The sequence below is a fragment of the Petromyzon marinus genome, chromosome 75, assembly GCF_048934315.1.
Source record: "Petromyzon marinus isolate PM22_M1 ecotype Great Lakes invasive population chromosome 75, UKy_Petmar_22M1.pri1.0, whole genome shotgun sequence".
NCBI lineage: Eukaryota > Metazoa > Chordata > Hyperoartia > Petromyzontiformes > Petromyzontidae > Petromyzon > Petromyzon marinus.
This window is the reverse complement of record NC_133741.1, coordinates 14,690-86,778: the sequence shown is the minus strand read 5'-3', so window position 1 is coordinate 86,778 and position 72,089 is coordinate 14,690. Positions and strand designations below refer to the sequence as shown.

Here is a 72,089-nt window from a genome sequence, read left to right as displayed (position 1 = left end):
GCTCCCCCCTCTCTCCAGTTATAGCTAACATTTTCATGGAGAAATTTGAGACTGACGCCATCCAGACTGCCACTCTGCGCCCAACCTTATGGAAGAGGTACGTGGATGACACTTTTGTCATCTGGCCACATGGCCGCCCTGCTCTAGACCAATTCTTCGACCACATCAATTCCATACACCCAGCCATCAGATTTACCATGGAAGTCGAAATAGATGGCAAGATACCTTTTTGGATGTCCTAATTAAAAAGAGACCTGATGGTTCAATGAGCCACTCTGTCTACAGGAAAGCTACCCATACGGATGCTTATCTGAAACCGGATTCCCACCACCATCCATCACAGAAGAATTCTCTCATCAAGACTCTGTATCATAGAGCCCAATGCATATCCGACCAGGAACACATAAGCAGTGAACTCAAGCACGTACACCAAGCTCTTAGGGCTAATGGTTACTCCGACTATACAATCCGCAAAGCTATCACTCAAACCATGAAGAAGGACCCTCTTGAGGAGCCTTTCAAAACCATCACTTTACCCTACATTGCTGGGATCACAAAAAAGATCTCCAAAATCTTGAATAAACACAAGATCCATGTCCGTTTCAACACATTACATAAAATCCGTGATCTGGTTCCGTCTGTAAAAGATGTGATTCCGGACATACAATACCCTGGTATCTACAAACTAAGTTGCCTCTGTGGCAGTAGTTACATTGGAGAAACCAAACGCCATGTCTCGGACCGCATTCGTGAACACAAAGCAGACCTTAAACACGGTAGGACCAACACCTCGGCCGTGGCAGATCATTGTTATAATTCAGTAGGCTCACATGACATTGACTTTTCCAAGACAGAGGTTCTTTGTAAGCCATCTGGCTACCATGAGAAATTCGTTCATGAGGCTATCCACATATACAAGCACAGAGACAATTTCAACCGAGAAGATGGATTCTGGCTTGGCAATCATTGGAAAGATTTGATAAACCATTTCAGGTCTTCATTGATTGTTCACGCTTACAGTGGCTTTCAGACGGCATACAATAATTTTTTCGTCTCCCCCCTCCTCTTTTCAGAACATAGATGGACTCGTCCTTCTAAATAAACTGCTAAATCGCTGCGCGTGGTGCTAACGTTTTTTATAAATAAATACACCGTTTAAAAATAAATAAATTTATGCAAACAGACACACCTGATGACGACCGTTTGTGTTATGGTCGAAACGTCGTGAGAATTTTATTGTTTTATATATATTTTATTATTTTATTGTTTCCCTTCAACGTGACTTTACCGAAAGAACTAAGAATATGAATTACTGCAGTCACGAAAGCTTTAAATCACAAACCCACATCATTAACACGGACCCACATCATTAATAAGAAACTCACATCAACGCGAGGTTACATCTTTACCACTCACCCACAACACTGGACATCTGTGAGAAAGAGCTGTATAGCTCATCTGACTCCAGTATAAATATTCTGATTCTGACATGAACTCACATCGTCACGACTCACTCACAACACACCACCACCACTATCAGTAACACCACTAACGCCACCACTCCTCCTGCCAGTACACTACACAGACACACACACGTCCTCACCACTCACATCACCACTCACCTACAGTTCCTCACTTCCTCCAGAGAGTCGCTGCTTCTGTCGTCTCGGTGCTTCTCTACCGCCAAATGTGAGAAAGAAGATCGGCAGAAGCAAGTGAGGGCGGGGCTCGGTGATCACGCCCTCAGTGACGCAATATCCTGTGAGCCCCTCCCCCCCCGCACCTTCCCCCCCCCCCTATGCCCCCTCCCCCACTAACACTACCAAAGACAAAGCTCCCGCGTATTTAGCCTTAACAGAGCACTACTAACAACAACCCCACCACTAACAACGCCACCACCAATAACAACCCCACCACCAATAACAACCCCACCACTAACAACCCCACCACCACGAACACCACCACCACTACCACACCACCACTAATACACAGTTCTGATCCACTCCTCAGCTGCTCCCCACACGCGATGCTTCTGCTGCTCTCTCTACTTCCGCTTCCGCCGGTGAACGTGGCGCCAACTTCTGAAGCGGTTCGCTGCCTGGGCCTCCTCTGGGTCGACTCAGCCTGCAGGTGAGAACCTCGCATGGTGTGGACACCTCAGCAGTGGTGGAGGAGAGACAAAGGCGGCCCACAGCCGTAGGCTTCTAAACAGCTGCTGGCCTCACGGCATCGGTTCAAGCAGAGCCCGGCTCTGCTGCTGAGGCACTGAAGGTGGAAAGCGCCCCAGAGTGGCGCTCGAGTTGAGCCATTGCTGCTGATGAGAGGCTGATGGGATCAGTCAAATATACTTTTTCATCTTTGCAAGGAAGGGTTTATTGTGAAGGAGGCGAATCGCGTGCTGGCGGAGGAGGCCTCCACTAGACGCCGCTAATTAGGGTATCTGGTCTACTCTTCCACGCTGATCTCCACGTTTTGGAGCAAGGTGGGCGTACCCCCACTTTACCCCACCACATGCGGGTCGTTAGCTCACTGGACTTGCACTGCAGAGGTGCAGGTTCGATTCCATCGCCCACACACCCACCCACTCACTTGCCCACTCACCAACTCACCCACTAACCCATCTATCCACCCACCCACAGGGACATGTGGAGACACACGGAGACACATGGACACACGGATACATAGAGCCTTGATAAAGTGGTTGTGTAGGTGGTGTTAGAGTATCAGCATCAATGTGGTTGTTGTGGTTATGTTGCTTGTTATGGTTGTGGTGGTTGAGGTGATGTTGGTTGTGGTGGTTTTGGATGTGGTGGCTGCAGTTATAGTTGTGCTTGTATCGCTGGTTGTAGTGGTGGTTCAGGTTTTAGTTGTGGTGTAGGTGGTTATGTTAGTTGTTATGGTCCTTTTGGTTTTCGTAATAATTGCGGTTGTGGGGGTATATTTTTTGTGGCTATAGTTGTGTACGTGGAGGTTGGGGTTTTCATGGTTATAGTTACAGTTGTGGTTATGTTATTGTTGTTGTTATACTTGGGGTTGTGGTTATAATTGTGATTGTGGTCAAAGTTGTGATGGTTATGTTATGTTTTTGTGGTTTTCGTTGTGGTGAAGGTGGTTATGTTGGCTTTCATGGTTGTTGTATGTGTAGGGAGCGGTAGAGTAGCAGTTGAACGCCACGCCACGGACCCGAGGAAGTTCGATTCCCGCTCACGGCCAACACCAGTGACGATCATCTGAACCAGTCCAGGGCTTCCCCTACGTCGACTCTGCCTGAAATGAGTACCTGTTGTGGTGTGTAATAAACATCGCCACTCGGGAGACAAAGACGGTCGGGTGTAGTGCTGGCCACCCACCTGCTTGTGTTCCACACTGCGGGCCTCCATAGGTGCTCGCTAACAGAACTTGCCCCAACAGTCTGTTATAGGCTATAGAATATTTTTTTGTCTTTTGTTGTTGTATGTGTGTTGAACTTCTTTCGAACCATATGTTGCCACCTGTGATAACCGGAGATGCGGTTATAGTTGTAGTGGTTATATTATGGTTGTGGTTATAGTTGTCTGGTTTTAGTGCTTAGAGTTGTGGTTATAGATATGGTTATAATTGTGGTTATAGTTGTGGGTGTGGTTATAATTGTAGTTGGTTTTGGTTATAGTTGTGGTTATAGTGGTTATGGTTGTTGGTTATGGTTGTGGCTGTGGTTACATTTGTGGTTACATTTGTGGTTGAATTTGTAGTTCTAGTTGTGGTTGTTGGTTTGTGGTGGTGAGGCTGGTGCAGGTGGTGGGTTGGAGGCCACGTTCCCTGCCCATGCGGTTCCAACAGCGATGGCTCCCTGTGCTATGTGGGTCACGTGAACTTGTCTCCCAGCATGCCTTGAAGTCATCATTATAGGAGCCCTCGCCTCCTCTACGCACTCTCCTCCTATCTCTCCCCTCTCACCTCCACGCACTCTCCTCCTACCTCTCACCTCCTCCCCGTGTCTCCCCCTTTCTCTTTTTCCCAGGGTCTCCCTCCTCTCTCTCCCCGTGTCTCCTTCCTCTATGTCGCCGTGTCTCTCTCCTCTCCCTCCACGCGTTTCCCTCCTATCTTTCCCCGTGTCTCTTCTCTCTCCCCGCTTTTCCCTCTCCAACCTCCCCCTGTCTCCCTCCTCTCTCTCCCCGTGTCTCCTTTCTCTCCACGTGTCTCACTCTTCTATCTCCCCCTGTCTCCCTCTTGCTTCCCGTGTCTCACTCACTCAGCCACCCACTCAGCCACTCACTCAACCACTCAGTCACTCAGCCGCTCAATCACCCAGCCACTGACTCACTTAGCCACTCACTCAACCTCTCACTCAACCTCTCACTAACTCAACCACTCACTCAACCACTCACTCACGCAGCCACTCACTCACGCAGCCACTCACTCACCCAGCCACTCATTCACTCAGCCACTCACTCAACCACTCACTCACTCATTCAACCTGTCAATCACTCAACCACTCAGACACCAACTCAGCCACTCACTCAACCACTCACTCACTCAGCCACTCAAACACTAACTTACTCAGCCACTCACTCAGCCACCCACTCAGCCACTCACTCAACCACTCAGTCACTCAGCCACTCACTCACTCTGCCACTCACTCACTCAGCCTCTCACCAGCCACTCACTCAGCCACTCACTCAACCACTCACGTACTCAAGCTCTCAATCAACCACTCACTCACCCAGCCACTCACTCAGCTGCTTAGTCACTCTGCTACCCACTCACTCAACCACTCACTCATTCAGCCTCTCACTCAGCCACTCACTAACTCAGCCACTCACTCCCTCAACCACTCAATCACTCAGCCACTCTCTCATTCAATCACTCACCTAGCCACCTGCTTATTTGTTTATTTTACCAGGTAAGGCCCATAAGATATATATCTCTTTTTCAGACGTAACCTGGCCACATATGATTGCCCAATTAAGTGGCATTATACGTGTCAATTTATATCAGCAACTATAAATGTGGAGTGACAAACAGGATCTGGACAAAAATTCACACAACGAAGGGGAGAGTGAGAGAAACATGCGAACTCCAAATATACAACAGGCATCAGGGTCAGGATTGTTGTATATATTGTCTTGAAAAAAAATAAAAATGAAATGAAAAATGCAAAAGGTGTAATTTTACAAAATTAGGTAATTATGTCAATTTATGCAATTACGCTAATTAGGCTCGGCTTTGTTGTCTAGGGGTATTACCAATTGTGATAATTGTCAGTGATGTGTGGGTTCTGGGTCCATATTTGTCGTGTCACTGGGGTTTATAATAGGCTGGTAGGGTGGGTTTATAATGGCCATGTAGGGTGGGGGTATAATGGCTAGGGAGGGTCAGTTCATAATGGCCAGGTAGGGTGGGGTTGTAATGGCCAGTGAGAGTGGGGTTATAATGGCCAGGTAGGGTGGGGTAAAATGGCCTTGTCAGGGGTCCACCTCCTCCACCACCAGTTCCACCTCAACCTCCTGCACCTCCCACCTCCTCGCAGGAACCCAGACCCAACAGGTGCCATGAGTTGCCACGCTACGTGCAGGAGGAGCAGTGAGCTCACCACTTGAATGTGACGAACAGTGAGCTTATCACTTGAATGTGAGATGCAGTGCGCTCATCACTTGAGTGTGACATGCAGTGAGCTCATCACTTGAATGTGACATGCAGGGAGCTCATCACATGAATGAATGGGACATGCAGTGAGCTCATCACTTGAATGTGACACGCAGTGAGCTCAACACTTGAATGCAACATGTAGTGCACTGACCACTTGAATGTGACATGCAGTGCGCTCATCATTTGAATGTGACATGCAGTGAGTTCGCCACTTGAATGTGACATGCAGTGAGCTCACCACTTGAATGTGACATGCAGTGAGCTCAACACTTGAATGTGACATGTAGTGCACTGACCACTTGAACGTCATGCAGTGCGCTCATCACTTGAATGTGACATGCAGTGAGCTCAACACTTGAATGTGACATGCAGTGAGCTCATCACTTGAAAGTGACATGCAATGAGCTCACCACTTGAAAGTGACATGCAGTGCGCTCATCACTTGAATGTGACATGCAGTGAGCTCGCCACTTAAATGTGACATGCAGTGAGCTCGCCACTTTAATGACATGCAGTGTGCTCATCACTTAAATGTGATATGCAGTGCGCTCATCACTTGAATGGGACATGCAGTGTGCTCATCACTTGAATGTGACATGCAGTGAACTCACCACTTCAACGTGACATGCAGTGCGCTCGTTACGTGAATAAGACATGCAGTGAGCTCGCCACTTGAATGTGACATGCAGTGAGCTCATCACTTGGACGTGACATGCAGTGTACTCATCACTTGAAAGTGACATGAATTGAGCTCATCACTTGAACATTACATGACATTTTCTACATCACACGACTATACTGACTATATATGATGGGGTATAGTCGTGTGATGTAGAAAAAAGTTTAGTTGGAGGCATATATTTTTTGTGACGTAAAATTGTAATGTATAATGACTTTTTGTTAGTAGTAGGGTAGTTGCAGTTGCTTAGCGTCAATATACTAAATTCCTCTGCTGATATGTAACCTCAGCTTATTGGAGAGTATATTGAGTATATTGATTATATTGATGTAGTTTATATTTTAGTTTTTTTTATCAGTTTACTACATGGTAGTCATTATATAGTGTAGTGTATACCCAGTTACTTAATGTTAACAGCTCAGATTATTGGAGAGTATATTTGTACATTGATTATATTGATGTAGTTTATATTTATTTTTTCACATCGGTTTATTGCATGGTAGTAGGGTATGTGTAGTTCTTTAGAAACTCCCTTTTTTATTTTCCACATAATGCACTAGATTGATACGCGGTGGTTTGGGCTGTTGCAGTTCTTTATTATTAAAATTTTATCTCCCTTTATTATTGCCAATCCTACATGATACACTAACATAATATGACTTTGAGACCCCCCACCTGCCTACACATTTCACAAGGAGTGACTAATCCCATATCTGCATTTGTCATAAACATGCTAAATTCCTCTGTTATGTAAACTTCTTTATCAAGACGCTCTCCTCCTCCCGCCCAATTTAAAATACGCTGCCAAGCTTAGCAGTGTTCGTTAGGACGCTGTCTTTCCGACAGCACTGTTTCTTCACCTGAGGACGGCTGCTTGCGTTGTGGCCTAAATGTGAGAATTTTATTATATTATGTTTGATTTGTATTATTTTATTTTTTCCCTTCTACGTGACTTTACTGAAAGAACCAATAATATGGTGCATACCTACTTTTGGTGGGACCTGCTTTCCCTAGAGCAGTGCATACTGACTGTGGTAATACCTGCTATCACTACAGCATTGCATGCTGACTGGTGGTATCCTGCTATGACTACAGCATTGCATACTAACTGTGGTGGTATCCTGCTATGACTAGAGCATTGCATGCTGACTGTGGTGGTATCCTGCTATGACTACAGCATTGCATGCTGACTGTGGTGGTATCCTGCTATGACTACAGCATTGCATGCTGACTGTGGTGGTATCCTGCTATGACTACAGCATTGCATACTGACTGCAGTGGTATGCTGCTATGACTACAGCATTGCATGATGACTGTGGTTGTATCCTGCTATGACTACAGCATTGCATGCTGACTGTGGTTGGATCCTGCTATGACTATAGCAGTGCATGCTCACTGTGGTGGTATCCTGCTATGACTACAGCATTGCATGCTGACTGTGGTGGTATCCTGCTATGACTACAGCATTGCATACTGACTGTGGTGGTATCCTGCTATGACTACAGCATTGCATACTGACTCCAGTGGTATCCTGCTATAACTTCAGCATTGCATACTGACTGCGGTGATATCCTGCTATGACTACAGCATTGCATGCTGACTGTGGTTGTATCCTGCTATGACTACAGCATTGCATGCTGACTGTTTTGGTATCCTGCTATGACTATAGCAGTGCATGCTGACTATGGTGGTATCCTGCTATGACTACAGCATTGCATACTGACTGTGGTGGTATCCGGCTATGACTACAGCATTGCATGCTGACTGGCGGTATCCTGCTATGACTACAGCATTGTGATGCTGACTGTGGTGGTATCCTGCTATGACTACAGCATTGCATGCTGACTGTGGTGGTATCCTGTTATGACTGCAGCATTGCTTGCTGACTGTGGTGGTATCCTGCTATGACTACAGCATTGCATGCTGACTGTGATCGTTTCCTGCTATGACTCAAGCATTGCATGCTGACTGTGGTGGTATCCTGCTATGACTACAGCATCGTATGCTGACTGTGGTGGTATCCTGCTATGACTACAGCATTGCATGCTGACTGTGGTGGTATTCTGCTATGACTACAGCATTGCATACTGACGGTGGTGGTATCCTGCTATGACTACAGCATTGCATGCTGACTGTGGTGGTATCCTGCTATGACTTCAGCATTGCATACTGACTGCAGTGGTATCCTGCTATGACTACAGCATTGCATGCTGACTGCCGTTGTATCCTGCTATGACTTCAGCATTGCATGCTGAATGGTGGTTTCCTGCTATGACTACAGTATTGCATGCTGACGGTGGTGGTATCCTGCTATGATTACAGCAGTGCATACTTACTGTGGTACCTGCTATGATTACAGCAGTGCATACTGACTGGTGGTACCTGCTATGATTACAGCAGTGGAAACTGCTGTTGTGGTACCTGCTATGATTACAGCAGTGCATATTGTCGTGGTACCTGCTATGATTACAGCAGTGCATACTGGCTGTGGTGGGACCTGCTATGATGACAGCATTGCATACTGACTGTGGTGGTATCCTGCTATGACTACAGCATTGCATGCTGACTGTGGTGGTATCCTGCTATGACTACAGCATTGCATGCTGACTGTGGTGGTATCCTGCTATGACTACAGCATTGCATGCTGACTGTGGTGGTATCCTGCTATGACTACAGCATTGCATACTGACTGCGGTGGTATCCTGCTATGACTACAGCATTGCATGATGACTGTGGTTGTATCCTGCTATGACTACAGCATTGCATGCTGACTGTCGTTGTATCCTGCTATGACTATAGCAGTGCATGCTCACTGTGGTGGTATCCTGCTATGACTACAGCATTGCATGCTGACTGTGGTGGTATCCTGCTATGACTACAGCATTGCATGCTGACTGGTGGTATCCTGCTATGACTACAGCATTGCATACTGACTGCAGTGGTATCCTGCTATAACTTCAGCATTGCATACTGACTGCGGTGGTATCCTGCTATGACTACAGCATTGCATGCTGACTGTGGTTGTATCCTGCTATGACTACAGCATTGCATGCTGACTGTGGTGGTATCCTGCTATGACTATAGCAGTGCATGCTGACTATGGTGGTATCCTGCTATGACTACAGCATTGTATACTGACTGTGGTGGTATTCTGCTATGACTACAGCATTGCATACTGACTGTGGTGGTATCTGGCTATGACTACAGCATTGCATGCTGACTGGCGGTATCCTGCTATGATTACGGCATTGTGATGCTGACTGTGGTGGTATCCTGCTATGACTACAGCATTGCATGCTGACTGTGGTGGTATCCTGCTATGACTACAGCATTGCATGCTGACTGTGGTGGTATCCTGCTATGACTACAGCATTGCTTGCTGACTGTGGTGGTATCCTGCTATGACTACAGCATTGCATGCTGACTGTGGTCGTTTCCTGCTATGACTCAAGCATTGCATGCTGACTTTGGTGGTATCCTGCTATGACTACAGCATTGTATGCTGACTGTGGTGGTATCCTGCTATTACTACAGCATTACATGCTGACTGTGGTGGTATCCTGCTATGACTACAGCATTGCATGCTGACTGTGGTGGTATCCTGCTATGACTACAGCATTGCATACTGACGGTGGTGGTATCCTGCTATGACTACAGCATTGCATGCTGACTGTGGTGGTATCCTGCTATGACTTCAGCATTGCATACTGACTGCGGTGGTATCCTGCTATGACTACAGCATTGCATGCTGACTGCCGTTGTATCCTGCTATGACTTCAGCATTGCATGCTGACTGTGGTTGTATCCTGCTATGACTATAGCAGTGCATGCTGACTATGGTGATATCCTGATATGACTACAGCATTGCATCCTGACTGGTGGTATCCTGCTATGACTACAGCATTGCATGCTGACTGGTGGTGTCCTGCTATGACTACAGCATTGCATACTGACGGTAGTGGTATCCTGCTATGACTACAGCATTGCATACTGACAGTGGTGGTATCCTGCTATGACTACAGCATTGCATACTGACTGCGGTGGTCTCCTGCTATGACTACAGCATTGGATGCTGACTCGTGGTTTCCTGCTATGACTACAGTATTGCATGCTGACGGTGGTGGTATCCTGCTATGATTACAGCAGTGCATACTGACTGGTGGTACCTGCTATGATTACAGCAGTGGAAACTGCTGTTGTGGTACCTGCTATGATTACAGCAGTGCGTATTGTCGTGGTACCTGCTATGATTACACCAGTGCATACTGACTGTGGTGGGACCTGCTATGATGACAGCATTGCATACTGACTGTGGTGGTATCCTGCTATGACTACAGCATTGCATGCTGACTGTGGTTGTATCCTGCTATGACTACAGCATTGTATACTGACTGTGGTGGTATTCTGCTATGACTACAGCATTGCATACTGACTGTGGTGGTATCCGGCTATGACTACAGCATTGCATGCTGACTGGCGGTATCCTGCTATGACTACGGCATTGTGATGCTGACTGTGGTGGTATCCTGCTATGACTACAGCATTGCATGCTGACTGTGGTGGTATCCTGCTATGACTACAGCATTGCTTCCTGACTGTGGTGGTATCCTGCTATGACTACAGCATTGCATGCTGACTGTGGTCGTTTCCTGCTATGACTCAAGCATTGCATGCTGACTTTGGTGGTATCCTGCTATGACTACAGCATTGTATGCTGACTGTGGTGGTATCCTGCTATTACTACAGCATTACATGCTGACTGTGGTGGTATCCTGCTATGACTACAGCATTGCATGCTGACTGTGGTGGTATCCTGCTATGACTACAGCATTGCATACTGACGGTGGTGGTATCCTGCTATGACTACAGCATTGCATGCTGACTGTGGTGGTATCCTGCTATGACTTCAGCATTGCATACTGACTGCGGTGGTATCCTGCTATGACTACAGCATTGCATGCTGACTGCCGTTGTATCCTGCTATGACTTCAGCATTGCATGCTGACTGTGGTTGTATCCTGCTATGACTATAGCAGTGCATGCTGACTATGGTGATATCCTGATATGACTACAGCATTGCATCCTGACTGGTGGTATCCTGCTATGACTACAGCATTGCATGCTGACTGGTGGTGTCCTGCTATGACTACAGCATTGCATACTGACGGTAGTGGTATCCTGCTATGACTACAGCATTGCATACTGACAGTGGTGGTATCCTGCTATGACTACAGCATTGCATACTGACTGCGGTGGTCTCCTGCTATGACTACAGCATTGGATGCTGACTCGTGGTTTCCTGCTATGACTACAGTATTGCATGCTGACGGTGGTGGTATCCTGCTATGATTACAGCAGTGCATACTGACTGGTGGTACCTGCTATGATTACAGCAGTGGAAACTGCTGTTGTGGTACCTGCTATGATTACAGCAGTGCGTATTGTCGTGGTACCTGCTATGATTACACCAGTGCATACTGACTGTGGTGGGACCTGCTATGATGACAGCATTGCATACTGACTGTGGTGGTATCCTGCTATGACTACAGCATTGCATGCTGACTGTGGTTGTATCCTGCTATGACTACAGCATTGCATGCTGACTGTGGTGGTATCCTGCTATGACTATAGCAGTGCATGCTGACTATGGTGGTATCCTGCTATGACTACAGCATTGCATACTGACTGTGGTGGTATTCTGCTATGACTACAGCATTGCATACTGACTGTGGTCGTTTCCTGCTATGACTCAAGCATTGCATGCTGACTTTGGTGGTATCCTGCTATGACTACAGCATTGTATGCTGACTGTGGTGGTATCCTGCTATTACTACAGCATTACATGCTGACTGTGGTGGTATCCTGCTATGACTACAGCATTGCATGCTGACTGTGGTGGTATCCTGCTATGACTACAGCATTGCATACTGACGGTGGTGGTATCCTGCTATGACTACAGCATTGCATGCTGACTGTGGTGGTATCCTGCTATGACTTCAGCATTGCATACTGACTGCGGTGGTATCCTGCTATGACTACAGCATTGCATGCTGACTGCCGTTGTATCCTGCTATGACTTCAGCATTGCATGCTGACTGTGGTTGTATCCTGCTATGACTATAGCAGTGCATGCTGACTATGGTGATATCCTGATATGACTACAGCATTGCATCCTGACTGGTGGTATCCTGCTATGACTACAGCATTGCATGCTGACTGGTGGTGTCCTGCTATGACTACAGCATTGCATACTGACGGTAGTGGTATCCTGCTATGACTCCAGCATTGCATACTGACAGTGGTGGTATCCTGCTATGACTACAGCATTGCATACTGACTGCGGTGGTCTCCTGCTATGACTACAGCATTGGATGCTGACTCGTGGTTTCCTGCTATGACTACAGTATTGCATGCTGACGGTGGTGGTATTCTGCTATGACTACAGCATTGCATACTGACTGTGGTGGTATCCGGCTATGACTACAGCATTGCATGCTGACTGGCGGTATCCTGCTATGACTACGGCATTGTGATGCTGACTGTGGTGGTATCCTGCTATGACTACAGCATTGCATGCTGACTGTGGTGGTATCCTGCTATGACTACAGCATTGCATGCTGACTGTGGTCGTTTCCTGCTATGACTCAAGCATTGCATGCTGACTTTGGTGGTATCCTGCTATGACTACAGCATTGTATGCTGACTGTGGTGGTATCCTGCTATTACTACAGCATTGCATGCTGACTGTGGTGGTATCCTGCTATGACTACAGCATTGCATACTGACGGTGGTGGTATCCTGCTATGACTACAGCATTGCATGCTGACTGTGGTGGTATCCTGCTATGACTTCAGCATTGCATACTGACTGCGGTGGTATCCTGCTATGACTACAGCATTGCATGCTGACTGCCGTTGTATCCTGCTATGACTTCAGCATTGCATGCTGACTGTGGTTGTATCCTGCTATGACTATAGCAGTGCATGCTGACTATGGTGATATCCTGATATGACTACAGCATTGCATCCTGACTGGTGGTATCCTGCTATGACTACAGCATTGCATGCTGACTGGTGGTGTCCTGCTATGACTACAGCATTGCATACTGACTGTAGTGGTATCCTGCTATGACTACAGCATTGCATACTGACAGTGGTGGTATCCTGCTATGACTACAGCATTGCATACTGACTGCGGTGGTCTCCTGCTATGACTACAGCATTGGATGCTGACTCGTGGTTTCCTGCTATGACTACAGTATTGCATGCTGACGGTGGTGGTATCCTGCTATGATTACAGCAGTGCATACTGACTGGTGGTACCTGCTATGATTACAGCAGTGGAAACTGCTGTTGTGGTACCTGCTATGATTGCAGCAGTGCGTATTGTCGTGGTACCTGCTATGATTACACCAGTGCATACTGACTGTGGTGGGACCTGCTATGATGACAGCATTGCATACTGACTGTGGTGGTATCCTGCTATGACTACAGCATTGCATGCTGACTGTGGTGGTATCCTGCTATGACTACAGCATTGCTTGCTGACTGTGGTGGTATCCTGCTATGACTACAACATTGCATGCTGACTGTGGTGGTATCCTGCTATGACTACAGCATTGCATGCTGACTGTGGTTGTATCCTGCTATGACTATAGCAGTGCATGCTGACTATGGTGGTATCCTGCTATCACTACAGCATTGCATACTGACTGTGGTGGTATTCTGCTATGACTACAGCATTGCATACTGACTGTGGTGGTATCCGGCTATGACTACAGCATTGCATGCTGACTGGTGGTATCCTGCTATGACTACAGCATTGCATACTGACTGCGGTGGTCTCCTGCTATGACTACAGCATTGGATGCTGACTCGTGGTTTCCTGCTATGACTACAGTATTGCATGCTGACGGTGGTGGTATCCTGCTATGATTACAGCAGTGCATACTGACTGGTGGTACCTGCTATGATTACAGCAGTGGAAACTGCTGTTGTGGTACCTGCTATGATTACAGCAGTGCGTATTGTCGTGGTACCTGCTATGATTACACCAGTGCATACTGACTGTGGTGGGACCTGCTATGATGACAGCATTGCATACTGACTGTGGTGGTATCCTGCTATGACTACAACATTGCATGCTGACTGTGGTGGTATCCTGCTATGACTACAGCATTGCATGCTGACTGTGGTTGTATCCTGCTATGACTATAGCAGTGCATGCTGACTATGGTGGTATCCTGCTATGACTACAGCATTGCATACTGACTGTGGTGGTATTCTGCTATGACTACAGCATTGCATACTGACTGTGGTGGTATCCGGCTATGACTACAGCATTGCATGCTGACTGGTGGTATCCTGCTATGACTACAGCATTGTGATGCTGACTGTGGTTGTATCCTGCTATGACTACAGCATTGCATGCTGACTGTGGTGGTATCGTGCTATGACTACAGCATTGTTTGCTGACTGGTGGTATCCTGCTATGACTACAGCATTGCATGCTGACTGTGGTGGTATGCTGCTATGACTACAGCATTGCATACTGACTGTGGTGGTATCCTGCTATGACTACACCATTGCATGCTCACTGTGGTTGTATCCTGCTATGACTACAGCATTGCATGCTGACTGTGGTTGTATCCTGCTATGACTATAGCAGTGCATGCTGACTATGGTGGTATCCTGCTATGACTACAGCATTGCATACTGACTGTGGTGGTATTCTGCTATGACTACAGCATTGCATACTGACTGGTGGTATCCTGCTATGACTACAGCATTGTATGCTGACTGTGGTGGTATCCTGCTATTACTACAGCATTACATGCTGACTGTGGTGGTATCCTGCTATGACTACAGCATTGCATGCTGACTGTGGTGGTATCCTGCTATGACTACAGCATTGCATACTGACGGTGGTGGTATCCTGCTATGACTACAGCATTGCATGCTGACTGTGGTGGTATCCTGCTATGACTTCAGCATTGCATACTGACTGCGGTGGTATCCTGCTATGACTACAGCATTGCATGCTGACTGCCGTTGTATCCTGCTATGACTTCAGCATTGCATGCTGACTGTGGTTGTATCCTGCTATGACTATAGCAGTGCATGCTGACTATGGTGATATCCTGATATAACTACAGCATTGCATCCTGACTGGTGGTATCCTGCTATGACTACAGCATTGCATGCTGACTGGTGGTGTCCTGCTATGACTACAGCATTGCATACTGACTGTGGTGGTATCCTGCTATGACTACAGCATTGCATACTGACAGTGGTGGTATCCTGCTATGACTACAGCATTGCATACTGACTGCGGTGGTCTCCTGCTATGACTACAGCATTGGATGCTGACTCGTGGTTTCCTGCTATGACTACAGTATTGCATGCTGACGGTGGTGGTATCCTGCTATGATTACAGCAGTGCATACTGACTGGTGGTACCTGCTATGATTACAGCAGTGGAAACTGCTGTTGTGGTACCTGCTATGATTACAGCAGTGCGTATTGTCGTGGTACCTGCTATGATTACACCAGTGCATACTGACTGTGGTGGGACCTGCTATGATGACAGCATTGCATACTGACTGTGGTGGTATCCTGCTATGACTACAGCATTGCATGCTGACTGTGGTGGTATGCTGCTATGACTACAGCATTGCATACTGACTGCGGTGGTATCCTGCTATGACTACACCATTGCATGCTCACTGTGGTTGTATCCTGCTATGACTACAGCATTGCATGCTGACTGTGGTTGTATCCTGCTATGACTATAGCAGTGCATGCTGACTATGGTGGTATCCTGCTATGACTACAGCATTGCATACTGACTGTGGTGGTATTCTGCTATGACTACAGCATTGCATACTGACTGTGGTGGTATCCGGTTATGACTACAGCATTGCATGCTGACTGGTGGTATCCTGCTATGACTACAGCATTGTGATGCTGACTGTGGTTGTATCCTGCTATGACTACAGCATTGCATGCTGACTGTGGTGGTATCGTGCTATGACTACAGCATTGCTTGCTGACTGGTGGTATCCTGCTATGACTACAGCATTGCATGCTGACTGTGGTGGTATCCTGCTATGACTACACCATTGCATGCTGACTGTGGTGGTTTCCTGCTATGACTACAGCATTGCATACTGACTGTAGTGGTATCCTGCTATGACTACAGCATTGCATGCTGACTGTGGTGGTATCCTGCTATGACTACAGCATTGCATACTGACTGCAGTGGTATCCTGCTATGACTTCAGCATTGCATACTGACTGCGGTGGTATCCTGCTATGACTACACCATTGCATGCTGACTGTGGTTGTATCCTGCTATGACTACAGCATTGCATGCTGACTGTGGTTGTATCCTGTTATGACTATAGCAGTGCATGCTGACTATGGTGGTATCCTGCTATGACTACAGCATTGCATACTGACTGTGGTGGTATTCTGCTATGACTACAGCATTGCATACTGACTGTGGTGGTATCCGGCTATGACTACAGCATTGCATGCTGACTGGCGGTATCCTGCTATGACTACAGCATTGTGATGCTGACTGTGGTGGTAGGGGTATAGTGCTGCCTGCTGGCGGAAAACGGTAACTGCGGTGCACGGCAGTACTCGCGTCAGCAGGCCACAGTATATATGAGAGGAGAACATATAGGGGGAAAGGTCATAGAGTGGGCCTATCGTGAAGTCCTGGGAACCCACTAGTAGGTTCCAGAAGTGGGGCTTGGTCGGGCGGAGTGGAGCATAAGAGGGGGCCCTGAGCGGGAGCTCGGGGCTGTTGCTGGAAGTGGAATCCCCGTCATGGTTGTTCAAGACCATTGTCATCGCCATCTCGTCGTCATCACCATGTCCTCGTTGTCGTCTCCGTCTTCACCATCCCGGGGTGCAGACATTATTTCCCCCTCTATCAGCCCATGGGGGGCTTCCATTTTATGGGAGTCTGCGATTTTGCATTGATTTCCGCAAGCAGAACACATTTTCTGTGGCGGACGCGTATCCACTCCCTTGGATGGATGACTCCTTGGATGTTTTGTTGTGTACACGGTTCTTTTTAACCCTCGATTTGTTGTCCGGATTTTGGCACTTGCCTTTGGATGAAGAATCCAGGCCTAAAACCATGTTCCAAACACCCCAAGGATTGTTCCAAGTTAATCGCCTCCCTATGGGGCTGCATTCGGCTTCTGCCACATTCCAGCAGCTTATGGAAATGGTCTTGGCAGGTCTTCAATGGGACTTGTGCCTCATTTACCTGAACGATGGCATTGCATTCGGGGGCACATTTCAGGAGCATATTCTTGGTTCTTTTGGTAAAATCACGTAGATAGAAAAATATAAATAAGAAAATTTTAATAATTTTTTTAAAAAAATAATAAAAATAATGATGAATTAAATATTATGAAAGCAAAAAAAACACAATAAAAATTAAAAATAAAAATAGTAAAATAAAATTATAAATAAATTAAAAATTATAAATACAAAAAACCTAAGACGTTTCGATCGCAATACAAGTGGTCTTCATCAGGCGGAGAGAAAAGAGGCGGCAAGCCTCCAAATGTATAAGGGTTCCAAAGTGAGTGGGCGGGGGACGAGACACGCGCAAGCAAAACGGGCTGCGCAAGCAACACGCTAATGCAGGAGCTTGTGCAGCACAAACAGCATGGGCGGGGCAGCCAGTCAGCCAGCGGTAATGTAGGAGCAGACAATGGGGGGTGGAAGGGGGCAGAGATAGGGGGGAGAGGAGGGTGGAGGGGGGGGGTCAGAAATAGGGGGGGAGAGGGGTGTAGAGATGGGGGGGGGCATTTCAACTCGCTCCTCACATCCACACTACTGACGGTAAAGGTTGACAAGAAAACACAAGTCATGACCCAAAGTGGTTGATGACATCTTTCCAATGATTGCTGGGTTTAAAACCGTCGTCTCGGTTGAAATTGTGACTGTCTGTATATATGGATGGCTTCGTGAACGAATCTTTGTTGATAGTCAGTCGGCTTGGAAAGTACCATTGTCTTAGAGAAATCAATTTCATGTGAGCCAGCTGCATTAAAGTAATGATCAGCCACGACAGAAGTATTGGTCCTGTCGTGTTTGAGATCTGCCTTATGTTCAAGAACACGGTCAGAGACATGTTGCTTAGTTTCCCCAATGTAAGTGCTGCCACAAATACAGCTTAGTTTGTAGACGCCGGGATATTGCATGTCAGGAATTTTGTCCTTCACAGATGGGATCAGGTCACAAATTTTATGCACTGTGTTAAATCGAACCTGGATCTTGTGTTTGTTCATTATTTTGGAAATATTTTTGGTTACCCCTGCTATGTATGGCAAGGTGATGGTTTTGATTTGATCCTCAGATGGCTCCTTCACGGTTGGGGTGATGGCTTTGTGGATAGTGTAGTCAGAATATCCATTCGCCTTGAGAGCTTGGTGTACGTGCTTGAGTTCACTGGTCAGGTGTTCATGGTCGGAGATACATTGAGCTCTATGGTGTAGCGTTTTGATGAGGGCATTTTTCTGGGATGGATGGTGGTGGGAATCAGGTTTACTTTCGTGTAGACAGAGTGGCTCATTGAGCCATCTGGTCTCATGCCATCCTTTTCTATCTCCATAGTGAATTTGTTTGCTGGGTGTATGGAATTGATGTGGTTGAGGAATTATTTCAGAGCTGGTCGGCCATGTGGCCAGATGACAAACGTGTCATCCACGTACGTCTTCCACAAAGACGGGTGTAGAGTGGATGCCTGGATGGCGTCCGTCTAAAATTGTTCCATTAAAATGTTGGCCACAACCGGAGATGAGGGAGAACCCATTGGGGTGCCTTCAGTTTGTTTGTAGAATGGTCCATTCCAAGTGAAGACTGTATTGGTGAGGCAGTGTCTCACCAGGGCTGTTACATCAGCATTCAGTCCTTGTTGGACCAAATCTTCAATTATTGCAATGGTATCGGGCACAGGAACTTTGGTGAACAAAAAAACTACATTGAAACTAACGAGCAAATCCCCTGGGGACAGTGAAACCAGGTGAGCTGAGTTAAGAATAGAAGAGGTGGTCTTGCCAGTGAATGGCTGCAAGGTCTCCGACAGATATCGGGCCAGTTTGTAGGTGCGTGAGTCAATGGTGGAGACGATGAGACGAAGGGGTATACCTTCTTCATGGATTTTTAGTAAGCCATATTTTAATTTGTAATTAACATTTTATTTTACAATTTTAACTTTTTATTTTTATTGTTTTTTTTGCTTTTATTATTAAAAAAATGTTCATTTGATTTATTTTTGTTTCTATATACGTGATTTTACCGAAAGAACCAAGAATATGAATTCCTGCAGTCACGAACGTTTTAAGTCAAAGTTTCAGGAGCATTTATAAGCATCTGCGGTTCGTGTTTGTCTCAGAGTCCGTAAAACTTTGCTAATGCTGAAGCGTGACTTCTTATTGGCCCAGTATGATGGATCATGTATACTACATGGTCAAATGTTGTACTGACTGCACACGCCACAAGCCAATATTACAACTATCACGGTGTCTCAAATTAACGAGCTAGTCAAATTAGATATTCTCGGGCCATTCCCACTACTCAGAGGGGAAAACATTTCTCCTGGTCGGGGTGGAATATCTTTCCCGGTGGCCGATGGCATGGCGTCTGCCAGACCAGTCGGCCACATCCATTGCGGACAAATTTCTGCACGTCTACGTAATGGATAAGGGAGCTCCTGAACAACTTATTAAATATCAGGGGTGGAATTTTTCTTCTTAATCGTTATGGGAGGTGTGTGACTCGCTGGGTACAAGAAAAATTAGAACTTCGCTCTACCATCCTCAGACGGATGGGATGGTGGAACGCTTGCACAGGACTCTTATGTCCATGTTGTGCCAAAGAGTTAATGAGGTGCAGTTGGACTGGAATTTGCACATCCCCGGTGTCCTGGCTGCATATAGATTGGCCCCTCATGCTTTAACAGGATTCTCCCCGTTTAATATCATGTACAGGAGGGAGAGTGATCCCCCCATGGAAGCACAGTTGGGCATGGACTTGGGTAAAAAGAGGGCCGTCATGCCCATGCCCATGCAGGTCATGCTTATGCAGGTCATGCTTAGGCGTTTGAAGGAGGCGCAGGAGGTGTCTCAGGAAAATTCGGCCAAACGGCAGCATGCAAATGAGAAGCTCGTGGGGCAACGGGAGTCCGGGGCCCCATGACCAACTTGGGACAAGGCGTCGTTGCATTGTCCCCAGGTGTCCCTGGGTATGTCCCCTAAATTATACTGGCCGTTGCAGGGCCCTGTTGAGGTGATCAAGGTCAAGAGGCCGCAGTTTGTGTATATACAGGTCGGTCGCCGTCGCTATTTTGTGCACCCGTCACGGTTAAAACCCTATGTTCCACCTTATTAGATAGTTCATCTCCATCTCCAGAGCGGCGGGCATCTGATGTGTCCGACGAGTCGGGGCGACTGAGCCCAGAAGCTGAAGTCCAGGGATCCCCTGGCAGCGCTTCCATGTGAAGGACCGTGCATGGAAGCCCAGTTGCCATCTTCTTCTCCCAGGGAGGAGCCGCACCCTTTAGGCCATTTGTGATGTTCCGGTGGTTCCCAGCGCGCAAGTTCCTGCTGGTGGTGGGGGACTGTCGTCGAGGACTCGCTCCAAGAGTGCTTCGTTTGCACTGAACAGCTCCCTTCCCATCATGACAATTGTGTTCCGACGTCGTCCGGCTGGTGGCCACCACCGCAAGCCAGACTGCAGCTTCCGCTTGATCTGGGATCCACCCCAATGCTCGTGACTGCGGCGTGCCTGCGGACGTCATGGATTGTTGCACTTCCCTCACGGTTCTGGTTAAATAATTACGGGGTCTTGTTGCTGATGTCCGCTAACCCCTGTTAAAGTAATTGTGTTAGCCGAGACAGCTGTTTTTTTTTCATGGGGGAGGGGTGATGTAGGGGTATAGCTCTGGCTGCTGGTGGCCACCCGCGTGCGCGGGCGAAACAACCACTGGTTCCTGCGTGGGTGCGGCGGTGGAAGGCGACCCATCCGCCTGCAGCCCCTGCTCTGCAGATCCTCCGGCTGGTGCAGCCAGCCCAATTTGGATGACCAGCTGTGCAGCAGAGGAGAACAGTTGTCAGAGGCACCCGGTGAGTTCGCGTGATCCCTCGTCGGCCGCTGCTTCAGGACACATGGCCGGGTTCCTGGATTCCGGGGCTGTTAAGGGGATAACGTTTCTGTTATCATCGTCCTCTGAGGACACTACAGGTGGGTTCTTCCACGTCGCTGCTTTCAATATCAATACTTTTTTCTTTCCGTTTCTGGCACCAAATGTAGTGACTCAACTCGGAGACAGTAAGAATTGGAGGCACTTATTTTATTTCAAAAGGACCTTCAGGATAACACACACCTGACGTGGGTGAACACTATTATTATTAAGTCTGTCTATTGTCAGCAACCACTACTCAGTTAGAACTGTTGGTAGGCTGTCTGACTAGCAGCGCCCCATGATGGTGAAGATGGAGACGACGACGAGGAGATGGTGATGACGACGAGATGGTGACGACGATGTACTTGAGAAGCACGATAGGGATCCCACTTCCAGCAACAGCCCCGAGGTCCACCACAGGGGCCCCTCTTATACTCTCAGCGTGGTCTTGCTCCGACCCGAGTATGCCCCCTATCTGGAACCAACTAGCGAGTTCCCGGGGCTTCCCGATGGGCCCATTCTGTGACCTTTCCCCGAGATGTCTCCCTCTCGTGTATATCATGGCTTGCTGACTTGAGTACTGCCATACACCGCAGTTACCCTTTTTTGCCAGCATCCAGCGCTATGCCACTACACTTGTATAGCCTCTCTTCCCTCCCATTCCTATTGCATGCATGTGTGTTGAACTTCTTTCGCACCCTACATAGCCAACCTTGTTAATCGGAGGTGCGGGGAAAGGACAACAACACAAGCAGTCGTCCTAAGGCAGAAAAAATATAATCCAGCAGTGAAACTGCTGAACCAGCGAGAGAGCAGTTACAACAAGGTTATATATGTGGCGATGGGCAAGCAGACACCCGCTTGCTTGCCCATCGCCACATATATAACCTTGTTGTAACTGCTCTCTCGCTGGTTCAGCAGTTCCACTGCTGGATTATATTTTTTCCTCCTGAGGACGACTGCTTGTGTTGCGATCGAAAGGTCGTGATTTATTTAATTTTATACCTAAGTGACTTTACCAAAAGAACCAAAGCGTATGGATTCCTGCAGTCATGAAAACTTCAAATCAAGATTTAAGGACGACAAATTAAACACGAAAAACTCTTCGAAATAAATGAGTTGTAAATAAAGCTGATGTAAAAGTGCAAAGCTCCAGTGGTTTCCTCATATCGGAAGGAAGAGCATTCCAGACGGCCGCAGAAGCGCATTTGAAAGCGCATGATGCGGTGACAGTTTTTGTTCGATGGCTAGCCAAAAGCCGCTGGGAAGATGACCGGAGTTCGTATAATGGTTTATGGTCATATTTTTTGGGTCCTTCGGTAAAGTCACATAGTAGTTTTTTTACAAAAAACTACGACGTTTCGATTGCAACACAAGCAATTGTCATTAGGAGGAAAAATGGAGGGGGAAAGCTGCTGAGGCTGGCTGTTTTAAAGGTTTGAAATGGGTGTAGCCCAAGGGTCATAAACGAAGTGGGCGGGGCTAGTGATGTTAATGTGAGAAATTTGCATGTTAATGTAAGATCGAAGGAGGACTTGTACGACGAGGGCGTGGAGGTGGCTATTGTAATGTGAGAGATTAGCATGTTAATGTAGGCGTGATCAGGATGAAATAAGAGGAGGGAAGGCTGCTGAGGCAGACTGTTTTAAAGGGTTGAAATGGATGTAGCCCAAGGGTCATAAAGAAGTGGGCGGGGCTAGTGATGTTAAAGTGAGAAATTTGCATGTTATTGTAAGATCGGAGGAGGACTTGTACGACGAGGGCGTGGAGGTGGCTATTGTAATGTGAGAGATTAGCATGTTAATGTAGGCGTGATCAGGATGAAATAAGAGGAGGGAAGGCTGCTGAGGCAGACTGTTTTAAAGGGTTGAAATGGATGTAGCCCAAGGGTCATAAAGAAGTGGGCGGGGCTAGTGATGTTAAAGTGAGAAATTTGCATGTTATTGTAAGATCGGAGGGCGACTTCCACGCCAAGGGTGCAGAGGTGGCTATTGTAATGTGAGAGATTAGCATGTCAATGTAAGATCGCAGAGCCGCTGCCACGACGAGGACGCGAGTGACTAGTCCTGGGCAAACTGCCAAATCGCTGCGCGTGACGCCAACGTTTTTTTATAAATAAATAAATGTGCCGTTTAAAAATACATTTATGCAAACCAACACAACTGATGATGACCGTTTGAGTTATGGTCGAAACGTCGTGAGAATTTTTTATTGTTTTATATATATTTTGTTATTTTGTTGTTTCTCTTCAACGTGACTTTACCGAAAAAACTAAGAATATGAATTACTGCAGTCACGAAAGCTTTAAATCAAAATGTAATCGCCTCTACGGGGAGGGTTTTCACATAACTTTAAGACCCTTCAACAAACTCCGGGATAAGAAAGCTCAGCTGATCGAGTCTCTCACCTTCCTGAAGAGATGCCGCGACTCTGGGGTAATACCAATCGCATTTACACTGACCTCTGCTGCTGTAACTTCTTCTAATGCGAAACGAATTCTTTTCTAAACTAGCTTAGCTCTTATCTCAGAAAAAATCATACTTATACGCACAGAACTAGATCAGTTAGACAAGACACTCTACAAATCACACTTATCATTGACGGCAATAATGTCCACATCGGATTGGGAACATGTAGACAATATGACCGCCTCTTCAGCTGCTACTATGTCGACCAAATGTAAGGAAAACCTGATTTCCAAATTTAACCTCCTCTTCAACAAAAGACCGGACCCACACACCAAAAGTTAGACGTTAATAAAGTCGTAATTAATCGCAGTAACAGTTCTATTTCCGATGGTCTGAAATCCGTTTTAGCTAAAGGTCTAAACTTTGCAGTCACACCTAAACACATACCAGTTAATGATATAATTGCCCAAGTAGACGTTGCTCTCAGGGGCCTGGGTCACATCGCTGCAGACGTAGCAAGATCTGAAATCGCTGCAACCCTCAAAAACGCTAAGATGCCAGCTAGCAACCTCGGCAAAGATGAGCGTTTTGAATTATATAAATTAAAAAAGAGGAATGATATTGTAGTCCTCTCAGCTGACAAAGGCAATGCTACTGTCATCATGGATAAAATAGAATACAACAACAAAATTAAAGAATTACTCGACGATGGTAGTTATACAAAAATAAAAAGAGATCCCACCAACAGCCTCGTCACACAAACCAACAAAATAATTTCTGATTCAACCGCATTAATTGATCAATCTAAACAGTTTTCGTTGAAACCTTCTGCTGCCAGGCCACCAAGATTATATGGCTTACCAAAAATACATAAAGTTGATACACCTCTTCGTCCCATAGTCTCTACTATCAGCTCCCCCACCTACAAACTAGCTCGTTTTTTGTCTGAATTCCTGCGTCCTTTCACTGGAAAGACCACCTCTGCGGTACAAAATTCTACTCACCTGGTATCGACAATCAAGGGTATTTCCCTGTCCCCAGACGACCTGCTTGTCAGTTTTGATGTAGTTTCCTTATTCACCAAGGTTCCTGTACCTGACACCATTGCAATCATTGAAGACTTGGTTCATCAAGGACTAAACACTGAGGTACTCCCCCTGGTGAGACACTGTTTAACCAATACATACTTCACTTGGAATGGAACTTTCTACAAACAAACTGAGGGCACCCCAATGGGCTCCCCCCTCTCTCCAGTTATAGCTAACATTTTCATGGAGAAATTTGAGACTGACGCCATCCAGACTGCCACTCTGCGCCCAACCTTATGGAAGAGGTACGTGGATGACACTTTTGTCATCTGGCCACATGGCCGCCCTGCTCTAGACCAATTCTTCGACCACATCAATTCCATACACCCAGCCATCAGATTTACCATGGAAGTCGAAATAGATGGCAAGATACCTTTTTTGGATGTCCTAATTAAAAAGAGACCTGATGGTTCAATGAGCCACTCTGTCTACAGGAAAGCTACCCATACGGATGCTTATCTGAAACCGGATTCCCACCACCATCCATCACAGAAGAATTCTCTCATCAAGACTCTGTATCATAGAGCCCAATGCATATCCGACCAGGAACACATAAGCAGTGAACTCAAGCACGTACACCAAGCTCTTAGGGCTAATGGTTACTCCGACTATACAATCCGCAAAGCTATCACTCAAACCATGAAGAAGAACCCTCTTGAGGAGCCTTTCAAAACCATCACTTTACCATACATTGCTGGGATCACAAAAAAGATCTCCAAAATCTTGAATAAACACAAGATCCAGGTCCGTTTCAACACATTACATAAAATCCGTGATCTGGTTCCGTCTGTAAAAGATGTGATTCCGGACATACAATACCCTGGTGTCTACAAACTAAGTTGCCTCTGTGGTAGTAGTTACATGGAGAAACCAAACGCCATGTCTCGGACCGCATTCGTGAACATAAAGCAGACCTTAAACACGGTAGGACCAACACCTCGGCCGTAGCAGATCATTGTTTTAATTCAGTAGGCTCACATGCCATTGACTTTTCCAAGACGGAGGTTCTTTGTAAACCATCTGGCTTCCATGAGAGATTCGTTCATGAGGCTATCCACATATACAAGCACAGAGACAATTTCAACCGAGAAGATGGATTCTATCTTAGCAATCATTGGAAAGATTTGATAAACCATTTCAGTTCTTAATTGATTTTTCACGCTTACAGTGGCTTTCAGACAGCATACATTATAAAAAAAATTCGTCTCCCCCCTCCTCTTTAAAAAAAAAATAGATGGACTAGTCCTGGGCAAACTGCCAAATCGCTGCGCATGACGCCAACGTTTTTTATAAATAAATAAATGTGCCGTTTAAAAATAAATTTATGCAAACCAACACACCTGATGATGACCGTTTGAGTTATGGTCGAAACGTCGTGAGAATTTTTTATTGTTTTATATATATTTTGTTATTTTGTTGTTTCTCTTCAACGTGCCTTTACCGAAAAAACTAAGAATATGAATTACTGCAGTCACGAAAGCTTTAAATCAAAATAAAATCAGAGAGTCGAAAATAACAACTAACATCGGAAGGTAGGATGGAAACATCACGGCCAGTTATGACATAAACTGGTTAATAACGTCCTTCCAATGATTAGTCAGTCTGTACCCATCTTCTCGGTTGAAATTGTGTCTGTGTCTATATACAGTGGTACCTCAGTATACGACCGCTTTGGAATACGTCGAAATTGGTATACATCGTGTTTTTACGAGAAAAAAAATGTCTTGGGATACGACGTCTTGCTTGGGATACGACGCGCTTGCTAGAACTTGTATGGGTCGGGATGAGTCACCGCGTACAGTACCCGCGTATGCCCCGTTCATGACTGAAACAAAGCGAGAGGGGCGGGATGGCGTGGGGGAGAGGGGAGAGAGGCGGGGGACGTGGGGGAGATGAGCAGGGGGCATGGGGGAGATGGGCAGGGGGCGTGGCAGATAGGAGCGGGGGGCGTGGGGGAGAGGAGCGGGGGGAGAGGGGCGGGGGGGCGTTGGGGAGAGGGGCTGGGGGCGTGGGGGGCTGCCCCCATGGAGGGTGGAGCCCCGGGTCGAGGCACGCGCGCGCGTGCGTGGTTGAGGCATGCCACGTGACCAGCGCAGCTGGCAGCAACGCATTCACGTTGCTTCTGTATGCATTTTAGTTATTAGTGTCTAAATTATTTTATACAACCTCATTAATGTATGTTATGCTATATAAAATATCATTTGTTATACTCTGGAACAGATGATTTCCTTTCCCTTCATTTATTATGGGAAAAATTTGTTTGGTATACGTCATTTTCGGTATAAGTCCTACCTTCTGGAACGAATTAACGACGTATACCGAGGTACCACTTTACCTGGATGGCTTCATGAACGAATCGTTCCCAATCTGGGTGATCTTGCAGCAGAGGGTTTTAAGGAAATCCGCTTGGTTGGTTCGATTAAAGATGTCGAATCAGTGATGATATTATTTTTTTTTAACGAGGCAGTTGGTGGGATCTCTATTGATTTTTGTATAGCTACCATCATTAAGTAGGTCCTGAATTTTGTTCTTGTATGTGGTTTTGTCCATGATGTCTGTGGGATTGCCCTTGTCAGCTGAGAGAATGACGATGTGCTCTATCTTTTTGAATTGAGAAAGCTCAAAGTGCTCATCCTTACCGATGTTGCTAGTAGGTGACTTAGCGTTTTTAAGGATTGCAGCGATTTCTGATCTTGCCACGTCTGCAGTAATATGTCCCAAACCCTTAAGGTCTCCTTAGACCTGGGCAATGATATCATCAACTGGGATGTGTTTAGGGGTGACTGCAAAATTCAACCCTTTGGCTAGAACCGATTTTAGGCTGTCGGAAATTGGACTGTTACTCTGATTGATAACAATCGTGTCAACCTCTAACTTTGTTGTAGCTGATGTTTTCACAGAAAAATTTGTGACAGATGCCATCCAGGCAGGCACTTTATGTCCGTCCTTGTGGAAGAGGTACGCAGATGACACGTTCGTCATCTGGCCATGTGACCGACCAGCTCTGAACCAGTTCCTCAACCAATTCCATACACCCAGCCATCAAATTCACCATGGAGGTGGAAAAGGATGGCAAGTTACCATTCTTGGATGTTTTAATCGAAAAGAGACCAGATGGCTCAATGGGACACTGTCTACAGGAAAGCCACCCATATGGATGCCTACCTAAAACCTGACTCCCACCACCATCCATCCCAGAAGAATTCCCTCATCAAAACTCTACACCATAGAGCTCGATGTATTTCCGACCATCATCTCCTCGCCAGTGAACTGGAACACGTACACCAAGCTCTCAAGATGAATGGATATTCAGACTACACAATCCTTAAAGCTATCACCCCAACCGCTGAGAAAGAACCATCTGAGGACCCAATCAATACCGTCACCTTGCCATACATAACAGGGGTCACCAAAAATATTTCCAAAATCATTCATAATCTGCGAAGGATGTGATCTCTGACATGCAATACCCCGGCGTCTACAAACTAAGCTGTGTCTGTGGCAGTAGTTACATTGGGGAAACTAAGCGACATGTCTCGGACCGTGTTCGGGAACATAAGGCAGATCTGAAACATGGTAGGACCAATACCTCGGCTGTGGCTGATCACTGTTTAAATGCGATGAGCTCACACGAAATTGATTTATCCAAAACGAAAGTACTTTGCAAACCCACCGGCTATCACCAAAGATTCGTTCATGAAGCCATCCAGATATATAGACACCGACACAATTTCAACTGAGAAGATGGGTACAAACTGAGCAATCATTGGAAGGACGCTATTAACCAGTTCAAGTCATAACTGGCTGTGATGTTTCCATCCTACCTTCCGATGTTAGTTGTTATTTTCGACTTTCTGATTTTACATTAATAGGTTAAATGTCTCACACTAACACAGCCACCATCGCTCACGTCCTCGACATCGCGGCGGCTTTGCAATCTTACATTAACATGCTAATCTCTCACATTACAATAGCCACCTCTGTGCCCTCGGCGTGGAAGTCGCCCTCCCATCTTACATTAACATGCAAATTTCTCACTTTAACATCACTATCCCCGCCCACTTTGTTTGTGACCCTTGGGCTACACCCATTTCAAACCTATAAAAAGTCTGCTTCAGCAGCTTTCCCCCTCCTTTTTCCTCCTGATGACGATTGCTTATGTTGCGATCGAAACGTCATAGTTTTTTGTTTTATAATTTTGTTCTGCGTGACTTTACCAAAAGATACTCTTTGGTTCTTTCGGTAAAGTAACATAGGTATAAAAATAAAAAATAAAAATATATATATCACGACGTTTCGATTGCAACACAATCGGTCATTCTCAGACAGAAAAAAAAATCCAGCAATGGAACTGAAGAACCAGCGGGCCATACCTACGTGACTTTAACCGAAATAACCAAAAAGTATGGATTCCTGCAGTCACGAAAGCTTTAAGCCATGGTCTATGCTCCTTAATAAATGAAGACACCAAAACGTCTCGACCGCTTACGACGTATGGTGCCTCGTCAGCAGCATCGGGCTCCCTTGAATCAGTGTTGGTGAACTGCCGATATTACACGGACTCTCGTCTTGAAATGGGGGATGAGTTGAGAAAATCTAGAAATCCCCGTGGAGGACAAATAGAGCGGACTTTGAACGTTGAAATGTAAGCTCGTGGATTATTGCATTGCGCGGGTGCATGGGGATATTGCGGCGACAGTGGCTTCCACACAGAACTTCGATGTGGGGTCTATCTCCGTTTGATTATTGGGCAAGTTGTAACACAGGGACGCGTTGAATATGGAAGACTACATACTCTAATCTCCGCTAACAGATTATATCCTCATGTTTGCGTCAGGATAAACAATTCATACATTACAGCCTATGGTGCTACACATTTCAGGTAGCGGTAGTGCTATGGTTAACGTGCTGTGATACAAACCCGGCAATCGAGGTTCGATTCCCGTTCACGGTCAACACCTGCGATGGTTATCTGAACCGGTCCCGGGCCTCCCCTTGGTCGACTTAGCCTTAAATGAGTACCTAGTGCGGTTTGTAGTAAGTTTCGCCACTGAGGAGACAAAGGCGGCTGGGAATGGTGCTGTTAAGGCTTCAGCGGGGATCTTTGTCTTTGTTTGCTACACAGCATAGGTCGGCCTCTGTAGAGGAGGCAGAGGAGCAGGCTCGTGAAGGACGCTACTGGGCAGTGCCAGGGTAGGTGCACTGTGAGTCTATTGGGCAGTTGGAGGCCGTCACCCTCCAACAACAGCAGAGGTTGGAGGAGCAACGCTCAGAACTAGCATCATCAGGCGGCAGCAAGCATTGTGTATAAATTCACCTGTTTTGGTCTTAAGGAAAATCGTGCAAAATATAGAAAAGGTAAGAAAGTCACAAAACATAAATACATAACCAAACAAATTATGAAGTCCAAATTTGCAACACTGCATTCTTGGGGCAAGGCAGCAAAACAAAAAACAATAGTCCCAGATTTCGATTTAAAGCTTTCGTGACTGCAATGATTCATCTTCTTTGGTTCTTTCGGTAAAGTCACGTAGAATGAGAATAAAATAATAAATGGATAAAATAAAATGACCCAATAATATTCTCATCAGAAGGCCGATTGTGTTGTGGCCGAAACGTCGTGAGAATATTATTGTGTTATTTTATTTTATCAATTTATTATTTTATTCTCATTCTACGTGACTTTACCGAAAGAACCAAAGAAGAATAGTCCCAGACTTCACCAAAACAACAACACACTGCACATGAACATTGAACTATCGATGCATGAGGGGCAAGGATCAAGGATACAAATCACATCTGCAATTTGTTTTGTGTCCAGTAACTCCGATTATAACGTTTGGCACCGTACTATGCAAAATTAGTTAAATGTACAACAGTTATAGTTTGCAACGTCAAAGGCTTGGTCACCTATTCATATTTTTGTTTGAGGAAGAGTTAAATGGAAATTTGATGGACGTCTTATGTTTCTTGGGTTAATGAATTAGCTAAGTGCAACGCAGATTTGCCAATACGGGTTTTATGAATGACCAGGGCCCACTTTAGATGTCTTCTTGCATCAAGGCGATGTGAGACTGGATTGTAAGATGTTTAAATCGAGGGAACACCTAGCCTGGCATGCAATCGGTGTGTTTGGTAGCTGCACGACTATCTGATGAGCTCTCGGGTTGGAAAACGCGTGGCGCATCGTGCCAATGCGCGACGTTTCGCCTGCCCAGTTCCTCAGGAAGCTCGCTCGCTCCAGGCACGTGGGGCGCAACATTCATGCGGTACAACAAATAAAAGATCCCCCGCGTAGGCTTAACAGACCATTGGGGCAAGTGCTGTTACGGAGCACCGCCTATGAAGGCCAGCACGGCACGTGGGGTTGGGTGGCCAGCACCACCCCCGGCCGCCTTTGTCTCTCCCGAGTGGCGATGTTTACACATCGCACCAGGTACTCATTTGAGGCTGAGTCGACCTAGAAGAGGCCCAGGACCGGTTCACATAATCGAACTCGGGTCGCCAGGATCTTAGCGCAAAAATCACTATTTTCAAATGAATATGAGTTTTAGTCCATGTTAATTTGTGGCCATATGTATGCCTATATATATTGATAAATATTAATAATGTTGTTCATTTACAGAGATGCAGAGTTAAATTGAGACTATATGCATGAATAAAACAAGATACAGAGAAGTCAGCAAAGTGACATTCTATCAGCAATGCCATCCATTCAGAGCATCGGCTCGATAACCGATGTGCCACCGCTCCCCACACGCGGTACAACGCACACCTGTGAACATCGATCGGAGAATTCGTAGCCTCTTTGTAGATGCCATTCCGGATAAAGCCCTCTCTCCATGAGTGTTACTGTGTTCTTTACTTTGACATTTTTCGGTAAAGGGGTCGGTGCCTCAGGGACCGGCCGTTCAAGTACTCACCACTGACGTTAGCGTTGCGCTCTCTTGCCCGTCACTAAGCGAGCATTGGATCCAGCAGCGGATTGACGAGATTGCCGGTGCGCCTCTCATTGCTGCCTCGGGTGTAACTGCTGCTGCATTCCCCATCCCAGTAAAAAGTCATTATCTTTGTTCAATCTATAACTATAGACTTAAAAGTTACAATGTAAATTCTAAATTTAAAGCTTTCGTGACTGCTAGGCTCCATACTCTTTGGTTCTATTGGGTAAAGTCACGTAGGTGAAAATAAAATAACAAAAAATCACGACGTTTCGGCCACGACACAAGCGGCCTTCATCAGGTGAAGGGACGAGACTGTCTGGAGGACAGCGCTGGAGTGGAAGAAGCCACGCTTAGATCACGACCTTTAAGCTGGGCGAGAAGAAAAAGACCACGCGCCTTGACAAAGGAATTGGCATATAATTTAGCATTGAAATGGCTCATTGAAATAGCTAAGTTAAAGTATACACATCCGCAGAGGTACCCCTTGACAAAGGAATTAGCGTTGGAGTGGAAGAAGCCACGCTTAGATCACGACCTTTAAGCTGTGTGAGAAGAAAAAGGCCAAGTGCCTTGACAAAGGAATTGGCATATAATTTAGCATTGAAATGGCTCATTGAAATAGCTAAGTTAAGTATACACATCCGCAGAGGTACCCCTTGACAAAGGAATTAGCATCGAATTTAGCATTGAAATGGCTGAGTGATTAGCTTGTAACTGGTCACAGAAATAGCTATGTTAAAGTTAGAGCATATACGTTCACCGTGGCACCTAGACCTCATCAAACAGGAGAATTTAGCGAAACACAACCACGCTCAGACATTGGACCTGTGTGCGTGCAAACAAGGTGTTCTGACAAAGAAATTAGCATAAAAATTAGCATTTGATTGTCGGATTTTAGGAAAGAGGTGGTGTACGTGCCGGTGGACTCGCAGTTTGGCGCGGGGGGGGTGGGGGAAAGGGGGGAGTTTACCTATTGATGGTGTGAAAAGGGGGAATTTATAAGAGCTTCGAAAGTTTGGGGTACCACTACTTGAAAAATATACTGTACCATTGAAATTAGTTTAATGTTTAGTTCGATTTAGAACATATTTCCAATGGTTGCTTAATTTGAAACCATCCTCTCGGTTGAAATTGTGTCTGTGTTTGTAGATCTGAATTGCTTCATGAACAAATCTCTGATAAAAGCCCGTGGGTTTGCAAATAACCTTGGTATCAGAGAAAATTATATCGTGATCCCCCACAGCGTTGTAATATTGATCAGCCACGGCAAAAGAATTCGTTTTGCCGTGTTTCAAATCTGATTTGTGCTCGCGAATTTGGTCAGAGACATGTCGCTTTGTCTCACCGATGTAGCAATCACCGCAGGTACAACTCAATTTGTAAACCCGGGGTACTGTAAATCAGGAATGACATCCTTCACAGATGGGATCAGATCACGAATTTTGTGTACTGTATTGAACCGGACCTGGATCTTGTGTTTGTTTAGAATTTTGGAAATCTTTTTAGTAACGCCTGCTATATATGGAAGTGTGATGGTTTTGACCGGAGTATCAAGTGGTTGTTTCTGTATGGAGGGAGAGACAGCTTGGCGGATGGTACGGTCAGAGTAACCATTCCTTTTGAGGGCCAGGTGTACATGTTTTAATTCACTGGTCAGGTGGTGTTGGTCCGAAATGCAATGAGCCCTATGGTATAAAGTTTTGATGAGATAATTATTTTGGGCTGGGTGGTGGTGGGAATCAGGTTTCAAGTATGAATCTGTGTGGGTGGGTTTCCTGTAGACAGAATGCCCCAATGAGCCATCAGGTCTACTCTCAAACAGAACATCTAAGAATGGTAGCTTGCCATCTTTCTTCACTTCCATTTTGAATTTGATGGCGGGATGTCTGGAATTGATGTGGTGTAGGAAAATGTTCAGAGCTGGGAGGCCATGTGGCCAAATGACGAAAGTGTCATCCACATATCTCTTCCACAGGGAAGGTCTGAGGGTGGAAGTCTGGATAGCGTCTGATTCAAATTTCTCCATGAAAATATTGGCTATCACTGGTGATAAGGGGGATCCCATGGGGGTACCCTCATTTTGTTTGTAGAAGGAGCCCTTCCAAATAAAGTAGGTATTGTTGAGGCAGTGCCTAACCAGTGCAGGTGTGTCCGGGTCTAGTCCATGTTGGACCAAATTTTCAATTATTTCAATATATTTTCATGGAGAAATTTGAATCAGACGCTATCCAGACTTCCACCCTCAGATCTTCCCTGTGAAAGAGATATGTGGATGACACTTTCGTCATTTGGCCACATGGCCTCCCAGCTCTGAACCTTTTCCTACACCACATCAGTTCCAGACATCCCGCCATCAAATTCACCATGGAAGTGGAGAAAGATGGCAAGCTACCATTCTTAGATGTTCTGTTTGAGAGGAGACCTGATGGCTCATTGGGGCATTCTGTCTACAGGAAACCCACCCACACAGATTCATACTTGAAACCTGATTCCCACCACCACCCAGACCAAAATAATTATCTCATCAAAACTTTATACCATCCGCCAAGCTGTCTCTCCCTCCATACAAAAACAACGACTTGATACTCCGGTGAAAACCATCACACTTCCATATATAGCAGGCGTTACTAAAAATCTTTCCAAAATTCTAAACAAACACAAGATCCAGGTCCGGTTCAATACAGTACACAAAATTCGTGATCTGATCCCATCCGTGAAGGATGTCATTCCTGATTTACAGTACCCCGGGGTTTACAAATTGAGTTGTACCTGCGGTGATTGCTACATCGGTGAGACAAAGCGACATGTCTCTGACCGAATTCGCGAGCACAAATCATATTTGAAACACGGCAAAATAATTCTTCTGCCGTGGGCTGATCACTGTTACAACGCTGTGGGGGATCACGATATAATTTTCTCCGATACCAAGGTTCTTTGCAAACCCACGGGCTTTTATCAGAGATTTGTTCATGAAGCAATTCAGATCTACAAACACAGACACAATTTCAACCGAGAGGATGGTTTCAAATTAAGCAACCATTGGAAAGATGTTCTATATCGAACTAAACATTAAACTAATTTCAATGGTACAGTATATTTTTCAAGTAGTGGTACCCCAAACTTTCGCAGCTCTTATAAATTCCCCCTTTTCACACCATCAATAGGTAAACTCCCCCCTCCCCCCTCCCCCCCCCCCCCCGCGCCAAACTGCGAGTCCACCGGCACGTACACCACCTCTTTCCTAAAATCCGCCAATCAAATGCTAATTTTTATGCTAATTTCTTTGTCAGAACACCTTGTTTGCTCGCACACAGGTCCGATGTCTGAGCGTGGTTGTGTTTCGCTAAATTCTCCTGTTTGATGAGTACTAGGTGCCTCGGTGAACGTATATGCTCTAACTTTAACATAGCTATTTCTGCGAGCAGTTACAAGCTTATCACTCAGCTATTTCAATGCTAAATTCGATGCTAATTCCTTTGTCAAAGGGTACCTCTGCGGATGTGTTTACTTTAACTTAGCTATTTCAATGAGCCATTTCAATGCTAAATTATATGATAATTCCTTTGTCAAGGCACTTGTCCTTTTTCTTCTCACACAGCTTAAAGGTCGTGATCTAAGCGTGGCTTCTTCCACTCCAGCGCTAATTCCTTTGTCAAGGGGTACCTCTGCGGATGTGTATACTTTAACTTAGCTATTTCAATGAGCCATTTCAATGCTAAATTATATGCTAATTCCTTTGTCAAGGCGCGTGATCTTTTTCTTCTTACAATATAAAGTTAAATTTTAATGTGCAACGTCTGGCACTTTTCTTGCTGTTGTTTAAACCGAGCTTGGAAATTTATATACTTTTGAAATATGAACTTGTATACTTTATCTATGCTATATATTCATTCTTGGTGCTTTGCTTACCTTTCCTCTACTTTGCACTCCTATTCGTGTTTTTGCATTGTTGTTACTTTTTGACTGGCCCCTTTGGGACACCTTTGAAAAAGAGCTTGAGAGCTCATTGGATTTCTCCAGGATAAATAAAGATTCTGATTCTGAACTAATTTCACCACAAAATGTATTTATATGAAAAAAATACCGTCGAGGCCGTGAAATCGCCGCGCCTCCTCGTAATGCGAGAAACTGAGATTTACCTGAGGGGGGCCACGGTGACAAGATGTTGACTCCCTCGATTGGTATACAGAAGACCGTGGGTTTGATCCCGACTGTGACGCCTGCTGTATATTTGGAGTTTGCATGTCTTTCTCCCTGTGGTCGAGTGGATTTTTCTCCGGGTCCTCCAATTTTTCCCTCCACATTTAGAATCAATATGCCTTTAGAGTATTTGGCTGCTATAAATTCGCACGTGATAAGTTACTTCGTTGTGCTATAATTTGTGGTCAGCTCATTTATAAAAAGAGCTGTACAGCTTAATGGGACTTACCAGGTAAAATAAAAAAAATAGTGAGTCAGTTAGATTAGTCCCGACAATGCTCTTATCGGGTGCACAGGGCACAGCGAGGCAACCAGAAGAGGTGATGAGTCATCACGCGAATCTGATTCTCGTCTACTCTTGCATATGGCAGCAATCGGCTCGGGAGCTCAGGAACTGGATGCCAATGTCAGTGCAGACAACAGTGGTTTTAATAACAGTCAGAACAAAGCATTACACTACTAATAATACTCATCTACAATTAGCTCGTAATCCACAGGAATTAGCAGTTAATCCACTTTAAATAACCTCGTAATCAATATTTACTTATATCCAGGAAAGCCACATTGAGTGGAAAGACTCATTTTAAGGAGAGGCTTGCTGATGCTACATTGAGTTTTTATTTTAAGTTGTTCATAGCCAATAAATGATCAGCAGTGTTTATTATTATACGCAAGTGGGAGCAAACCCAAGAACCTGGTGAAAACCCACGTGTTGCACGAGGCAACGTTCAATCCCGGTTCAGATTGAAACAGATGGCGATTAGTCCACTTGATGTATCGCCCTCTCCTGACGAGCCAGGGTAAGGCACTTCCTCGAAGCCCACGGGAAGGGAGTTTCACGACATCATCTGTGGGTGATCCACCAACCCTCCCTGCTGCCTCTATAGTGCTGGATTACCGGGGACGGCGAAGCCGCCACCACCCGGTTCTCTCTCGTATGTACGATGTTACATATGGACACAGTCATCTTGGTAATGTTTATTGCAGGGCAGACCGGTATCCATCAACATCACGAACCCACTGCGTGAGGCTATTTCAGCAAGAAGACCGTCCCTCTGCAGAGCAAGGGTCGTGCTCATCAAGATGCTCCCCGTGACTCATCGCCTGCTGAGGAGTTCCCACTCTGTGACTGTGCGCCCGATAGCAGCATCGCCGCCGAGACTCCTTTGGGGTGAAGTATCTAGCAATGTAAAAGGAAATGGTGTTTCCCTGCCTCAAGGCCATCTCTGTGAAACATAATAAACACAGAGTGGGAATTGTGACTCGGCTCAGGTGAAACATTCACAGATGGCATCTTTATTCAGAGCAGGTGAAATACAACGATCATAGGCGATGCTAACAAGGGCAGCCCTTTAAAAAGATAGATTTTAACAGCAAGACTTAAAAATATTGGGAAATATACAACATAATTAGGTGTTTGTTTACCGTGCTAATCGGAGGTGCGGGGGAAGGACAACAAACTACCGAAAGAACCAAGAATATAATATATGCATTGTCTTTGAAACTGGTTGGTCCACACCAGAGACAGCTTTCTTTGGAGCCTAGTCTCAAACAGTGTTAATGCAGACAAGATTCCTTGTAAAAGGTTTCACTTTGGTGTTTTAACATCTTAACACCTATATTCTTTTTGATTTAAAGCTTTCGTGATTGCAGGGATTCATATTCTTGGTTCTTTCGGTAAAGTCACGTAGAAGGGAAACAATCAAATAATAAAAATATAAAACAATAAAATTCTCAAGACGTTTCGACTGTAACACAAGCAATTATCATCATGATGATTGTTTTATATTTTTATTCTTTTATTGTTTCCCTTCTACGTGAAAGAACCAAGAATATTAATCCCTGCAGTCACGAAAGCTTTAAATCAAAATCTTAACACTTGTTTTGTTGCCAGATAAAGGGGAAAACCTATTCTCATATTTTGGTACTGGCAAAGGAAAAAAAGCAGTTCTAAAGAAATTCGCTAATTTATGATTTAAAAGTGCATAGCTTCAGTGGCTTCATAATACCGGAAGGAAAAACGTTTCAGACGGTGGCAGAAGCGCATGGGGAGGGATATTTAAACATGCGTTTAGATTATTAAGATAATTTGGCTGCTATAAATTTGGCTGCTTTTCATTTCCACATGATAAGCCAACTTCGTGAAGCTATCATTTGTGGCCAGGTTGCTTCTGAAAAAAGAAGCTAATACTTCAATGGGCTTTACCTGGTAAATTAAATATTGTTTATTTTCCTTTCAATTTTTTTTTGTAGTGATTTGTTTACCTTTCCTATACTTTGCACTCCTATCGTGTTTTGTATTGTTTGTTGATGTAACGCTTTGACCTACCCCTAATGGACATCTGTGAAAAAGAGCTTCATAGCTCATCGGATTCCTCCTGCAATATACATAAATATTCGGATTTTGATGTGACAGGCACTCGTGCAGAAATTGGTGAACGGCAGTGAATTGATGAGAAGTTAAAGGCAGATTGTGAGAGCATAACGCGAGAGACACACAATATGGCGGGAGACAGAGAGAGAGACACACGCAAGACAACGTTCTCCCATACAAGCTTCAACAGACTGTTGAAGGTTGTATGGGTGAAGGCTGGCACGAGCAACACCACATCCGGCCGCCTTTGTCTCACCAGTGCTGATGTTTTACACACCGCACCCGATACTCGTTTTAGTCCGAGTCGACATAGGGGAGGCCCAGTACGGGTTCAGATATTCGTCACCCGATATTGGAGGTGAGCGGAAATCGAACTCGTGTTCACTGTTCCGCGGCTCCAAATGCATACAGACATGCGCACGCACATACCGATAGTAGAATGTGAACTCAATTCGTCTCACGTGAACGTGAATGGATAAGGGGATGTTGACTTATAAACAACCTGGCTCGGTGAGAAGCCTTATCGAGGTGATTAGAGGAACGTGATTTGATTATCCCTGCAACTGCAAAGCTCACAAAGTGTATCGATTGGGATGAAGTCCGCGCACCTGCCTTGACATTCATCCCGCGATAGCGTTCAGCCACAGCAAGGGGCAATCCTTAATTGCTTCATCGTTGTTTAATTCCGCAATCGCGGTCGGGGGTATGTGGGGAGCGTGTTGGACTTTGACCATTCCTAACCACGTTGGTGAAGGACAACGGTGAGTATAGGTGAGAGGGCGAGTTGCACAGTCACCCAGGGCCCCCGTGGTCCATGTCCCTTCTCAAAGGTTTCTCGAAGGTTCTGCCACCACCTCCTCCTGATCCAAAAACAGTGTTCTTCACTCATTTTCAGAGGGAGGCTACTTCAGCCGATATGACATCAGTCTGAGAGCCGCCACACCGCCTCACCTGCAAGGGGTGTTTTCATATCCATGTGCTGTCAGGGATCACACTGAAGGCCACCTGGGGCCGCCATTGGCCCGTGGGCCTTGAAATGAAGAACACTGCTCTTACCGATCCCAATCGTCCTACTGTGACCGCCTTAGCGGGGCGGCTGCCCATAGTAATTGGCACGTTTTGTTTAGGTGACAAACCTTGCTGATTAGCTGTGTCGGGTGGTGGTGGGTTAACGACACATTTATATTTACGCGAAATAATCCAAAAAAAACTTTACTCTGCGGTACACTTCGCAGCTAAAAATGCCCCACGGTTCAGTGCGACTCGTATGGATAAATAAGAAAGCAACAAAAACAAATTAATCGGTTCCATATTCCCCCATCATCCCGTTCTCCCCGCGGGTCCCTCAGCCCTGCGGAGCGCTGACGGCCTGGCAAGTGGGATGACGAATCGCCTGTGAATCACCGCACACGCGGCAGGCTGTGGATTCGTCTCGCAGGTCACGAAGCTCAGCCACGCAAGCAAACGACAGCTGTCCGTGTTCAGACTCGTCTCTTAGTCCTCCTGCGCTCGGAGCACGAACAGTAATCTGCACGAGGTTCGTGGGTTAGATCCCGACTCCATCGAGCGGAGCGCCGGGCGGATGTAATGCGGCAAGTTGACAATAGGGGGCACAGGTGGTACATCTGCCAGTCATCTAATTCAGTCAGCCCATGGCCCCTGGGTCTGTCCCGTGACCTTCAGTATATTTTGAGTTTATGTCTCACTCTCTCGCCCCGTGGTCGCGTGCATTTTTTTTCGGGTCCTCTGGTTTTTCCCTCCTCATTCAGAATCAACAATGTGCGTGTAGTGTCTGCCTGCAATACAATGTCCACACAATAAGCCACTTTGTGGAGCTATCATTTGTGGCCAAGTCTATTCTGAAAATAGCTAATAAGTCAGTGGGCCTTACCTAGTAAATTAAATAGCTTTTTTTAGTTTTTCATTTATTGATACATTTATCTTGAGTGATTTTCTTACTCCTATCGTTTAAGTTTCTGACCCATCCCTACTGGACATCTCTGAAAAATATCTTCATAGCTTATCATATTTCTCCAGGATAACTAAAGATTCTGATTCTGATAATGAAACGCAAAGACTGAGGTTATATATATACATACACGCACATCTAGGAAATAAGCATCTTGGCAAAATAATTACGTTGATAGGAGCACATTTAAAAGTTAGAGCGATTTTAAATGAGCCGTGGTCAGTCTTCTCTATTCGTTATTTCCATATTTTCGGTGTCGCTATCTATTCCAATTAATAATGATTATAATTATTACTATTATTAGACGTCTGCCGGACTTCCGTTTAAGCCGTTTAATTTCATTTGTTCGACAAATAATCCCGCATAGCCAGTTATGTTATCCAGCTAGTTTCTGTAGCAACGGTCTACATCAGCCACTAACAGTGGAGTATTTGTGGTTGGAGTGGAGAGGCGCCCAGCCAGCAGCCAGCCAGGAATCTCGAGGTACGGATCATCATTAATCGTGCTTTTGGAATGATTCACCTTCATCCAAGGTGTCATCACTTCGCCACTGCAGATGTTAGCCGTGTCTTGCTATCTAACTCGTCTCGGCGGGTTGTTATTTTAATGTGCCAGGCGCGGCACCACCACTCCAACATCCTTCTCCATTCTACCGCGGTCTACCGATTCTGAGATGCACATTTAGCTTGTGCATTTTAAAGCAAAAGTTATAATCCAGGAGACGTCCACATGTAAGAGCACGACCCGCAGCTTCGTGTAGAGTGAGCGAGGAGGCTCGTTAAGGATGCTACTGTGCAGTGCCAGGATACGTGCACCTAGAAGACGCTATTGGGAAGTTTGAGGCAATCGTCCTCCAACAACAGCGGAGGGCAGAGGAGCGACGCTCACAACAATGAGCGGATAACCGGGTCGAAAAAAATACAGGAAGTTGGCACAATAGGGGGCACAGGTGGTGCATCTGCCAGTCATCTCAGTCAACCCATGGCACCTGGGTCTGTCCTGTGACCTACTGTTAGAGCGTCTTCGACAATTCACGTGGCCTCAAAGTGCACATCGCCTGGCACAAGTGTCATGGTAACGTCACCACCACTTAGTGGCGAATGGCGACTTTTTGTTATTGTGAAGAGCAGCGCTCGGCGCTACGAACTTGGTGACCCGAGTTCGATTCCTGCTCACGGCCTCCCCTAACTTCGACTCAGCCTCACATTATTACCCGGTACGGTGTAATGTGTTAACATGGCCACTGTAGAGATAAAGGCGTCCGGGCGTGGTTCTGGCCACCCAACCCTCGTGTGCTGTGTCAGCCTTCATTGGTGCTCGCTTACAGCACTTTCCCCAACAGTCTGTTCAGGCTATACGGGCGATATTTGTCTTGTGCGAGGCCAAATATGTATGTTTTTGGATTCGTCTTATAATTTGGAGAAGCATGCAATACGTTGAAAGGCGTTCGTCAAGGCTGGACCTATAACGACCTGGACCTCAGTGCAATAAAGGTCACAGAGACCGTGGCGCAATGCACAAACCACTGCAAAGACAAAGACTCATGTATAGCCTCTATGAGGCTGTTGGGACAAGTGCTGTTAGCAAGAAGTACCGATAAAACCCGGTACCACCAGACCCGGCCACCTTTGTCTCTCCAATGCTGCTGCTTTATACACACATACACCGTACCATCCTACTCATTGGAAGCTGAACTCTGTTCCACCGTGCATTAACAACAGCCGCCATCCGCCATTAAGTGGTGGTGACGGCACCACGGCGCTTGTCACAGGCTAAGTGCACTTTGAGTCGACTTGCAGTGTGGGAGGCTTGCTACTGGTAGAAGTCCCAGGACAGGCCCAGGTGCTATGGGTTGACTGTTGTGCCAGCTGGGTGCAGGAGGAGTTCACGGGACAGACCCAGGAGCGGTGGGTTGACTGAGATCACTGGCAGAGGCAACGCCTGTGCTCCCCACTGTGTGCGTATGAATTCAAATATTGTACCGTACTTTCCTTCCTCTCCACGTTTATACAATGTTCACCTATCTCCACCAACCCGGTTTGGTCAGCGTGGTGAAGTATGGTCAATTAACCTCCTCTACAACACACTCGTTAACAACAATGCATTGAAAGGACATGTATATAATTGTCGACGTTTAGAGCAATGCTCCTACTTCATAGCAGGTAAACAGATGTAGTGGGTATCGAGGGTTTGAGACCAGCGCTGGCTGACACCATGGGGGCCTCGTGACAATCACACAGCACAACAGTACAGCATTAGAACACGTAATTTGTCAATTGCATGAACGTGAAATTTCGTAAAATCGAACATTGTAAATAGAGAGATACTTGAACATGAAGCAGGCCACCTCCATAACCTTCTTCCATTCCTCTCTGAAGGCCTCACCTCTTTTTAATAGCCCATCCCCTCCCTCTTCCCTCCCCACCGTTCCATTTTGTTCCGTTCCTTCCCTATATCTCTTGCATGAAGCCACATGTCCTCTGTTCGGGACACTCATTCCTCGGCCCTTGCACTGCCCTTGCCATATAAATCACTTTGTTTTTGTTACAGCTTTTAAATGTTGGAAAGCGTGCCTTGACCAAAGGTGCTCTATAAATATAGAAAAGGATAGGATCCCAGCTATGACCACATCCAGCACCTACATCACACAAATGTACTATCCCCATGTTAACAAAAATTAGTAACTATATATGACCACAAACCTATTGAGCAGAAGTTATTTCTGGGCAGTATTCGGGTTACGAACCTAGTTCGTTCCTGAGACCTATCGAAATTCGAACGGTTCGTAAGCCGGCAGTTCAGTTTGCAATTGCGAGTTCGCATTTTAAATCAATATTTTTCTTTTTTATATATATATTTTATGGAAGCGGGCGTTCGTAAGTCGAACACTCGCAAGTCGAGGACTGTCTGTTTACTTTGGGTTAGATGGTTTGAGTATAAAGGCAATATTCAGATATACTCTCCACCATCTGTCAGAGCAAATCAAATCAAGTGGTCACGTGGGAACCAATACCAATTAATTTGTTTTTTTACAATCCGTCTTTGAATTGTTGGTGACCGGGCTGAGGCCATCAGTTAACTATACCGGGAGAGCCCTGCCAGTCACAGGCAGGGTGCCACGGTGACTAGGAGATGTTAACTACCTCGCCTGCTATGCCTGTTGTATGCTATGCCTGTTTGGAGATTGCATGCCACTTTCTCTTCGTGGTCGCTGGGATTGTTCTCCATATTTGGAATCAAAGTGCGTTAAGAGTATTTGACTGCTGCTACAAATGTACACGTGATTAATGATCCACTTCGTTGAGCTATTATTTGTGGCCAGGTCGCTTATTTAAAAAAAGCTGTATTACTTAGTGGACTTTACCTGGTAAAATAAAAATAAAAGTTTAGTTTCAGTAGCCGGGGTTGAACCCAGCTTCTCAATGGTACCAGTCCAGCGCTGATCTTTGAGCAACCTGGCTACCTCTCTAATTGTCGACACGACGACTATGCGATGTGGCATTATTTCAAGCGGTTGGTGCATACGCATTTGTTTATTTGGATGTGGCAATGCTAAAGTGAGTGGTGCAGTATTGATTAGCGCGCTAAACTGTGAACCCAGCGATATGTAGATTTGGAGGTTGGTTTACTCCAGATAAGAATGCAAATTACACCAACGACCGAGTTCAAACGGCTGGAAGTCGTGTGGGGCGCTGTTGTGCAATCTGTAGGTGGCAGGCTGTCTCAATCGCCCGGAGGGGTGATTCATTGCAGGGCTGCGCCACTATCTCTATGCAAGCAGTCGAGAATACATGACTGATAACGGCTTGCAAAAGTTCAGTAAACTATATTTGTGCAAAGTAAAAAACAATAGGCAATAAAGTGCATATAATCAGTACGTGCCGTGTTACCACATTGTATGTTAATTTACTTAAATAGCATCGTGCAAATATGTTCTCCTACAAACGAACTCTATTCTCATTGCCATGAACTAAAACGTAATCTTGTCAAGTTTAACAAAAGCTATAAATCGCGACGTTATAAACTAAAAATAACCTTTGGGATTTATTGTCAAGCAGAGGAGTGTAACCTACATTCATCTGGGGGGGATGGTGGAGGAGTGCACGTTTTACCGCTCACCACCAACGCCTTTGTGCTGTTCCACGCTTCAGACACCATGGGACCAGCCCGACAACGCATCCACCAGAAAGACACAGAGCTTAACGTGTGCGTAACCACTATACGCGCCCAGCGAAGCGTGGACCTAAAAGGTTTGGATCGATCGTTAAGCGTTTGGTAAGTGACCTGTTGACCAAGACACTACCGTTCTCAGATGGTGCAAGGGAATTCACAGTTTTATTTACCAGTTAAACTCAACTGTGCTCTTAGCTCTTGTTCATAGGCGAGCTGGTCACACGTAATGATAGCTGATGATCGCAGTAGCTGATATCACCACACGTGAGAATTTATAACAGCAGTCTAATCATCTGAACCAAGGAACCCGGATAAAAACCCAAGCTCCGACCACCACAGCGAGAGCACACGCCGACTCCAAAAGTATAACAGAGGCACCGCCAGGGTCCAGCATGACGTCCTGTGTACCGATCGAGGGAGATAACATCTTCTCAGCGGCAAATAGCAGCGAAATATTGCCTTAGCATTAAAATTATGGATTCACATCTCCAATACAATATTTTGGGGATACTATCTGAACGTGGTGCTCTGGATGGATGACTGCTTCTTCTCTGTCTTGTTTTATTTATCCACAGTCTCAATGTAACTCTACATCTCTGTAAATAAACCACATTATACATATCAATCTAGCGTCCACGCAATGATCCCCTCCCCCTAGCCCACACACCCCCTCTTTCCCCCCCCTTGCCCCGCCCCCCGTTCTTACCTAGAAACCTCTTACCATGGCATCTCTCTCCCACTTCAGTAAAAAAAAAACTTCTTGCTGTTGGGTTTCCCACCTGATGATGATTGCTTGTGTTGCAATAGAAACGTCGTGATTTATTTTATTTTATACCTACGTGACTTTACCGAAAGAACCAAAGAGTATTATAAATATCTATAAATATATGTTGGTATATATATCTGACCATCAGTGAACGTGAAATAAAACTCGTGTTCATAGCCCTGCAGAAGTATTTGAGCCTTGGGACGCTAGTTCGACTCCCACTCATGGCCACCAACAATAGTGGTGATTATCTAAACCGGTTCTGGGCCTCCCCTAGGTCGACTCAGCCTCAAATGATAAAATGGTGCGGTAATGCAGTTTGACTTGGTGCTGGCCACCCACCTTGTGTGCTGTGCCTGCCGTTATTAGGTGCTCACTAACAGCTCCATAAGTCTATTAAAGCGATATGGGGAATCGTTTTCTGTGTTTGGTAGAGAAACCTTTCTAAAAACAAGATTTCCCATGTGGGTCGCTCGACCTCTAAATTAATCAGGCGTAAAAATGTGATTTGATCAACTTCTGTGGTTAACGGGACAGTCTATGTGTGGGTGATGTTTACATCCACGATAGCATGGTTGGCTAAGTGCAGTGCAAAATAAATTGAACATACAAACAACAACAGGACGTTTCCTTCATCTGACCACTGCTACATAGAAGCGACTTCTCTGTCCGTGGCCAGGAGCAGCTTCAAAGCCCCTACATTTACTTTAGCCGATGATATCACAAGTGATGTCCACCGTTGTTGTACAGCAGCCCTTTTGAGTGCATTCGATTGTAATGAGAGGCTGCCCTGCTGCAATTAACTCGTCACCACACTTGCGATCTAGAGGTCGATCCTTAGGCCTGGCATTTGGAGCGACGCTGCAAGCTTCTTAAATCTCGCTGCCTCTGTCCACCCAGCTGCGTAAATGGATACAGCACAGTTGGTCGATCGGCAGGTCGCATGCGGTGGTGGGGTAAAGCGTGGGTAACTCCCACCTCTTCCAACAAGGGAAGCATCTTGCAGGGCTGCACCTTTACTGACCGCACCGTCATTGATAAACCACGACGTGCATGGGTCCACGTATGACATGCGAGTAGGGGGTCCACGTGCAGCGTGCGAGGATGCGAGGAAGGGATTCACGTGCAGCGTGCGAGTAGGGGGTCCACGAGCAGCGTGCGAGGAGGGGGTCCACGAGCAGCGTGCGAGGAGGGGGTCCACGAGCAGCGTGCATGGAGGGGGGCCACTTGCGGCTTGTGAGGAGGGGGTCCAGGTGCGCCGTGAGTGGAAGGGGTCCATGTGCTGTGTGCGGGGAGGGGACCCACGTGCGGCGTGTGAGGAGGGGGTCCAGGGATCTGTAAGACAATCTCTCTGAGACGGCGCTGCTGAGCGTCATCGTTGTCTCCATCATTGACGAATGCTTTGTTGTCTCGACCAACAGCACCCCTCTTTGACTGCTGGCCCGACGACGACGACTCCACGTAGGAGAGCACGTGCAGCAGCATGAACAACCTGAACGGGGGCAGAGGGGGGGGGGGGCACGGAGGGGAAGGGGGAGGGGCACGGGGCGCCACGGTGGCAAAATGTCAGGAGTTAACGGGACAGACCTAGGAGCTAATTGTTGACTGACTGAGATGACTGACAATGCACCAGCTGTGACCCCTACTGTGCCAAATTGTTGTGTTTAGCTGCCCGGTGCTCTGCTTATGGATGCGAGCATCGCTCCTCTGCCCTCCATTATTGCTGGTGGGCGACTGCCTCCAACTGCCAAGTAGCATCTCCTCAGGAGTGGCCAATCTTGAGACCGCTGATACCAGTTATTGGCAAGTCCACTCATCTCTATATATCCTCTTGTACCATATCATTCCTTTTTTTCCCTAGCCCATGCCGTGCCCTTTTAGTCTGATCTATCCTGCCAAATAATAGCTGCTTTGCCATGCAGTGGCTGGGCATGGGGGCTACATGACCCAGCCAACACAGCCACGCTTGTGAGAGGAGCTCACCAATGGGAATGTGTCTAGATCTTTTAAGAATCTGTGAGCTCCTGACACAATCCAGTCTGGTTAAACCCAGGATGCATTGTAGGCAGGGTGACCTGAATGTTTCTAACCGGTGCAGATGTTACTTTAGACACCTCAACATCCTTCTCGAAAGAATAAAGAAGGGAAGATATCAATGTGGTCAAAGAAAATCCGGAGCTTCGCATGGAATGACAAACCAAGTAGTTTCCACCCAGTGTTACACAGCCGATGAAAAGATAATGCTGCCCGACTGTTTCGGAGTGAGACCTCGGCTGCGAAACCGGAGCTGGTTATTAGCACACTGCCCACACTCACATAAAGGCAAAGACATGGATCTCCTGGATAGCCTTAAGATACTGTTGGGGCAAGTGCTGTCAGCGAGTGGCACCTATGAAGGCCGGTACGGCACAAGGGGGGAAGTCCAGGACCATTTCAGATAATCGTTACTGTTGTTGGTCACTGAGTCGGCATGCACACACACCCCCTATGGCCACGCATGGGTCGACCCCCTCCCCTCCTCCTCACCTGTGGTACAGCATGCCAGGAACTGGACAATGAGCATGCTGGAGAAGGTGATGAGGAACATGAAGGCGAGGGGCAGCACGTCGATGACCGTCCCCTCGTTCTTCGTGCTCGGGATCTGGATGTAGAGGTCGGGCTCCCACGAACTGCAGTGCCAGGGTCGCCACCAGCCACAGGGCATTGATCATGAAGTAGACGAAAGTGCCCTGCACGTTGGGACAGACAGACCAGGCCTGATTTACATTGCATTGGCCGAGTGGCGGGGGGGATGACCCCGGGCTGTTTATGGATCCCCTCTTTGTGCGTTCATTTTTCTCCCCCACTGTCCACTCTCGACGCCAAATGGTCACTTCTGTTGTTATTGTTTTATTGTTCATGTATTTTACAGGATTAGTGGATTATTGGAACAATTAACAATTAATTCGTAGGAATAATAAGGCATAGGTAATTCAATGCCGTTTAAATCTTCTTCTACCACATGCCAAGTACGGTAAGTACTCGCTTAACGCCTGCTGTTTGCACAACGCGTTGTCGCTGGAACGCAATTTTTCTGTTATCGAAGCATCTCCGGTACTCGCGATGACGCGTTGCCAGTACCTTGTTTCTTATCTCGAAGAGTTCCTGCTTCACGCGTTTCCTGTGATCGTCATCTTCCTCCAGAGGCTTGAGGTAGTCACTGATCATGCTCTTCCAAAACTCGTCTTCCTCCTATGCATTCCCATCCACGGGACAGAAGGTTCACTTTGTGCGATTGTCCAAATAACAACAACTTACTCCGATGAATAATATTAATATTGTAATAGTAATAGGTTTTACCCTTTTAACTGGCAAAAAAACTGACACCTTTATTCAAGGCATCGTGTTTGCAATAACCACAACACAAGCAATCAAAATGCAAACAAAAGAGAAAACTCTGATAATAATATGCACTGTCCTTGAATTTGATTGGTCCACACCCGAGACGGCTTTTCTTAGAGCCTAGTCTCCACTGGTGTTAAATGCTCACCCCGAGCCCTCAATACTCTGATAGTGCGCTGTTTTTGAGTTGTACGCCTTTTGGCGTCTTCTGGTCCAACACCAGTGGAGACTAGGCTCTAAAAAAGCCGTCTCGGGTGTGGACCAATCAAATTCAAGGACAGTGCATATTATTATCAGAGTTGTCTCTTTTGTTTGCATTTTGACTGCTTGTATTGTGGTTATTGCAAACATGATGCCTTGAATAAAGGTGTCAGTTTTTGTGCCAGTTAAAAGGGTAAAACCTTTTACTATATCTTATTACTGGCAAAGGAGGTCTCATAATGAAAATATTAATATTCTTGGTTCTTTCGGTAAAGTCACGTAGAAGGGAAACAATAAAATAATACACATTTTAAACAATAAAATTTTTACGACATTTCGACTGCAACACAAGCAATCATCATCAGCTGTGAAAACCACAGCAAGAAAATTTGAAAAAAGTGGCGGTTTTATTAACGTTAGCACCACGTAGAGCGATTTTACAGTGTGTTCAGATGGACGAGTCCATCTATGTTCAGAAAAGATGAGGGGGGAGACGAAAATAATGGATGCGGTCTGAAAGCCACCGTAAGCGTGAACAATCAATTAAGATCCGAAATGGTTCATCAAATCCTTCCAATGATTGCTAAGCCAGAATCCATCTTCTCGGTTGAAATTGTCTCTGTGTTTGTATATGTGGATAGCCTCATGAACGAATCTCTTATGGTAGCCAGATGGCTTGCAAAGAACCTCTGTCTTGGAGAAGTCAATGTCATGTGAGCCTACTGAATTATAACAGTGATCTGCCACGGCCGAGGTATTGGTCCTACCGTGTTTTAGGTCTGCTTTGTGTTCACGAATGTCGTTTGGTTTCTCTAATGTAACTACTACCACAGATAATTTTGTTGTTTTAGATTTTTATTATTTTATTGTTTCCCTTCTACGTGACTTTACCGAAAGAACCAAGAATATGAATCCCTGCAGTCACGAAGGCTTTAAATCAAAATTAATATTAATGGTAATTTGTAATGCCCGATCACTGCACAGTTATTTGCTCGCTTTCGACGAGAGACATAGGGAGGGATTCAGAGACACGAGGAGGAATCACATATAGATGGGAAGGCAGCAGCAATGCACAGCATGAGACGGTGCTACCAACAATTACCCAAGCTCTGCAGTCCTCTGCATATAAATGTGTTCTCGGCAAATTAATGATTGTTCACATGTGGCAGAAAACCGGAGCAACCGGAGAAAATGCACGCGTGTGAGGGGGCAACATTATATCCTATACAGACGGAACAGGTGGATTCTACATTTGCTGTACCACCCGCTCCTGGCAAGCCAGGGTGCGGCTCCTTTCTGACGCCCACTGGAACTGAAATTCACGGCACCTTCTCAGTGTGTGATCCACCAACCACGTGTAGCACCAGCGTAGCCACCACCACCTCCAAGAATCATGACATCACTTCCTGTCCACTGTCCAGAATTGTTATCCAAATTGCACTGTCCTTGCACGAGATAAAAACTGCGAGTGGAACTCTCCCAGAACAATGCAGTGAAGCCCTACACGATAACTAGTGTTAAGGTATCTTTTTTAAAGTCTCAAAGCCACACATTAGAGGAACGCGCCACTTGTTTGATCGTCACAGAAAACGACACTCAGTCAACTTACGGCAATATTTGGACATCTGGCCAATGCGTTGAACAATTAAGCGAGACAGGCAGCCGGGGGAGGGGAATGATGACTTCTAAATTAATTGAGTTGCTTAGTACAAGATCCCCAACATTAATGTAAAATCTTAAACGTAAAAATCTCGACATTATTTTGATAGATTTATTTATTTCAGTAGGAAGGGCCCAATTAGCTGCCAGGCAGTTTCCCGATATATTTTCTTCATTAAAGTTGGTTGTTATCTTCTGGGCACTTATACACGAACTAGGACAAAGATCAAAGATCACCCGTGTAGTCTTAACAGACTGCTGGGGCACGTGCTGTTAGCGACCACCTCTGAAGACCAGCACGGCACACGAGGAGGTGGGTGGCCAGCACCACGTCCGGCCACCTTTGTCTCTTCAATTTGGGATATTTATACACTACACCAGGTACTCATTTGAGGCTGAGTCGACCTAGGAGAGACATAGGACCGGTTCAGATAATCGTCACTGGTGTTGGTGACTGAGCGGGAATCGAACTCAGGTCGCTCGATTCTAAGCGCAGTGTGTTAACCACTGCGCCACCACTCCCCACAACGTATATGTAGCACACGTACAAAGACCGACACAGACATAAAAACACACAGACATAAAGACACACAGACACAAGGACGCACCTGATCGAGGCTGCACCTCTGCGTGATGGCGTAACCCTGAGGCAGGACGTTCTCAAACATGACCTGCATCTTCTGGTGGCGCTGCCACACGAGGTCATGGCGCCCTGCAAGGGACAAAGGAGGATAGCGATGTGCGGTGCACTCCCACAGAGGCTCGGGAAAAAAGTTTACCGTGACTCAGCGAAGAGAGCTGCGCAGATGGTAGTGATTATTCTCATCGTTAGGCTGGTTTAGCCTGCAACAAAGCCTGGCTGAGTCGCAGGGCTCTGTGTTCATGAGGGTCTTACCAAGTTACCGTAGTAGAGGGGTGATGTTGCTGCTGAGTGCGGTCCAAATTAAGTGATTTGCAGTTATCTTTTTCAGAAGTGTAAAATTTTGGCCAATACCAATGACACATTGGAGGAAACTGGAGAAAAAGATGCCCATGCAGAACAGGGGGAGAGAATTCCTCAATCTCCCACGGTTCTACTGCAGCAGCAGCAACATGCCCTCATTACAGAGTGCTTGCCACAAATGAATCACAATAGCTTGCTATTCTCGTCTAGGAGCATTAACCATCACCCACACTTCGTTTATCCATTCATCGAACAAAGACGGTCACCGCATCGCGTGATTTCAGATGCGCGGTCTTGTTTAACTGACAAGCAACGACTTCGCATTTAATTTTCGATTTAAAGCTTTCGTGACTGCAGGGATTCATCTTCTTGGTTCTTTCGGTAAAGTCACGTAGAATGGAAATAAAATAATACAAATAAAACATAATAAAATTAAATTCTCACGACGTTTCGGCCACAACTCAAGTAGCCTTCTTCAGGTGAAGGAACAGAACTGTCGGGACGACAGCGCTTCAATGAACGCTGCTAAGATTCGCAGCGTCTTTTAAGCTAGGTGGGAGAAGTAAAGCGCCTTGACAAAGGTGTTTACATATCAAACAGGATAATTTAGCATTTAAATAGCGGTGTTAAAGTGTTGGATCAGCAGGGTGTTAAAGTCAGAAATTTGCTTGTAACTGGGAGATTAGCATGATGTTAATGTGAGGGATTAGCATGTGACTGGTCACGGAAATAGCTATGTTAAAGTCGAAGTTTATATATCAACAGAGGATTTAGTATATGGACGCTAAAGGACTGCAACTACCCAACTATCATACAATAAACCTATGTGAAAAAAACTAAGTATAAACTACATCAATGTTATCAATAAACTCTATATATTTCGATTTAAAGCTTTCGTGACTGCAATGATTCATCTTCTTTGGTTCTTTCGGTAAAGTCACGTAGAATGAGAATAAAATAATAAATTGATAAAATAAAATAACACAATAATATTATTATAAAATAAAATAACACAATAATATTATTGTGTTATTTTATTTTATCAATTTATTATTTTAAACTCTATATACTCCAATCAGCTGAGCTACTAACAATAAGTCGTTATACATTACAATGCCATATGGCGAAAAAATGGGTGGCGTTTTTTTCTTTTCAACGTTAGCACCACGGAAAGCGACGAGCTTTGTTCAGACGACGAGTCCATCTATGCTTGGAACGGAGGAGGGGAGAGAAACATCCACGATGCGCTGCTCTGTCCTGTGTTGCGTTACAACTATTTTATAAACTAGACTACAATACATTGCAATGTTATACCTTCCAATCTAAACTACATTGTATAATATCGTATACACAGCCCAATGTAAGCTCTAACATTATGCATTATATTGATGTCTCCAACTAAACTTTTTTCTACATTACACGACTATACACCGTAATATACACTGGCATAGACAAACCCACCCTTGAATTATACAATGCGTTACTATACACTACCCTATACTTTAGACTGTAAAATATTAGATTTGTAATATTACACTCTATTATTCTACCAACCCTACTGTATACCACACTGCTGTATATTCACTATACAATTACGATACTATATATTGCCTTATGATTTATGTTAAACATTATGATGTTATACTATTTATTATTATTATACAACATACTATAAACCATACCTTTGACCGTTGTGTGAACGGTATTTAGAGGCAGTGCCAGCGAATTCACCAAAGTTCCTGTACCTGACACCATCGCAATCATTGAAGACTTGGTTCATCAAGGACTGCATACTGATGTACCCCCCCCCCCCTGGTGAGACACTGCTTAACCAACACATACTTCACCTGGAATGGAACTTTCTACAAACAAACTGAGGGCACCCCAATGGGCACCCCCCTATCTCAGGTTGTAGCCAACGTTTTCATGGAGAAATTTGAAACTGACGCCATCCAGACTGCCACTCTACGCCCGACCTTATGGAAGAGGTACGTGGATGACACTTTTGTCATCTGGCCACATGGCCGGCCTGCTCTAGAACAATTCCTCGACCACATCAATTCCATACACCCAGCCATCAGATTTACCATGGAAGTCGAAAAAGATGGCAAGCTACCCTTTTTGGATGTCCTAATTTAAAGGAGACCTGATGGTTCAATGAGCCACTGTGTCTACAGGAAAGCTACGCATATGGATTTTTACTTAAAACCAGATTCCCACCACCATCTGTCCCAGAAGAACTCCCTCATCAAGACTCTATACCATTGAGCCCAATGCATTTCCGACCAGGAACACATTGCCAGTGAACTCTAGCACGTACACCAAGCTCTCAAGGCTAATGGTTACTCCGACTACACAATCCGCGAAACCATCACTCCAGCCATGAAGAAGGATTCTCTTGAGGAGTCATTCAAATCCATCACCTTACCCTACATTGCGGGGGTCACAAAAAAGATCTCCAAAATCCTGAATAAACACAAGATCCAGGTCCGATTCAACACAGTACATAAAATGCGTGATCTGGTTTCGTCTGTAAAAGATGTGGTTCCAGACATACAGTACCTGGGCGTCTACAAACTAAGTTGCCTCTGTGGTAGCAGCTACATTGGAGAAACCAAACGACATATCTCGGACCGCATCCGTGAACATAAAGCAGACTTGAAACACGGTAGGACGAACACCTCAGCCGTGGCAGATCACTGTTATAATTTAGTGGGCTCACATGACACGGAGGTTCTCTGCAAGCCATCCGGCTACCATGAGACATTCGTTCATGAGGCCATCCACATATACAAACACAGAGGCAATTTCAACCGAGAAGATGGATTCTGGCTTAGTAACCATTGGAAAGACGTTATAAACCATTTCGGTTCTTAATTGATTGTATTATATGGTGACTTTCAGACTGCAGTCCATTCCCTGGCATTGCCTCTAAATACTGTTCACACAACGGTCAAAGGTATAGCATGTTGTATAATAAATAGTTTAATATTGTAATGTTTAACATAATTCATAAGGCAATATATGGTATCGTAATTGTATAGTGAATATACAGCAGTGTGGTATAGAGTAGGGTTGGTAGAATAATACATAGTGTAATATTACAAGTCTATTTTACAGTCTAAAGTATAGGGTAGTGTATAGTAACGCATTGTATAATTTAATGGTGGGTTTGTCTATGGCAGTGTATATTACGGTGTATAGTCGTGTAATGTAGAAAAAAGTTTAGTTGGAGACATATCAATATAATGCATAATGTTAGAGCTTACCTTGGGCTGTATACGATATTATACAATGTAGTTTAGATTGGAAGGTATAACATTGCAATGTATTGTAGTCTAGTTTATAACATAGTTGTAACGCAACACAGAACAGAGCAGCGCATCGTGGCTGTTTCTCCTTCCTCCTTCGTTCCGAGCATAGATGGACTCGTCCGTCTGAACAAAGCTCGTCGCTTTCCGTGGTGCTAACGTTGAAAAGAAAATACCGCCACCCATTTTTTCGCCATATGGCATTGTAATGTATAACGACTTATTGTTAGTAGCTCAGCTGTTTGGAGAGTATATAGAGTTTATTGATAACATTGATGTAGTTTATATTTTAGTTTTTTATTAGTTTACTATATGGTATTCATTATGTAGTGTAGTGTATACCCAGTTACTTTATGTTAATAGCTCAACTTATTGAAGAATATATTGAGTACATTTATTATATTGATGTAGTTTATACTTAGTTTTTTTCACATCGGTTTATTGTATGATAGTTGGATAGTTGCAGTCCTTTAGCGTCCATATACTAAATGGCCCTGTTGATATGTAAACTTTGATTTTAACATAGCTATTTCCGTGACCAGTCACATGCTAATCTCTCACAATAACATCATGCTAATCTCCCAGTTACATGCGAATTTCTGACTTTAACACCCTGCTGATCCAACACTTTAACACCACTATTTCAATGCTCAATTATCCTGTTTGATATGTAAACTCCTTTGTCAAGGCGCTTTACTTCTCCCACCTAGCTTAAAAGACGTTGCGAATCTTAGCAGCGTTCATTTAAGCGCTGTCATCCCGAGAGTTCTGTTCCTTCACCTGAAGAAGCCTACTTGTGTTGTGGCCAAAACGTCGTGAGAATTTTATTTTTATTATTTTATTTCCATTCTATGTGACTTTAACGAAAGAACCAAGAAGACTTTGTCTTTGTTTGATGAAAATATTACCTTTGGTATGGAGGGCGAGGTCTGTGTCTGATTGCTCTGGAGGTCGACTTTTGCTCTCTACTTCTTCTGGATGCTCTGTCTGAGTGCTCGCGATGTCTTCTAGTCTCGTCTCTGCTCCTTCTGAATGCTCCATCTGAGTGTTTGCGATGTCCTCTTCTCTCGACTCGATCTCTGCTCCTTCAGGATGCTCCGTCTGAGTGCTTGCGATGCCCTGTCGTCTCTCCTCACTCTCTACTCCTTCTGGATGATCTGTCTGAGTGCTCACGATGTCCTCTGGTCTCGTCTCTGCTCCTTCTGGGTGCTCCATATGAGTGTTCGCGATGTCCTCTCCTCTCGCCTCGATCTCTGCTCCTTCTGGATGCTCCATCTGAGTGCTCGTAGTGTCCTGTTGTCTGGCCTCAATTGGACGCAGCTTCATCTCTCTGTCGAGTTCCACCGTGCACGACTCCACTCGGCTGGGAGGGATGATGATAAACTGTTAAACTAAACCATTATTTTTATTTTACCATGTAAGGCCCACTGAGCTATAAAGCTTTTTTGTAGAATCGACCTGAATATCACAAATTATAACTCAATGAGCGGCTTATCACGTGGAAATTACAGCAGCCAAATACTCTAATCACATGATGATTCTAAATGAGGAGTGAAAAAATCAGGGGACCCGGAATAAAATCCACACCAACATGGGGAGAGAAAGGAATAGACGCAGACTCCATATAGGCAACAGGCATCGTCAGGTTTGGGATCGAAGCCACTACCTCCTGCATACCAGGGGAGGTAGTTAACATCTAGCCACCACGGCGCCTAAGATACAAGCACAACTAGAATCACAGTTAATAAGTTGAGACAAGACTCAGTATTGACTTGAGTAAAATGTTATGTTGTAAATCCTCCTCCACCCGACACAGCCAATCAATAATCATAATCTGTATTTCTACTGCAGGAGGAGTCCGATGAGCTATGAACCTATTTTCACAGATGTCCAGTAGGTGTAGGGGATTAGAAAGTTAGAACATAAAACGATAGCAGTGCTAAGTATAGGAAAGATAAGAAAATAAATAAAGTATATGAGTGCAACTTGCATGAGTACATCAGTTACTGCCAATTTTTCAATACTAAATTCATAACTTGGGGCAAGGCAGCAAAACAACAGTCCCAAACCACACCAATATAACACAGTCCCTCAATAATATGGGACATAAACGTTGAACTATCGATACACGAGAGGTAAGGATCAAAGTTAAAATCATGGCTACAGGCTCTCAGTGAGGTGGTGGCACCTTGAACTGTCATCCTCCTGACTCAGTGCCGAGTATTTCTTCGGATAGACGCTGATCCTCCACTGGAAGCAGTCCCACTCGAGTGGCAGTATACAGCATTTCGTTCCATTCAAACGATGCTTGCGTTCCTTCTTCTGCTGGGACAGGAGGATGGGCATTGTGCTGAAGGCAGGGTCCTTCAATGATATCAAACCAGCGGAAAGCGCACACAAGCTGGAAGGCAGTTTCAGCTGCTCAGTGAACTGGCGCCAATAACTGTCCAAGCTCTGCGGTCCTCCATGTATGAAGATTTTATTGGCCAACGGGAAACCAGAACACCATGGAATAGACCCACAAATGCGAGGGGGAAACATTGCGTTCTATTCAGATGGAACAGATAGAGTCCATAATGGTCATACTACATTCTCCTGGAAAGTCAGTGAATGACTCCTCCTCGATACCCACCGTGTTGGATTAATGGACACGAGTGGCACAGCCACCACCACCGTTCTTGTCAAGAAACATAAACGATAATTTTGCAAGCTCCGGTCATCCTCTCATCAGTGGATTTTGGCTAACCATTGAACAAAAACAGTGACCACATCGCGTGCTTTTGGGTGCGCTTGTGCGTCCATCTGGAACCCTCTTACTTCCAATATGAGAAAGCAATTGGAGCTATGCACTTTTAAATCATTACATTGAAAACTAATTTCTTAAAAACTGCTCTTTGTGTTTAGAAACTTTCCTTCCTTCGCACCTCCAATTAGCACAGTTGGCTACACATGGTGTGAAAGAAGTTCAACATACATACATCTGGACCAGTCCTTGGCCTTCCCTAGATTGGCTCAGCCTCAAAAATAGCCAAATGTGATGTAGTAAACATGACAACAATGGAGACAAAGGCGGCCGGGCATGGTGGTGGCCACCTACCCTCTTATGTGCCATTCCGGACTTCACAGGTGCTACTCGCTAACAGCACTTGCCCCAACGGTCGGTTAAAAGCTATATGGGGATCGCTGCCTTCGTCTTGGCGGGGGTTGGGGGCATATGTTACACTTTTTTTGCAATGTACGTAGCCAATCATGCTAATCGGAGGTGCGGGACGGAGCAACAGAGGAGAATGGAGCAAAACTCCAAATAACGTTCGACACAAAAACAACAACGACAATAACGATAACACATAAAGTAACTCACCTCCTTAGGGGAGGGCTCAGTAGGCGCCTTGGTCTCACGCGTGCCCCATGATACGTTGTACATGTTGACCAATGAGTAGATGAGCAGCAGCAGGTATCCCGTGGGAATGCAGATGAGGTACAAGAATCCGTGCACGATGCAGAAGAACTCGCGCGGGTGCAGCGCCGCGGCGATGAGATGGATGCCCGCGAGAGTGATGAAGAAGATGCTGCTGGGTGTGAGGATACCGTTCTTGACAATGTCGCCGACCATAGCGAGCAGCGTGCCCGTCATGAGGAACATGTAGATCACGGTGAGCACCATGGCCACCTTAAAAAAAATACCAGGTATAAAGCTCTTTTCAGAAGCCACCTGGCCACAAATGATAGATCAACGAAGTGGCTCATCACGTGGTAATGTATATCAGCAGCCAGATTAAATGCAGAGGGAAGATAGAGAGAACACGTGGACTCCAAATACATAACAGGCGTTAAGGTCGGGATAGGGATCGAACCCACGACCTCATGTATACCATGCGAGGGAGTTTACATCTCGCCATCGCAGGAGGAAACCTTAGCCATCGGCGTCACCATTGTCCTTTTTGTCCAACCACCACCACTTCTTGGGAGTTACTTTGCATTTATTCCGCACTTTTCCACAAAGTCCTCAAGACCCTGCACTTTGCAAACAACAACAAAATAATGATAGCTCATTGTTCTTCTGGGTTCTTTCGGTAAAGTCATGTAGAATGGAGATGAAATAATAAAAATAATAATAATAACAGAATAAAATTCTCACGACGTTTCGGCCACAACACAAATAGCCTTCCTCAGGTGAAGAAACAGGACTGTCTGGAAGACAGCGCTTGAGTGAACCCTGCCAAGCATGGCAGCGTATTTTAAGCTGTGTGGGAGGAACAGAGCACCTTGACAAAGCAGTTTACATATAAATTAGCATGTAACTGGGGGATGAGCATGATGTTGGTGTGAGGGATTAGCACCACGGAGAGAGACGAGCTTTGTTAAGACGGACGAGTCCATCTATGTTCAGAACGGAGGAGGGGGGAGAGGAGTTTAGATATCAACAGTAAATTAGCATGTAACTGGGGGATTAGCATGATGTTAGTATGAGGGATTAACACCACAGAGAGTGACGAGCTTTGTTCAGACGGACGAGTCCATCTGTGTTCGGAACGGAGGAGGGGGAGGAAGAGGAGGAACCCTCAAGACCTTGGGTTTTGGGGATGCCTTTGTCCGAACGATCCGCCTACTCTACACCAAGGCGGAGTGCATGATCAAGATCAACGGCGCCCTCACTGCCCCGGTCAAATTCGAGCGAGGAGTGAGACAGGGATGCCCATTGTCGGGCCAACTTTATGCCCTGGCATTAGAGCCTTTCCTGAATCTCATAAGGTGGAGACTCAGCGGCCTGGTGCTGAGGGAACCAAGCATCAAGTTGGTCCTGACGGCATATGCCAACGACGTCCTCCTCATCCTGCGCTCCCTGGCTGATGTCGCCCTGCTGCATGAGTGTCAGGAGGTCTTTTCAAAAGCCTCCTCATCAAAAATGAACTGGCAAAAGTGCAGCGGCCTGCTGCTTAGAGCGTGGGACATGACTGAGTGTCCCGAGAAGGCAAAAGCCATCAATTGGAGCACAACATCGCTGCACCACCTGGGGGGGTTCCTCGGACCAGAGGAGGAACCACCGCAGAGGAACTGGGTCGAGCTGGAGGAGAAGGTGAAGGAGCGGCTGGCCACCTGGAGTCGCCTGTGCAAGTTCCTCACCTTCAGGACAAAGACGTTGGTGGTGAACCAGCTGGTGACGTCCATGCTGTGGCACCGACTCTTCTCCCTGCACCCCCCCATGAGCCTTGTCAACGCACTTCAGAAGCAAGTCCTCGACTTCTTCTGGTCGGGTGGAGGACATCGGGTCGCGGCTGGGGTCCTGGCCCTGCCACTGGACGAGGGCGGTCACGAGTTGGTGTGCGTGCGGAGTCAGCTGGCCACCTTTCGACTGCAGGCAGCGCAAAAGTTCCTGCACGCCGCCCCTGCACCGGCCTGGAGCGTCACGGCCTCCTTCCTCCTGAAACAGCTGGGGGGTCTGCAGTGCTCCAAGCAACTATTCTACATGGACCTGCAGGGCCTCCCACTGGGACAGCTGCCACCCTTCTACAGAAGCGTCCTGCAGACATGGAGCTCCCTCGCCGTCAGGAGGCTGAACCAACCATGATCGGCTGAGGATCTGGTCTTCGAACCGATCCTCAGGAACCCACAGACAAAGCTGCCATCCACCACCACCACCCCTGGCATGGAGAGGCGCCTCGCCAACGCGCGGCTCACCTGGATGGGAGATCTGGTGGAGCCTGAAACACGGGGCCGGTGGATCGGACCAGCAGACGTGGCTGCAAAGACAGGGCTGCAGTCGCTCCGGGTGGCTGCCCGGATCCTGGCCGAAGCCAAGGGGGCCTTCTCAGTGGCAGCGGGGAGAACGCCCCCCATCGGCGTTGGGGATGACGAGGCCCCTCTCGATCCCCCTCCACCGGAGCTCTCAGTCGTGCCACTGCATCGCCAATGCCGACAAACGAAGGCGGATCACAACCTGTGCCGGCTAGAAGACCTACCAGAGGTGGCCTTCGCAAATGTAAAGAGGAAGGTGCTCTACTCCTACATGGTCCGGTTCCACCAACAGGACACCCTGAGGAGCCACAAGGACCATGCCTGGAGGAAAGCCCTGCCCTGCGTCTCTCCGGAGAGGCCTCGCTGGAGGCAACTCTACTGCAGACCGACGTACAACCGCATCGGCGACCTCAGCTGGAGCATCGCCCACGGCACCGTCACCACCAACGTCTCCCTGGCGCGCTTCACCGACACGTCCCCGAAGTGCCGGTTCTGCGGTAAAGTGGAGACGGTGGCGCACCAATATGTGGAGTGCAAGAGCCTGGACTCGCTGTTCAAGGTCCTGAGAAACATCCTCCAAAGGTTCAGCCTCCACTTCTCCCCGACGGTCCTCTTCTTTGGATACCCGAAGGGCAACAGACCCCAACATCTTCAGGGGCTGGTCAACGTGCTCTTCGGCTACGCCAAGCTCGCCATATACAGGGCAAGGAAGGTGGCCCTGGAGGGGCAACGTCCAGCCAGCAGCCTGGGCATCTTCCACGCTCTGGTCGGATCAGGGTGTGGCTGGAGTTCCACTACGCGCGGCTGACCCACGCCGTGCCGGCCTTCAAGGAGCAGTGGGCGCTGGAGGAGGCCGTGTGCTCGGTGGCAGATGACGGAGAGCTCTGCATGCAGATCTAAGCTACCCGTCGTAGGCCGTTTGACTGTGGGAAGGGCAGCGTGCCGATGCAGCACTTGTCGTAGTTATAAAGAAAAAAGAGAGAGCGAGAGAGAGGCAAATGGAGTAGGAAGGGAGGGGGCAGAGAGAGAGGCGGGGCGGCGAGGGGGTAGAGAGAGAGGAGAGGCAGAGAGGGGGGTAGAGAGAGAGGGGGGGCAGAGAGGGGGGTAAAGAGAAAGGGAAGGGGAAAGAAAAAAAAGTATATTTTGGGTCTTTCATTTAAAAAGGGGGGGGGGGTTACATTAAGCAAAGAATAACAAAAAAACCGAAATGATGAACGTAGCAAAGTGCCGACTACACCGGGAGAGGGTGGGGGGAGAGGGTGGGGGGAGAGGGTGGGGGGAGAGGGTGGGGGGAGAGGGTGGGGGGAGAGGGTGGGGGGAGAGGGTGGGGGGAGAGGGTGGGGGGAGAGGGTGGGTGCTCGTCTCTCGTGGCTCTGGGTGCCGGCGGTGAAATACCACTACTCGGATCGTTTTTTCAATTACCCGGTGAGGCGGGGAGTCGAGCCCCGCGGGGGGCTCTCGCTTCTGGCACCAAGTGCTTCTGGCACCCAAACACCGTTTGCGGTGCCGGGCACAACCCGCTCCGGGGACAGTGTCTGGTGGGGAGTTTGACTGGGCCGGTACACCTTGTCAAACGGTAAGGCAGGTGTCCTAAGGCGAGCTCAGGGAGGACAGAAACCTCCCGTGGAGCAGAAGGGCAAAAGCTCGCTTGATCTTGATTTTCAGTACGAGTACAGACCGTGAAAGCGGGGCCTCACGATCCTTTTGACTTTTTGGGTTTTAAGCAAGAGGTGTCAGAAAAGGTTCCACAGGGATAACTGGCTTGTGGCGGCCAAGCGTTCATAGCGACGTCGCTTTTTCATCCTTCGATGTCAGCTCTTCCTATCATTGTGAAGCAGAATTCACCAAGCGTTGGATTGTTCACCCACTAATAGGGAACGTGAGCTGGGTTTAGACCGTCGTGAGACAGGTTAGCTTCACCCTACTGATGCTGTGTCGTCGCAAAAGTAATCCTGCTCAGTACGAGAGGAACCGCAGGTTCAGACATTTGGCGCGTGTGCTTGGCTGAGGAGCCAACGGTGTGACGCTACCATCTGAGGGATTATGACTGAACGCCTCTAAGTCCGAATCCCCCCTAGACGCGACGATACTGTTGCGCCCGGATCTTCGGTTGGCCATTCATAGCCGGGTGGATTTCTGCCCGGTGCGGAATGCCGCAAGACAATGGATCGAGGTGCTGCCGCAAGCGTTCAGTGGCCCTCTCCTCAGTCGCTCGACAGCACGTTCGCGGGGAAGCTGTGTGGCAAATCATTCGTAAACGACCTGGTTCTGGCTCGGGGTTTCGTAAGTAGCAGAGCAGCTTTCTCGCTGCGATCTACTGAAAGTCAGCCCTCGAGACAAGGCTTTGTCCTGGCGCCACCCATGGGCACCGCGGCTCCTAAAAGGACCCATACGGACTCATGTGACAATTATTCTTCGTCCTAAAAGAGCACGCCGACATCCCCGTGGGATACTGGAGGTCTCGGCGGACTTTGCTCGGTCGGAAAAAAACGGTTAGGGGAGCCGCCTGGCCATGCTCTGGGTGTCTGTCAAAGTGCAATTTTTCACCTGCAAATTCCTATGTCGGGGGTAGCAACGCGAAAATGACCCGTTTTCCCATTCAGAATCAGAATCAGAAAGGGTTTTATTCGCCATGAAAGTTCACACCGACACGGAATTTACTTTGGCAGCATGGTGCATACATTCAACATATAGGAATCTAAAATCTTAAATAAGTTTTAAACAAGTCTTATACTATAATAATAAGGCTTATAAGTCTAACTAACACCAAGGGGCTGAAGTATATAAAATTTAATAAATATCGAATATAAAATAGCTTTAAGATATAATTTTAAAATAAAAAATACAAAGAGGTTAGCATAGTTAATATCGGCAAGGTGTCAATATGTAGATAACATGTTAACAGGCCAGCAGCAGATGGGAAGAAACTGTCTTTATGGCGTGAGGTTTTGGTCCTGATGGACCGAAGCCTTCTGCCGGAGGGGAGTAGCTGAAACAAAGAGTGTCCAGGGTGGGAGGAATCGGCCACAATCTTCCTCGCTCGCCTCATGGTCCTTGTCGTGTGCAGGTCCTCGAGGGTTGGTAGATTGCAGGCAATTACCTTCTCAGCAGTGTGGATGATACGCTGCAGTCTGCTCTTGTCCTTGGCAGTTGCAGCAGCGTACCAGCCGGTTATGGAGGAGGTGAGGATGGATTCGATGATCGCTGTATAGATTTACACCATCATTGTCTTTGGCAGGTTGAATTTCTTCAGCTGCCGTAGAAAGTACATCCTCTGTGGAGCTCTCTTGGTGAGGGAGCTGATGTTCAGTTCCCACTTGAGGTCCCGGGAGAGAATAGTGCTCAGGAAGCGGAAGGACTCTACAATTTTGACTGGGGAGTCTAACAGGGTGATGGGGGTGAGTGGGGCTGTATTCTTCCTGAAGTCCACAACCATCTCAACTGTCTTTAGAGCATTTAGCTCTAAGTTGTTCTGGCTACACCAGGTCACCAGGTTGTCAGCTTCCCACCTATAGTCAGACTCATCCCCACCAGAGATCAGCCCAATGAGGGTGGTGTCGTCCGACAAACTTCAAGAGTTTGACGGACAGATGATTGGAGGTGCAGCTGTTGGTATACAGGGAGAAGAGCAGTGGGGAAAGGACGCAGCCCTGAGGAGTTCCGGTACTGATGGACCTGGAGTCAGAGACTTCTGTTCCCAGCTTAACGCACTGCTTCCTGTCAGACAGGAAGTCTGTGATCCACCTGCAGGTGGAGTAGGGCACGTTCAGCTGGAAGAGCTTGTCCTGAAGACGGGCAGGGATGATGGTGTTGAAGGCAGAGCTGAAGTCCACAAACAGGATCCTGGCGTAGGATGCTGGGGCGTCCAGATGCCCCCCTCTCTCTCCCCCCGGCCTCCCTCTCTCTCTCCCCGGCCTCCCTCTCTCTCCCGCCGGCCTCCCTCTCTCTCCCCCCGGCCCCCCTCTCTCTCCCCCAGGCCTCCCTCTCTCTGCCCCCGGCCCCCCTCTCTCTGCCCCCGGCCCCCCTCTCTCTGCCCCCGGCCCCCTCTCTCTGCCCCCGGCCCCCCTCTCTCTGCCCCCGGCCCTCCTCTCTCTGCCCCCGGCCCCCCTCTCTCTCCCCCCGGCCCCCCTCTCTATCCCCCCGACCCCCCTCTCTCTGCGCCCGGCCCCCTCTCTCTCCCCCCGGCTCACCTCTCTATCCCCCCGGGCCCACCTCTCTCTCCCCCCGGCCCCCCTCTCTCTCCCCCCGGCCCCCCTCTCTCTCCCCCCGGCCCCCCTCTCTCTCCCCCCGCACCCCTATCTCTGCCCCCGGCCCCCTGTCTCTGCCCCCGGCCCCCCTCTCTCTGCCCCCGGCCCCCCTCTCTCTCCCCCGGCCCCCCTCTCTCTGCCCCCGGCCCCCCCTCTCTCTGCCCCTGGCCCCGCTCTCTCGCCCCCCGGCCCCCCTCTCTCTCCCCCCGGCCCCCTCTCTCTCCCCCCGGCCACCCTCTCTCACCCCCCGGCCCCCCTCTCTCGCCCGCCGGCCCCCTCACTCTCCCCCCGGCCCCCCTCTCTCTCCCCCCGGCCCTCCTCTCTCTCCCCCCGGCCCCCCTCTCTCTCCACCCGGCCCCCCTCTCTCTCCCCCCGGCCCCCCTCTCTCTGCCCCCGGCCCCCCCTCTATCCCCGCGGCCCCACTCTCTCTCCCCCCGGCCCCTCTCTCTCTCCCCCCGGGCCGCCTCTCTCTCCCCCCCGGCCCCCCTCTCTCTCCCCCCGGCCCCCCTCTCTCTCCCCCCGGCCCCCCTCTCTCTGCCCCGGCCCCCCTCTCTATCCCCCCCGGCCCCCCTCTCTCTCCCCCCGGCCCCCCTCTGTCTCCCCCCGGCCCGCCTTTCTGTCCCCCCGGCCCCCCTCTCTCTGCCCCGGCCCCCCTCTCTCTCCCCCCGGCCCCCCTCTCTCTCTCCCGGCCCCCCTCTCTCTCCCGCCGGCCCCCCTCTCTCTCCACTCGGCCCTCCTCTCTCTCCCCCCGGCCCCCCTCTCTCTCCCCCCGGCCCCCCTCTCTCTCCCCCGGCCCCCCTCTCTTTCCCACGGCCCCCCTCTCTCTCTCCCGGCCCCCCTCTCTCTCCCCCCGGCCCCCCTCTCTCTCCCCACGGCCTCCCTCTCTCTCCCCACGGCCCCCCTCTCTCTCCCAACGGCCCCCCTCTATTTCCCCACGGCCCCCCTCTCTCTCCCCCCGGCCCACCTCTCTCTCCCCCCTGCCCCCCTCTCTCTCCCCCCTCTCTCTGCCCCCGGCCCCTCTCTCTCTCCCCCCGGCCCCCCTCTCTCTCCCCTCGGCCCCCCTCTCTCTCCCGCAGGCCCCCCTCTCTCTCCCCCTGGCCCCCCTCTCTCTCCCCCAGGCCCCCCTCTCTCTCCCCCCGGCCCCCCTCTCTCTCCCCCCCGGCCCCCCTCTCTCTCCCCCCGGCCCCCCTCTCTTTCCCACGGCCCCCCTCTCTCTCCCCCCGGCCCCCTCTCTCTTGCCCCGGCCCCCCTCTCTCTCCCCACGGCCCCCCTCTCTCTCCCCACGGCCCCCCTCTCTCTCCCCACGGCCCCCCACTCTCTCTCCACGGCCCCCTTCTCTCTCCCCACTGCCCCCCTCTCTCTCCCACCGGCCCCCCTCTCTCTCGCCCCGGCCCCCCTCTCTCTCCCCCCGGCCCCCTCTCTCTCCCTCCGGCCCCCCTCTCTCTCCCCCCGGCCCCCCTCTCTCTCCCCCTGGCCCGCCTCTCTGTCCCCCCGGCCCCCCTCTCTCTGCCACCGGCCCCCTCTCTCTCCGCCCGGCCCCCCTCCCTCTCCCCCCGGCCCCCCTCTCTCTCCCCCCGGCCCCCCTCTCTCTCCCCCCGGCCCCCCTCTCTCTCCCCCCGGCCCCCCTCTCTCTCCCCCCGGCCCCCCTCTCTCTCCCCCCGGCCCCCCTCTCTCTCCCCACGGCCCCCCTCTCTCTCCCCACGGCCCCCCTCTCTCTCCCCACGGCCCCCCTCTCTCTCTCCACGGCCCCCTTCTCTCTCCCCACTGCCCCCCTCTCTCTCCCACCGGCCCCCCTCTCTCTCGCCCCGGCCCCCCTCTCTCTCCCCCCGGCCCCCCTCTCTCTCCCTCCGGCCCCCCTCTCTCTCCCCACGGCCCCCTCTCTCTCTCCACGGCCCCCTTCTCTCTCCCCACTGCCCCCTCTCTCTCCCCCCGGCCCCCTCTCTCTCCCCCCGGCCCCCCTATCTCTCCCGCCGGCCCCCCTCTCTCTCCCCCCGACCCTCCTCTCTCTCCCTCCGGCCCCCCTCTCTCTCCCCCCGGCCCCCCTCTCTCTCCCCCCGGCCCCCCTCTCTCTCCAGCCGGCCTCCCTCTCTCTCCCCCCGGCCCCCCTCTCTCTCCCCCCGCACCCCTATCTCTGCCCCCGGCCCCCTGTCTCTGCCCCCGGCCCCCCTCTCTCTGCCCCCGGCCCCCCTCTCTCTCCCCCGGCCCCCCTCTCTCTGCCCCCGGCCCCCCTCTCTCTGCCCCTGGCCCCGCTCTCTCGCCCCCCGGCCCCCCTCTCTCTCCCCCCGGCCCCCTCTCTCTCCCCCGGCCACCCTCTCTCACCCCCCGGCCCCCTCTCTCGCCCGCCGGCCCCCCTCACTCTCCCCCCGGCCCCCCTCTCTCTCCCCCCGGCCCTCCTCTCTCTCCCCCCGGCCCCCCTCTCTCTCCACCCGGCCCCCCTCTCTCTCCCCCGGCCCCCTCTCTCTGCCCCCGGCCCCCCTCTATCCCCGCGGCCCCACTCTCTCTCCCCCCGGCCCCTCTCTCTCTCCCCCGGGCCGCCTCTCTCTCCCCCCGGCCCCCCTCTCTCTCCCCCCCGGCCCCCCTCTCTCTCCCCCCGGCCCCCCTCTCTCTGCCCCCGGCCCCCCTCTCTATCCCCCCCGGCCCCCCTCTCTCTCCCCCCGGCCCCCCTCTGTCTCCCCCCGGCCCGCCTTTCTGTCCCCCCGGCCCCCCTCTCTCTGCCCCGGCCCCCCTCTCTCTCCCCCGGCCCCCCTCTCTCTCTCCCCGGCCCCCCTCTCTCTCCCGCCGGCCCCCCTCTCTCTCCACTCGGCCCTCCTCTCTCTCCCCCCGGCCCCCCTCTCTCTCCCCCGGCCCCCCTCTCTCTCCCCCCGGCCCCCCTCTCTTTCCCACGGCCCCCCTCTCTCTCTCCCGGCCCCCCTCTCTCTCCCCCCGGCCCCCCTCTCTCTCCCCACGGCCTCCCTCTCTCTCCCCACGGCCCCCCTCTCTCTCCCAACGGCCCCCCTCTATTTCCCCACGGCCCCCCTCTCTCTCCCCCCGGCCCACCTCTCTCTCCCCCCTGCCCCCCTCTCTCTCCCCCCTCTCTCTGCCCCCGGCCCCTCTCTCTCTCCCCCCGGCCCCCCTCTCTCTCCCCTCGGCCCCCCTCTCTCTCCCGCAGGCCCCCCTCTCTCTCCCCCTGGCCCCCCTCTCTCTCCCCCAGGCCCCCCTCTCTCTCCCCCCGGCCCCCCTCTCTCTCCCCCCGGCCCCCCTCTCTCCCACGGCCCCCCTCTCTCTCCCCCGGCCCCCTCTCTCTTGCCCCGGCCCCCCTCTCTCTCCCCACGGCCCCCCTCTCTCTCCCCACGGCCCCCCTCTCTCTCCCCACGGCCCCCCACTCTCTCTCCACGGCCCCCTTCTCTCTCCCCACTGCCCCCCTCTCTCTCCCCACCGGCCCCCCTCTCTCTCGCCCCGGCCCCCCTCTCTCTCCCCCCGGCCCCCTCTCTCTCCCTCCGGCCCCCCTCTCTCTCCCCCCGGCCCCCCTCTCTCTCCCCCTGGCCCGCCTCTCTGTCCCCCCGGCCCCCCTCTCTCTGCCACCGGCCCCCTCTCTCTCCGCCCGGCCCCCCTCCCTCTCCCCCCGGCCCCCCTCTCTCTCCCCCCGGCCCCCCTCTCTCTCCCCCCCGGCCCCCCTCTCTCTCCCCCCGGCCCCCCTCTCTCTCCCCCCGGCCCCCCTCTCTCTCCCCCCGGCCCCCCCTCTCTCTCCCCACGGCCCCCTCTCTCTCCCCACGGCCCCCCTCTCTCTCCCCACGGCCCCCCTCTCTCTCTCCACGGCCCCCTTCTCTCTCCCCACTGCCCCCCTCTCTCTCCCACCGGCCCCCCTCTCTCTCGCCCCGGCCCCCCTCTCTCTCCCCCCGGCCCCCCTCTCTCTCCCTCCGGCCCCCCTCTCTCTCCCCACGGCCCCCCTCTCTCTCTCCACGGCCCCCTTCTCTCTCCCCACTGCCCCCTCTCTCTCCCCCCGGCCCCCCTCTCTCTCCCCCCGGCCCCCCTATCTCTCCCGCCGGCCCCCCTCTCTCTCCCCCCGACCCTCCTCTCTCTCCCTCCGGCCCCCCTCTCTCTCCCCCCGGCCCCCCTCTCTCTCCCCCCGGCCCCCCTCTCTCTCCAGCCGGCCTCCCTCTCTCCTCCCCCCGGCCCCCCTCTCTCTCCCCCAGGCACCCCTCTCTCTGCCCCCGGCCCCCCTCTCTCTGCCCCCGGCCCCCTCTCTCTGCCCCCGGCCCCCTCTCTCTGCCCCCGGCCCCCCTCTCTCTGCCCCCGGCCCACCTCTCTCTGCCCCCGGCCCCCCTCTCTCTCCCCCCGGCCCCCTCTCTATCCCCCGGCCCCCCTCTCTCTGCGCCCGGCCCCCTCTCTCTCCCCCCGGCCCACCTCTCTATCCCCCCGGCCCACCTCTCTCTCCCCCCGGCCCCCCTCTCTCTCCCCCCGGCCCCCCTCTCTCTCCCCCCGGCCCCCCTCTCTCTCCCCCCGCACCCCTCTCTCTGCCCCCTTCCCTCCTCTCTCTGCCCCCGGCCCCCCTCTCTCTGCCCCCGGCCCCCCTCTCTCTCCCCCGGCCCCCCTCTCTCTGCCCCCGGCCCCCCTCTCTCTGCCCCCGGCCCCGCTCTCTCGCCCCCCGGCCCCCCTCTCTCTCCCCCCGGCCCCCTCTCTCTCCCCCCGGCCACCCTCTCTCACCCCCCGGCCCCCTCTCTCGCCCCCCAGCTCCCCTCTCTCTCCCCCCGGCCCACCTCTCTCTCCCCCCGGCCCCCGTCTCTCTCCCCCCGGCCCCCTCTCTCTCCCCCCGGCCTCCCTCTCTCTCCCCACGGCGCCCCTCTCTCTCCCCCCGGCCCCCCTCTCTCTCCCCCCGGCCCCCCTTTCTTTCCCCCGGCCCCCCTCTCTCTCCCCCCGGCCCCCCTCTCTCTCTCCCCAGCCGCCCTCTCTCTCCCCCCGGCCCCCCTCTCTATCCCCCCGGCCACCTCTCTCTCCCCCCGGCCCCCCTCTCTCTCCCCCCGGCCCCCCTCTCTCTCCCCCCGGCCCCCCTCTCTCGCCCCCCGGCCCCCCTCTCTCGCCCCCCAGCCCCCCTCTCTCGCCCCCTGGCCCCACTCTCTCGCCCCCCGGCCCCCCCTCTCTCGCCCCCGGCCCCCTCTCTCGCCCCCCGGCCCCCCTCTCTCGCCCCCCGGCCCCCCTCTCTCGCCCACCGGCCCCCCTCTCTCGCCCCCCGGCCCCCCTCTCTCGCCCTCCGGCCCCTCTATGTCGCCCCCTGGCCCCCCTATCTCGCCCCCCGGCCCCCCTCTCTCGCCCCCCGGCCCCCTTGTCTCGCCCCCCGGCCCCCCTCTCTCTCCCCCCCGGCCCCCCTCTCTCTCCCGCCGGCCCCCCTCTCTCTCCCCGCGGCCCCCCTCTCTCTGCAACCCCGGCCCCCCTCTCTATCCCCGCGGCCCCCCTCTCTCTCCCCCCGGCCCCTCTCTCTCTCCCCCTGGCCCGCCTCTCTCTCCCCCCGGCCCCCCTCTCTCTCCCCCCGGCCCCCATCTCTCTCCCCCCGGCCCCCCTCTCTCTGCCCCCGGCCCCCTTCTCTATCCCCCCCGTCCCCGATCTCTCTCCCCCCGGCCCCGCTCTCTCTCCCCCCGGCCCGCCTCTCTTTCCCCCCGGCCCCCCTCTCTCTGCCCCGGCCCCCCTCTCTCTCCCCCGGCCCCCCTCTCTCTCCCCCCGGCCCCCCTCTCTCTCCCGCCGGCCCCCCTCTCTCTCCACGCGGCCCTCCTCCTCTCTCCCCCCGGCCCCCCTCTCTCTCTCCCCGTCCCCCCTCTCTCTCTCCCCCCGGCCCCCCTCTCTCTGCCCCCGGCCCCCCTCTCTTTCCCACGGCCCCCCTCTCTCTCCCCCCGGCCCCCTCTCTCTCCCCCCGGCCCCCCTCTCTCTCCCCACGGCCTCCCTCTCTCTCCCCACGGCCCCCCTCTCTCTCCCCACGGCCCCCCTCTCTCTCCCCACGGCCCCCCTCTCTCTCCCCCCGGCCCCCCTCTCTCTCCCCCCGCCCCCCTCTATCTCCCCCCTCTCTCTGCCCCCGGCCCCTCTCTCTCTCCCCCCGGCCCCCCTCTCTCTCCCCTCGGCCCCCCTCTCTCTCCCGCAGGCCCCCCTCTCTCTCCCCCCGACCCCCCTCTCTCTCCCCCAGGCCCCCCTCTCTCTCCCCCCGGCCCCCCTCTCTCTCCCCCCGGCCACCCTCTCTCTCCCGCCGGGCCCCCTCTCTTTCCCACGGCCCCCCTCTCTCTCCCCCCGTCCCCCCTCTCTCTCGCCCCGGCCCCCCTCTCTCTCCCCACGGCCCCCCTCTCTCTCCCCACGGCCCCCCTCTCTCTCCCCACGGCCCCCCTCTCTCTCTCCACGGCCCCCTTCTCTCTCCCCAGGCCCCCCTCTCTCTCGCCCCGGCCCCCCTCTCTCTACCCCCGGCCCCTCTCTCTATCCCCCCGGCCACCTCTCTCTCCCCCCGGCCCCCCTCTCTCTACCCCCGGCCCCCCTCTCTCTCCCCCCGGCCCCCCTCTGTCGCCCCCCGGCCCCCCTCTCTCGCCCCCCGGCCCCCCTCTCTCGCCCCCTGGTCCCACTCTCTCGCCCCCCGGCCCCCCTCTCTCGCCCCCCGGCCCCCCACTCTCGCCCCCCAGCCCCCCTCTCTCGCCCCCCGGCCCCCCTCTCTCGCCCCCCGGCCCCCCTCTCTCGCCCCCCGGCCCCCCTCTCTCGCCCCCCGGCCCCCCTATCTCGCCCCCCGGCCCCCCTCTCTCGCCCCCCGGCCCCCCTGTCTCGCCCCCCAGCCCCCCTCTCTCGCCCCCCGGCCCCCTCTCTCGCCCCCTGGCACCCCTCTCTCGAACCCCGGCCCGCCTCTCTCGCCCCCCGGCCCCCCTCTCTCACCCCCCGGCCCCCCTCCCTCTCCCCCCGGCCCCCCTCTCTCTCCCCCCGGCCCCCCTCTCTCTCCCCCCGGCCCCCCTCTCTCTCCCCCCGGCCCCCCTCTCTCTCCCCCCGGCCCCCCTCTCTCTCCCCACGGCCCCCCTCTCTCTCCCCACGGCCCCCCTCTCTCTCCCCACGGCCCCCCTCTCTCTCTCCACGGCCCCCCTCTCTCTCTCCACGGCCCCCTTCTCTCTCCCCACTGCCCCCCTCTCTCTCCCACCGGCCCCCCTCTCTCTCGCCCCGGCCCCCCTCTCTCTCCCCCC

General features: G+C 49.7%; 1 protein-coding gene across 1 annotated transcript; it reads right to left on the bottom strand.

Moving 5' to 3' along the window:
- Window positions 1-48,433: 48,433 nt before the first annotated feature.
- Window positions 48,434-58,242, bottom strand: LOC142907182 (uncharacterized). Its single transcript, XM_076056435.1, has 4 exons — window positions 57,123-58,242; window positions 55,843-56,297; window positions 51,289-51,392; window positions 48,434-48,670 (listed from the first exon to the last, which is right to left on the bottom strand). Exons 1-4 carry the CDS (start codon window positions 57,473-57,475, stop codon window positions 48,434-48,436), a joined length of 1,149 nt encoding a protein of 382 aa, XP_075912550.1. The 5' UTR covers window positions 57,476-58,242.
- Between the last annotated feature and the right edge of the window lie 13,847 nt (window positions 58,243-72,089).

Coding starts and splice junctions, on each gene's coding strand:
- LOC142907182 (XM_076056435.1), bottom strand. CDS start 57,475: ATGTTTCCCCCTCGCATTTGTGGGTCTATTCCATGGTGTTCTGGTTTC. Junction 56,298..57,122: donor CAGGAGGATGACAGTTCAAG/GTGCCACCACCT, acceptor CATCCCTCCCAG/CCGAGTGGAGTCGTGCACGG. Junction 51,393..55,842: donor CCTCGCCCTCCATACCAAAG/GTAATATTTTCA, acceptor TGTCCCTTGCAG/GGCGCCATGACCTCGTGTGG.